The following is a 72089-nucleotide window of genomic DNA, read 5'->3' on the forward strand; positions in this document are numbered from 1 at the left end:
AGTTATTGACGGGGTGGTACAGGAGCCGGGGGCAGACACAAGATTTCCCCATTTTCTGTTGAGGGGGGAGTTGTTGTACCGGGTCACGAAAATAAGGGAGGAGTTAGTAGAGCAGTTGGTAGTGCCGGGTCCGTATAGACGGAAGGTGTTGGACATGGCCCATTCACACACCTAGGGGTGGAAAAAATGCAGGAACGGGTTGTGCAGAGGTTCTATTGGCCTGGGTGTCACCGGGAAATAGTGAACTATTGCAGGTCCTGCCCTACATGTCAGCTAACTGCTCCCACTCCTCATTTCCGGAACCCCCTTGTGCCACTGCCCATTATTGAGGTGCCGTTCGAGAGAATTGCCATGGACTTGGTCGGTCCCTTAGTTAAATCAGCCCGGGGCCATCAGTATATACTAGTCATCCTGGACTATGCCACACGCTATCCTGAGGCAATTCCCTTGAGAAATTCTTCCTCAAAGAGCATAGCCCGCGAGTTGGTCCATGTCTTTTCCCGGACAGGTCTGCCGAAGGAGATCCTGACTGACCAGGGTACACCTTTCATGAGCAAGGTGATGAGGGAGTTATGCAAAGCCCTGAAAATCTCCCAGTTGAGGACCTCAGTGTACCATCCCCAGTCAGATGGCCTTGTTGAGAGATTTAACAAGACTCTGAAGAGCATGCTGAGAAAAGCTATTGAGAAAGACGGTAGAGACTGGGATTGTCTCTTACCCTATCTGATGTTTTCCATTCGTGAAGTTCCACAGGCCTCCACAGGGTTCTCACCATTTGAGCTTCTATATGGCCGACATCCACGAGGACTCCTGGATATAGCCAAGGAAACCTGGGAAGCTGAAGTCACGCCCCACAGAAGAGTCATTGAGCATGTGGCCCTGATGCAGCAGAGGATTGCAAAGGTGATGCCTATCGTGAAAGAACACTTCCTCCAGGCACAAGAAGCTCAGGCCAGGGTCTACAACCGGTCTGCAAGGGTGAGGCAGTTCAATCCGGGAGACCGAGTTCTTGTGTTAGTTCCGACGGTGGAAAGCAAGTTCTTGGCCAAATGGCAAGGGCCATATGAGGTTGTCGAGAAACTTGGTGAAGTAAATTATAAAATTCACCAACCAGGAAGACGGAAACCATTCCAAGTATACCATGTCAACCTCATCAAGCCGTGGCAAGATAGAGAGCCGACAGTAACTCCATCGTTGTTAAGCCACCCAGAAGGTGAGGTTGGAGCGGTTACTATAGCGGAGACGCTATCGAAGACCCAGAAACAGCAATGTCGGGAGTTACTCCAGAAAAACAGAGACCTGTTTTCAGAGTTGCCGGGACACATGAAGGTCATAGAGCACGAGGTCCTAACAGAGCCACATGTGCGAGTGAACGTTAAGCCCTATCGTATTCCTGAGGCTCGTCGAGAAGTTATCTCCAAAGAGGTGGAGCGTATGTTGAAGCTTAGAGTCATTGAGGAATCCAAGAGCGGTTGGTCAAGCCCGATTGTCCTGGTCCCAAAACCTGATGGAGAGTGGAGGTTTTGCAACGACTATCGGAAGTTGAATGAGGTCTCCAAGTTTGACGCTTATCCCATGCCCCGCGTTGATGAACTCATTGAAAGGCTTGGGCATGCCAGATATATATCCACCTTGGATTTGACAAAGGGGTATTGGCAGATCCCCATGGCACAGGGAGCCAAGGAGAAGACGGCCTTTTCAACACCTGAGGGATGCTTCCAGTATGTCCGGATGCCGTGTGGCCTACAGGGAGCTCCGGCGACCTTCCAGAGTCCTTGCACCCCATAAGGCCTACGCTGCTGCGTACCTAGATGATATCGTCATCTTTAGCCCGGACTGGGAGAGTTATCTGGAGAAAGTCAAAGCGGTGTTTGATGCTCTAAGAGAGGCGGGGTTTACAATAAACCCGAAGAAGTGTGCCTTAGGTAAGGAAGAAGCTAAATACCTGGGCTATATAGTGGGTCGTGGAGAAATAAAGCCCCAAATCAAGAAAGTGGAGGCAATCCAAACGTGGCCGAAACCCCTTTCAAAAAAGCAAGTTAAAGCCTTTCTGGGAATCGTGGGATATTACAGGAGTGTCCTCCTGAACTTCGCCACAGTCGCTGCGCCTCTGATCTGCTGAAGGGGACAAAGTCGGTGATGGTTAAATGGTCCGAAGAGACAGAGTCAGCCTTCCAAGAGTTGAAAGAGGCTCTATGTAAGCAGCCCGTTCTGATGGCCCCAGACTTCAAGAAAGAATTTATTCTTCAGACAGATGCCTCAGATGTTGGGGTAGGAGCAGTCCTTTCCCAAGAGCTACATGGGGAGGAGCATCCTGTTCTCTATCTGAGTAGAAAGCTGTCCTCATCTGAGAGGAACTACTCAGTCGTAGAAAAAGAGTGTTTGGCCATAAAATGGGCGGTGGACACCTTACGGTACTATCTGCTGGGTCGTAAATTCAGACTAATATCTGACCATGCTCCACTTAGATGGATGAGGGAAACAAAGGGTAGAAATGCTAGGGTCACCCGTTGGTTCTTAGCCCTGCAGGACTTCAGTTTCCATGTGGAACATAGGGCCGGAAAGCTGCACGGTAATGCGGATGCCCTATCAAGAATCCCTTGTTTAGTTGGGGAAAGTGCCAAGCCCCACGGCTTTAGGCAGATTGGGGAGGTATGTAGCATGGCTAACGGGTGTGTGGTCGACGGGAGGTATGTGCCACATAGGTACCTTGTCGCTGTAATGTAGCCCGGAATATTTCTTTGTTACACATAACCATATTTGTGTTTCAGGACCTGTGGTGATGTCAGACCACATGGCTAATCATGTGATAGATTACTGGGTGGGGTTAGTCCTATATAAGACAGGCTAATGCTTAATACAGCAGATATGTGTGGAGGTGAAACCCTCCTGAGTGTGTTACGGCTCCAGGACTGAGCCGGATGAACTGGACACTTGTTTTTCTTTGCCTGAACCAAAGGCTATTTGCTTTCTGTTGTTTTGCCAAATGGTTTATGAAGCAATAAACCCAGTGAACTTTCAAGGAACACGTCTCCTGAGTGTCAGCCGTCGCAGCTGAGTGAGTGGAACCCCTACAATATACACTGCACAGTACCGCTCCTCCTGTCCTGTATATATACACTGCACAGTACCACTCCTCCTGTCCTGTATATATACACTGCACAGTACCACTCCTCCTGTCCTGTATATATACTGCACAGTACCTCTCCTCCTGTATATATACACTGCACAGTACCACTCTTCCTGTCCTGTATATATACACTGCACAGTTCCACTCTTCCTGTCCTGTATATATACACTGCACAGTACCACTCCTCCTGTATATATACACTGCACAGTACCACTCCTCCTGTATATATACACTGCACAGTACCACTCTTCCTGTCCTGTATATACACACTGCACATTACCGCTACTCCTGTCCTGTATATACACACTGCACAGTACCACTCCTCCTGTCCTGTATATATACACTGCACAGTACCACTCTTCCTGTCCTGTATATACACACTGCACATTACCGCTACTCCTGTCCTGTATATACACACTGCACAGTACCACTCCTCCTGTCCTGTATATACACACTGCACAGTACCACTCCTCCTGTCCTGTATATATACACTGCACAGTACCACTCTTCCTGTCCTGTATATATACACTGCACAGTACCACTCCTCCTGTATATATACACTGCACAGTACCACTCCTCCTGTATATATACACTGCACAGTACCACTCTTCCTGTCCTGTATATACACTGCACAGTACCACTCCTCCTGTCCTGTATATATACACTGCACAGTACCACTCTTCCTGTCCTGTATATACACACTGCACATTACCGCTACTCCTGTCCTGTATATACACACTGCACAGTACCACTCCTCCTGTCCTGTATATATACACTGCACAGTACCACTCTTCCTGTCCTGTATATACACACTGCACATTACCGCTACTCCTGTCCTGTATATACACACTGCACAGTACCACTCCTCCTGTCCTGTATATACACACTGCACAGTACCACTCCTCCTGTCCTGTATATATACACTGCACAGTACCACTCCTCCTGTATATATACACTGCACAGTACCACTCCTCCTGTCCTGTGTATATATACACTGCACAGTACCACTCCTCCTGTCCTGTATATACACACTGCACAGTACCACTCCTCCTGTCCTGTATATATACACTGCACAGTACCACTCCTCCTGTCCTGTATATATACACTGCACAGTACCACTCCTCCTGTATATATACACTGCACAGTACCACTCCTCCTGTCCTGTGTATATATACACTGCACAGTACCACTCCTCCTGTCCTGTATATACACACTGCACAGTACCACTCCTCCTGTCCTGTATATATATACTGCACAGTACCACTCCTCCTGTATATATACACTGCACAGTACCACTCTTCCTGTCCTGTATATATACACTGCACAGTTCCACTCTTCCTGTCCTGTATATATACACTGCACAGTACCACTCCTCCTGTATATATACACTGCACAGTACCACTCCTCCTGTATATATACACTGCACAGTACCACTCCTCCTGTATATATACACTGCACATTACCGCTCCTCCTGTCCTGTATATACACACTGCACAGTACCACTCCTCCTGTCCTGTATGTATACACTGCACAGTACCACTCCTCCTGTCCTGTATATATACACTGCACAGTACCACTCCTCCTGTCCTGTATATACACATTGCACAGTACCACTCCTCCTGTCCTGTATATTTACACTGCACAGTACCACTCCTCCAGTCCTGTATATATACACTGCACAGTTCCACTCTTCCTGTCCTGTATATATACACTGCACAGTACCGCTCCTCCTGTCCTGTATATATACACTGCACAGTACCGCTCCTCCTGTCCTGTATATATACACTGCACAGTACCGCTCCTCCTGTCCTGTATATATACACTGCACAGTACCGCTCCTCCTGTCCTGTATATATACACTGCACAGTACCACTCCTCCTGTCCTGTATATACACACTGCACAGTACCACTCCTCCTGTCCTGTATATACACACTGCACAGTACCGCTCCTCCTGTCCTGTATATATACACTGCACAGTACCGCTCCTCCTGTCCTGTATATACACACTGTACAGTACCGCTCCTCCTGTCCTGTATATATACACTGCACAGTACCGCTCCTCCTGTCCTGTATATATACACTGCACAGTACCGCTCCTCCTGTCCTGTATATATACACTGCACAGTACCGCTCCTCCTGTCCTGTATATATACACTGCACAGTACCGCTCCTCCTGTCCTGTATATACACACTGCACAGCACCACTCCTCCTATCCTGTATATATACACTGCACAGTACCACTCCTCCTTTACTGTATATATACACTGCACAGTACCGCTCCTCCTGTCCTGTATATATACACTGCACAGTACCATTCCTCCTGTCTGGTATATACACTGCTTAGTACCACTCCTATCCTGTATATATACACTGCTCAAAAAATAAAGGGAACACTAAAATACCACATCCTAGATATCTCTGAATGAAATATTTCAGTTGCAAATTTTTATTAATTGCATAGTGGAATGTGTTCAGAACAATAAAACATAACAATCATCATTGTAAATCAAAATGAATATCCCATGGAGGTCTGGATTTGGAATGATGCTCAAAATCAAAGTGGAAAATCAAATTACAGGCTGATCCAACTTCAGTGGAAATGCCTCATGACAAGGAAAAGATGCTCAGTATTGTGTGTGGCCTCCGCATGCCTGTATGACCTCCCTACTGTACAATGCCTGGGCATGCTCCTGATGAGGTGGCGGATGGTCTCCTGAGGGAGACCCTCTCAGACCTGGACTAAAGCATCCACCAACTCCATGACGTTAGTGGATGGAGCGAGACATGATGTCCCAGATGTGTTCAATCGGATTCAGGTCTGGGGAACGGGCGGGCCAGTCCATAGCTTCAATACTTTCATCTTGCAGGAACTGCTGACACACTCCAGCCACATGAGGTCTGACATTCTCCTACATTAGGAGGAACCCAGGGCCAACCACCCCAGCATATGGTCTCACAAGGGGTCTGAGGATCTCATCTTGGTACCTAATGGCAGTCAGGCTACCTCTGGTGAGCACTTGGAGGGCTGTGCGGCCCTCCAAAGAAATGCCACCCCACACCATTACTGACCCACTGCCATACAGGTCATGCTGAAGGATGTTTCAGGCAGCAGATCGCTCTCCACGGCGTCTCCATACTGTCACGTGCTCAGTGTGAAAGTTTGTCACGTGCTCAGTGTGAAACTGCTTTCAGTGGCGAATTTGCCAATCCTGGTGTTGTGTGGCAAATGCCAAGCGTCCAGCAGGGTGTTGGGCTGTGAGCACAACCCCCATCTGTGGATGGCACTCAGACCATTCTCATGGAGTCGAGTTCTAACCGTTTGTGCAGACACATGCCCATTTGTGGCCTGCTGGAGGTCATTTTGCAGGGCTCTGGCAGTGCTCCTCCTGTTACTCCTTGCACAAAGGCGGAGATAGCAGTCCTGCTGCTGGGTTGTTGCCCTCCTACGGCCCCTTCCACATCTCCTGGTGTGCTGGCCTGTCTCCTGGTAGCACCTCCAGCCTCTGGACACTACGCTGACAGACACAGCAAACCTTCTTGCCACAACTCGCATTGATGTGCCATCCTGGATGAGCTGCACTACCTGAGCCACTTGTGTGGGTTGTAGAGTCTGTCTCATGCTACCACGAGTGTGAAAGCACAACCAACATTCAAAACTGACCAAAACATCAGCCAGAAAGCATTGGTACTGAGATGTGGTCTGTGGTCCCCACCTTGAGGGTGTCTTGATAATTGCCAATAATTTCCATCTGTTGTCTATTCCATTTGCACAACAGCATGTGAAATTGATTGTCAATCAGTGTTGCTTCCTAAGTGGACAGTTTGATTTCACGGAAGTTTGATTTACTTGGAGTTAGATTCTGTTGTTTAAATGTTCTCATTATTTTTTTTTGAGCAGTGTACACACTGCACAGTACCACTCCTTCGGTCCTGTATATACACACTGCACAGTACCACTCCTTCTGTCCTGTATATATACACTGCACAGTACTAGTGATGAGCGAGTGTGCTCGTTACTTGATTTTTCCGTGCATGCTTGGGTGTTCTCCGAGTATCTTGGGCGTGCTCATAGATTATGTTTGTGCGTGATTTGCAGCTGTTAGATAACCTGAACACATGCAGGGTTTGCCTATTTGTTATGGAATTCCCCACATGTATTCAGGCTGTCTAGCAGCTGCAAATCATGCAGCTGCAGAGACACAAACATAATCTAAGAGCATGCCCAAGATACTCGGAGAACACCCGAGCATGCTCAGAAACCTCGAGTAACGAGCACACTCGCTCATCACTACACAGTACCACTTCTCATGTCCCGTTGTCGGAAAGGCGACATTGGTCTTTGGGAAGGTCAACATTGGTTTATTATTTTCAGTATTCCTATGGGAAAATTAAACAATATATTGGAAAACCTATTTAAAATCGATCATCCCAAGTATTTCCCTATCCTGAGAACTTTCCAATTGCTAGGACCCCCATGATCACGAGAGCCGGATCTCTAAAGAGCCCTATGTAAAAGGAGCTTTGGTCGATCATGCGCACTGCGGCGCCATTCACATGTGCCCTACGCTTGCAGCTTAGCCATGGAGTCAGAATAAGGATTTTTATCTCATCTTTATTGACCAAATGTTCTAGTTTTCTTTTATTTTTACGTAAAAACATCTAATACATGATAAAAGGAAATACATAATATACAGGTATTACAGATCTTGGAAACTTGTCAGTGACGCCACATAACGTATATTACCTTACAGAGGACTTGCCATAAATATGGTATTCTCTTATGGGGAATCCTTTGTTTGCCTCCTGTTTAACTCCTTCCCGATCCAGCAATTTACTATTTTTTCACTTTACCTTTTTTTTTTCTCTCCCTCGTTCTTCCAAAAGCCATAACTTTTTTTTTCTTTTTTCGCGTCCACATATCCAGTATGAGCGCTTGCAGTTTTTTTTGCAGGACGAGTTGTAGTTTTGAATATCACCATTCATTTTTCTATACAAGGTAATGAAAAACGGGATCCAAGCAGGGTAACATGGTGAAAAAAAAAAAATAAAAAAAATTCGCAATTGTTTTTTGGGTTTTGTTTATAAGGCATTCATTGTATGGTAAAAAAAAAAAATGACCTAGAGATATGATCTTTCAGGTCAGTTCGTTGATGGCAACACAAAGCTTCCAATAACTTTTGTTATACAGGTCCTTCTCAAAAAATTAGCATATAGTGTTAAATTTCATTATTTACCATAATGTAATGATTACAATTAAACTTTCATATATTATAGATTCATTATCCACCAACTGAAATTTGTCAGGTCTTTTATTGTTTTAATACTGATGATTTTGGCATACAACTCCTGATAGCCCAAAAAACCTGTCTCAATAAATTAGCATATCAAGAAAAGGTTCTCTAAACTACCTATTACCCTAATCTTCTGAATCAACTAATTAACTCTAAACACATGCAAAAGATACCTGAGGCTTTTATAAACTCCCTGCCTGGTTCATTACTCAAAACCCCCATCATGGGTAAGACTAGCGACCTGACAGATGTCAAGAAGGCCATCATTGACATCCTCAAGCAAGAGGGTAAGACCAAGAAAGAAATTTCTCAACAAATAGGCTGTTCCCAGAGTGCTGTATCAAGGCACCTCAATGGTAAGTCTGTTGGAAGGAAACAATGTGGCAGAAAACGCTGTACAACGAGAAGAGGAGACCGGACCCTGAGGAAGATTGTGGAGAAGGACCGATTCCAGACCTTGGGGAACCTGAGGAAGCAGTGGACTGAGTCTGGTGTGGAAACATCCAGAGCCACCGTGCACAGGCGTGTGCAGGAAATGGGCTACAGGTGCCGCATTCCCCAGGTAAAGCCACTTTTGAACCATAAACAGTGGCAGAGGCGCCTGACCTGGGCTACAGAGAAGCAGCACTGGATTGTTGCCAAGTGGTCCCAAGTACTTTTTTCTGATGAAAGCAAATTTTGCATGTTATTCGGAAATCAAGGTGCCAGAGTCTGGAGGAAGACTGGGGAGAAGGAAATGCCAAAATGCCTGAAGTCCAGTGTCAAGTACCCACAGTCAGTGATGGTGTGGGGTGCCATGTCAGCTGCTGGTGTTGGTCCACTGTGTTTCATCAAGGGCAGGGTCAATGCAGCTAGCTACCAGGAGATTTTGGAGCACTTCATGCTTCCATCGGCTGAAATGCTTTATGGAGATGAAGATTTCATTTTTCAGCACGACCTGGCACCTGCTCACAGTGCCAAAACCACTGGTAAATGGTTTACTGACCATGGTATTACTGTGCTCAATTGGCCTGCCAACTCTCCTGACCTGAACCCCATAGAGAATCTGTGGGATATTGTGAAGAGAAAGTTGAGAGACGCAAGACCCAACACTCTGGATGAGCTTAAGGCCGCTATTGAAGCATCCTGGGCCTCCATAACATCTCAGCAGTGTCACAGGCTGATTGCCTCCATGCCACGCCGCATTGAAGCAGTCATTTCTGCCAAAGGATTCCCGACCAAGTATTGAGTGCATAACTGAACATTATTATTTGATGGTTTTTTTGTTTGTTATTAAAAAACACTTTTATTTGATTGGATGGGTGAAATATGCTAATTTATTGAGACAGGTTTTTTGGGTTATCAGGAGTTGTATGCCAAAATCATCAGTATTAAAACAATAAAAGACCTGACAAATTTCAGTTGGTGGATAATGAATCTATAATATATGAAAGTTTAATTGTAATCATTACATTATGGTAAATAATGAAATTTAACACTATATGCTAATTTTTTGAGAAGGACCTGTATAGCTGAATAAAAAATTCTGCAGTTTACTAAAAAAAAAAAAAAATTCCTTTTTCCAAGGCGTGTAACATTTACGCTTCTTTATTGAGTGGCATCCTGGCGGGTTTATTGATACCAATTTTGGATACATACGACGTTATGATAGCTGTTATTGTAGTTTAGGGAGAACAAAAAAACCCACAATACTAGTGTTTACAATTTATTTTTACATTATTTTTCTGTAAGGTTTAATTAATTTCACAGATCAAACTTATATTTAAGTGACGTTACAGAATTTTTTTTTTTTTAACCCCCTGAATGACCAGGGGTATTTCAGTTTTTGAATTTCCGTTTTTTTGCTCCCCTTCGTCCCAGAGCCTTAACTTTTTTTTTTCTCGGTCATATGGCCATGTGAGGGCTTGCTTTTTGCAGGACGAGTTGTACTTTTGAACAACACCATTGGTTTTAGCATGTCGCGTACTGGAAAACAGGAAAAAAATTCCAAGTGTGTTGCAATTGCAAAAAAAGTGAAATTTCACAGTGTTTTTTATTTTTTTAACCATGTTTACTAATTGATAAAACTGACCTGCCATTATGATTCTCCAGGTCATTACAAGTTCACAGACACCAAACATGTCTAGGTTCTTTTTTATTTAAGTGGTAAAAAAAATCCCAAATTTGTTTAGAAAAAAAATGTCGCCATTTTCCTTTTTTTTTTTTTTACTTTTTGCATGCTTCAATAGTCTCCATGGGCTACACACCCCTGATCGCCTGTGTGTAGCAGAAATGCTCGTTTGCAATGAGCGCCGACCACTAAGTGGCACTCATAGCAATTTGGCAATGACAAACATAGAGGTCTGCAGCAGACCTCTGGTTGTCATGCCGACCCATCTGTGACCCACGATCATATGACGGGGTCACTGATGGCCGGGATTAGTGACGCGCCTCCTGTGAGCGCAAGTTAAGTGCCGCTGTCAGAGATTGACATTTAACTAGTTAACAGCCGTGGGTGGATCGCGATTCCACCCGCGGCTGTTGCGGGCACATGTCAGCTGTATAGAGCAGCTGTCATGTGCCCGGAAAGGTGCAGGCTAAATGCTGAAGCCTACACCAAACAGGGGGAGTCCGACAAGGTTGTACCATTACGCCACATGTCGGAAAGGTGTTGAAGGGGAAAAAGTTGATTGATTTGAACTATTTAATGTTTTATTTTTTTATCACCTTACTTTTTAGTCCCCTTGATCGTCTGATCGCTGTATATATTACAGTATATAGTGAAAATGGAGGTCTCCTATGAAGCCTGTGACTGACCTTCACAGGACTATCAAGCCAGGAGCCATAGTAACTCATCAGTAGCCCATGATTGTGAAGTGGTGCCGATGGGAACTGGTGTGCATGCGCAGCGACAAGTGCTCTGTTGTCAGAAATTGACGGCATAATCTTACTCAGGCGTTGCGATTTCAGTCAGATCCCGGCTGTGTAACCAACTTTTTGGTTTTCCTCTCCGTTCCAAAGTGATCCCACCCTACCCCTGGGAATAAAGATGCCAATTTTCCCATGTGCGAACTGGGCGTGGACCACCTTCGCTACATTATAATTATACACTGCACATGTGCAGTATATCATACAATATCATGCAGTCACATATGTGACGTAGCCTAATTTTAATAATAATTTTTTACATTTGACCTTATCCTATGTTGTCTGGACTGTTTCACCAGTGCTTTTAGAACTGTCCATATATTATTTTTTTTTTTAGAATTGCTACATATTGACTGACCAGAAGTTTGCCACGAAATCTGAATAAAAAAACCTCACTACAAAATACACATCAAGCTATTATACTAGTAATGTTTCTACAGCTACAATATACTGTATTTTGAACCTCTCAGAAAAAAAACCTTTTAAACTATTTTTTTAAGGTCCTAAACTGGCGATCTACACCTGCCACCGTTCCTACAAAACCACACTTGGTACAATATGAACATTAAATTGGTTTATCTTGCACTATGTGAGTCTTTCGATGTACGATAAGACCTGATTTCTGGCTAAAACTTTTTCCACATATTTTACACGAGTACGGCTTCTCCCCTGTGTGGACTCTCAGATGATCCACAAGACTCGATTTACGGTTAAAACATTTCTCGCATTCTGTACATGCAAACGGCTTCTCTCCCGTGTGAGTTGTCAGATGTTCCATGAGACTCGATTTGTGATTATAACACTTGCCGCATTCGGAACACGAGAATGGCCTCTCCCCTGTGTGAATTCTCTGATGGGCGATGAGATATCCTTTACTTTTAAAAGATTTGCCACATTCCAGGCATGAAAATGGCTTTTCTCCAGTGTGCATTCTCTGATGTCCGACAAGCTGTGATTTCCGAAAAAAACATTTCCCGCATTCGGGGCACGCAACCGGCCTCTCTCCTGTGTGCTTTTTCCGATGCTCCACAAGACTTGATTTTTGCCTAAAACATTTCGAACATTCGGAGCATGCAAACGGCTTTTCGGTTCCATGAGTTTTCTCGTGCATGGTAAGATGAGATTTCTTTTTAAAATGTTTCCCGCATTCGGGGCATACAAAAATTTTAAGAATCCCTAATCCTTTTTTGCTAATCAGTGACCTATAATATTCTAATTCATAGAAGGGAGATAAGAAAAAATGTCCTTGGGTGCCTTTGATCCAGTCTTCATCTGAAAAAAAAAAAAAGTTTTTGAGGGAAAAATATTGTGGTTTCTTTTTTTAATATTTTCTAGGTAATAAACTCGTACCGTGAGCAACATATGAGAATATTGTCAGGTCCTGTCAGAATACAGTAAACGCAAATTTACTAGTGCCACATATTTGAGGTACAGTACTGTGCAAAAGTTTTAGGCAGGTGTGGAAAAATGCTGCAAAGTTAGAAGCTTTCAAAGATAAAAGTGTTAATAGTTTATCTTTATTAATTACGGTAATACAATGACGTAACTAAGGCTATTTCACCTAGTCAGGGCAGAGAAGTACATCTGCGCAGGAGCATGATGCCGGTGGAGACTGTGTGGATGACGTAGGTTCGCATCATCCACACGAAGCAAGAAGAGGGGAACCGGACCAAGACCAGTGACGCCTCTCGGACCTGGAATATAATAAGTCTTTTTCTTGTCTTGAAGGTCGAGTTGGGGGAAGATATACAGCGTTATAGAATGGTCTAGATCAGTCTTGAAAGGTGGTGGCCATGTCTCATATCGGCCAAACCTGGGACAGGTTCCCTTTAAGTGTGTTGCCAAGTAAAGATTGCTTTGTTTTTATGAATGTCCTTGTCTTGAAATCTAATGAACCTAGTGAGGAGTGGAATGGGACCGTTCTGAAGGTGGAGGCACCCACAGCAACACTGCCAGCATACACATACATCCAGAACTCCAGTTTTTCTGTAACGTCCCTGTGTGTCGAACACATGACGCGCCTACGGGCACCGTTCCGGAACCCTGATGTCATATCATCCAGTCTGTCTGGGATCACATGAAAGGCAGAAGGATTTTCACAAGCGACATCCACAGAAGATTTCTTGTTAGTTGTCCAAGATGTTTGGAACAACCTTCTGGCCAAGTTCCTTCAAAAACGGTGTGCAAGTGAAAAGTGACCGAGAAGAGTTGATGGTTTCAACACATCAAATTTTGATTTGATTAATTTTAAATTAGACTTCTTTTTTTGTTTATTCACTTTGCTATTTGACCTAAATAAACTATTAACAATTCTGTTTTTGAAATCTTCTTACTTTGCAGCATTTTTTCATAAACCTGCCTAAAACTTTTTCATGGTAAAGGAGCTACTATATAAGTCAGACCTGACTCGTGGTCCACATCAAGTCCCTTGGTTGTCCCTGTCCAGCCTATGGACAAGGAACGTCAAAGAGCTAGAGACGGTGCACCGCTCATGAGCTGAGGGAGCCCGGTGCTGAATGGCATAATGATCCCCTGCCCGGCATATGGATTTCAACAATGGTGGAACAGGGAGCTGTCGACTCACAGTGCCACCATTCAGCTTGTGCACCTGAGTCTTAGCATAGCAGGTGTGACAACGTCACTAGATTGTACCTTCTATGTGGAGCCTCAGCCTTAACACAGCAGAGATCGGACCTGCAGAGAGCAATCATATTGTGGAGGCGTCATATTGTATTTGGCGGGCCTCTGCAGGCCATCATAATATGTATGTGGTAGGGCTGAGGGTCACAATACTGTGTTGGAGGGCTGTGAGGGCTATCACGCTACATGGAGGGCTCTGCTGGCCATAAAACTGTGAAGAGTATCATACTATGTTGGGGGCCTGTTGGAACATCATACTGTGTGCGGGAGATATGGGAACACCATACTGTGTAGGCGGATGTTTGGCCATTAAACTGTGTTGAGATATCATACTGTGTGTGGAAGGGTTATGGATACTACTGATGAAGAGCTGCGGCCAGTCTGACCATTGTGGGCCATACTCTGAGTCGGACCGCAAAACTTGGATTTGTGAAACTGGCCTAATGGTACTATGAAAGTCTGTAATAGCGCTCCTCCAGATTTTTCCATTATCTTTAATACTCAACTCACTAGCTATGTCTCTTTAATCCTTTGTATAATCAACTACAGTTTGTGTTCTACTTAAACTACCAAAATTACATAATAGTCTCTTAACTACAAAAAGTGAATCTTGCCATGCTTCTTTTGGTGCATCTCATGATTTTATTTGCTTTTGGCAGAAGCTGTCTGACGTTGGCTGCTAATGTTAAACGGATGGTCCGAAATACAACTTAATTTTTATCCTAAACCTTTATTTAATGTGATAATCAAATCTATTTTCTAATATACATTGATTAAAAATTCCCTCTCCTTCCATAACTACGTTATGAAACTGCATTTCTTTTTTAATGACTCAAAAATCCCACTTGGATACAAAAACAAAGCGTTATCAGGGGGAAGAGACTTTGGTCAGTGCCACAGATATTGTCCCCACCCTGAAACAAAGCATCATCAGTGACGCTCGTTTTACGGGCTGGGCTACTCCCTGCTCTGTCACTGTGTGATATGCAAAATGACAGTGCACTCTCTCGACAGTCCCCATCAGTAGTAACTTTTCAGCAACTGAGCGTACTGTCAGTGTGTGTTGTAAAAATATGTGGTGTGCAGAGACACAAGCGCAGCCCCCACAAGTGATGTCACATGTAGGGGCAGCACTGGTCTCTGAAAACCAGGTATTTATTTTACAACACACGCTGACAGTGGGTTCTGTAATCAACTTGTTACTGCTGATCTAAGTCGGCGGAAGAGCGCACTGTCATTGTGCACATCGCACAGAGATAGAGCAGAGACTAGCCCAGCCCCTAAAACAAGCTTCACTGATGATTCTTCATTTCAGGGAAGGGGCAGGAGCTGTGGCCGTGATTGCAGCCTCTGACCCCTGATAACAAATTGTTTGAGTATCTCAGCATGTACTGGGATTCTCAAACAAAGCGCAATCAAGAAGAGAGTTGCACACAAAAAAAGCAGTTAAGGTACCATCACATTTAGCGATGCTGCAGCGATCTAGACAACGATGCCGATCGCTGCAGCGTCGCTGTGTGGTCGCTGGAGAGCTGTCACACAGACAGCTCTCCAGCGACCAACTATGCGAAGTCCCCTGGTAACCAGGGTAAACATCGGGTTACTAAGCGCAGGGCCGCGCTTAGTAACCCGATGTTTACCCTGGTTACCAGTGTAAATGTAAAAAAAACAAATACTACATGCTTACATTCCGGTGTCTGTTCCCCGGCGCTCTGCTTCCTGCACTGACTGTGAGCGCCGGCCAGCCGTAAAGCAGAGCGGTGACGTCACCGCTGTGCTTTACGGCCAGCGCTGACAGTGCAGGGAAGCAGAGCGCCGGGGGACAGATACCGGAATGTCAGTATGAAGTGCTTGTTTTTTTTTTACGTTTACACTGGTAACCAGGGTAAACATCGGGTTACTAAGCGCGGCCCTGTGCTTAGTAACCCGATGTTTACCCTGGTTACCAGTGAAGACATCGCTGAATCGGCGTCACACACGCCGATTCAGCGATGTCTGCGGGAGATCCAGCGACAAAATAAAGTTCTGGCCTTTCGGCTCCGACCAGCGATGTCACAGCAGGATCCTGATCGCTGCTGCGTGTCAAACACAACGATATCGCTAGCCAGGACGCTGCAACGTCACGGATCGCTAGCGATATCGTTGTTAAGTTGTTCAGTGTGAAGGTACCTTTAGAGAGTGTAGTTAGGGAAAGACAGATAGAATTGTTAATTAAAGTATATTAGAAAATAGATTAGATTAAGATACAGAGACATGGAAGTTGTAGTTCTGTTAACCTAAGATCATTGTTACCCACATTTTATTTACCCTATTTATTCCATACTTAAGAGTCCAGTGGGCGGTCCTGTTCAGCAAATGACATAGATAAATGTCAATCACTGACTAAGATCATCCACTACTGGACTGAAAAGGCAGGGATTAACAGGTATAAAATGTTTTATTCATTGTTGTCCTGCTGGAAGGTCTAATGTCTTCCAATCCTCAGCTTTATAACAAAAAGCATCAACATTAGATTTTTTAAAGGCTCTTACCTTTCAAAGCGATGAGCTTTTCAAGTCCACTCGTCGCTTCCCCATAACTTTTCTGCAAGGATCACACAAAAAAGAAATGAGAAAAAAAAAGAAAAAAAAAAAAGAGGAGCATGCCACTCATCAGACACAGATGTGTGTCTTATAAAATAAATCAGGAGCTTCTGACTCCAACATGGCCTCTCGACACGGAAATCGTCGGACTTGATGAATCGGGGCCCACAGTCTCTTCGCAAAACTAAATAAACTTCATTCCTTTTCTCACAATCGTTTTTGATGTTCCTCTTAACTAACGTTTTACAAAACTTAATTCATGAGTCAATGGCTCTTTTCAGACATGACAATATTACGTTAACCTTAGAAGCAGCTGATTGACATTCTTCTCAATTTACCTGATGATCCACTTGGACAATTTGTATGTTTTCTGGAAAATCATTTGAAAATATAGGATAGGGACAGATCTCTGTGGGATCCTTCATAGCTGATCCATCTATAGGTACAAAAAAAAAACCAGAGTGATTGAATACATTAGTTATATATGATGATCAGATGATTGATTACGATAAGTGATCTACAAACCTGTTCTCTCTTCTTTAATCAGGGATGTGAGGGACTGCTGGTCATTCATGACATCCTTATAAAGATCCTTGTGTCCTTCCACATACTCCCACTCCTCCATGGAGAAATACACCGTGACATCTTCACACCTTAAAGGAACCTAACACACACAGTGATACCGTCATCCTCTGTCATAATACAACCTTAAGTCCCCAAAAGTTGGAACGCTGAGTAAATTGTAAAGAAAACAAGAATGCAATGGATTGCAAATCTCTTACCGCCATATTTTATTCACTACAGAGCACAGATCGCAGATCATTTGAACGTTGGCCATTTTTCCAATTTATTTGAAAAAAATTCAATCATTTAGAAATTGTTGACAGTAAAAAAAAACCTTCTCAAAAAAGTTGGGCCAGGGCCGTGCCCACCATTGCTCAGCATCCCCTCTTGATTTTACAAAAGTCTGTAAACGTCTGGGTAGTGAGGAGACAATTTCTGGAGTTTGGGGACACGCATATTGTCCCATTTTTGTCTGATGTGGAATTCTCACTGCTCCACAGTCCAGGGTCTTTTCCAGATATTTTGCTTTATTATGTGCCAAATGTTTTCAATGGGTGAAAGGTCTGCAATGCATCACTCAAACTTTCCCTCTGCGAAGTCATGCTGTTGTGATGGATTTAACATGTACCCCCAATAGCATAAGAAAAACAGGCTTCAGAACTGTGCACTGATAACAAGCTGGATTTTCCCTCTCGTCGATAACAAGCTGGATGGTCCCTCTCATTGATAACAAGCTGGATGGTCCCTCTTCTCGATAACAAGCTGGATGGTTCCTCTCATCAATAACAAGCTGGATGGTCCCTCTCATCAATAACAAGCTGGATGGCAGCAAATCTGGCGGAGGAGTTGGTTTTCTCCTGTCAGATAACTGCTCCTTCACCCCAATCCCATTGCTACCCTCTGTATCCCTCCCTTCCTTTGAGGTGCACTCTGTGCGCATCTACTCCCCCTCCAACCTCCAACTGGCTGTCATTTACCGCCCCCCAGGGCCAGCCACCACCTTCTTTGACCACTTAACCACCTGGCTACTTCATTTCCTTTCCGCGGACATCCCCACTATCATAATGGGCGACTTCAACATCCCCATTGACACTTCCCTCTCAGCTACCACTAAACTTCTATCTCACTCAATGGTCTTCTACAGGCACCCACAAAGATGATCACACACTGGACCTCATCTTCACCCGCCTCTGCTCCCTATCTAACCTCTCTAACTCACCTCTTCCTCTCTCTGACCACAACCTTCTCACATTCTCTTCCCTCTCCACTCCATGTCTACAATCCCCACCTCACAAACTTTCACACCCTCGCAGAAATCTTAAACACCTTGACCTACACTCATTCTCTGAATCCCTCCTCTCTCTCACAGATATAAGTTCCTTACACCAGGGGTCCCCAACTCCAGTCCTCAAGGCCCACCAACAGGTCATGTTTTCAGGATTTCCTTTGCATTGCACAGGTGATGCAATTATTACCTGGGCAAGACTAAGGAAATCCTGAAAACATGACATGTTGGTGGGCCTTGAGGACTGGAGTTGGGGACCCCTGCCTTACACAATGCGGATGACGCTGCCGCTCTATATAACATCACAATAGCTGTAGCTTTGGAATCTGCTGCCCCTCTAACACATACCAAAGCTCGCAAAATCAACAGACAGCCCTGGCACACCAGCCTGACCAAAGAACTGAGGCGAGCTTCCAGGGCTGCAGAGCAGAGATGGAAAAGATCCCACTCCAACGAGCACTTCATCACATTCAAACAGTCCCTCACTACTTTCAAAACCACACTCGCCACAGCTAAACAAACCTACTTCTCATCTCTCAAATCCTCCCTGTCTCACAACCCTAAACAGTTATTCAACATCTTCAATTCTCTCCTCCGTTCCCCAGAACCTCCTCCCCCCCACTTATCTCAGCTGAAGACTTTGCCTCATTTTTCAAGCAGAAGATTGATAACATCAGAGACAGTTTTGGTCAACAACCCCCAGAGCTCTTCCTCCCGACTTCCCAGCCCTCCGCCTCCAAAACCAACTTCTCCACCATTACAGAAGATCAACTCTCCACTCTACTCTCAAGATCGCATCTCACCACCTGTGCACTTGACCCGCTCCCATCCCACTTCATCCCAAACCTCACCACAGTCTTCATCCCAACCTTAACCCATCTCTTCAACCTATCAAAAACAACTGGTGTTTTCCCCTCAAGCTTTAAACATGCCTCCATCACACCTATCCTCAAAAAGCCTTCTCTTGACCCATCCTCTGTATCTAGCTATCGCCCTATATTACTTCTCCCCTATGCCTCCAAACTACTGGAACAACACGTCTACCTTGAACTGTCCTCCCATCTCTCTTCTTGCTCCCTCTTTGACCGCTTACAATCTGGCTTCCGGTCACACCATTCCACTGAAACTGCCCTAACTATGGTCACCAATGACCTCTTAACCGCCAAGAGCAAGCGACACTACTCTGTCCTCCTCGACCTGTCGGCTGCCTTTGACACAGTGGACCATTCCCTATTATTACAGACCCTCTCATCCCTTGGCATCACAGACTTGGCTCTATTCTGGTTCTCATCATACCTAACAGACCGGACATTCAGCGTCTCCCACTCACACACCACCTCCTCACCTCGCCCACTATCTGTCGGAGTCCCACAAGGTTCAGTCCTAGGGCCCCTGCTTTTCTCCATTTACACCTTTGGCCTTGGACAGCTCATAGAATCTCATGGCTTTCAGTATCACCTCTATGCTGATGACACTACATCTCTGGACTAGATATCACCTCCCTACTAACCAGAATCCCTCAATGTCTGTCCACTATTTCATCCTTCTTCTCCACTAGATTTCTGAAACTTAACATGGACAAAACAGAATTCATCATCTTTCCCCCATCTCACGCGACCCCCCCAACGAACCTATCCATTACAGTAAATGGCTGCCCACTCTCCCCATTCCCACAAGCTAAATGGCTGCCCACTCTCCCCATTTCCACAAGCTCGCTGCCTCGGGGTAATCCTTGATGCTGATCTCTCCTTCAAACCACATATCCAAGCCCTTTCCACTTCCTGCCGACTTCAACTCAAAAATATTTCACGAATCCGTACATTCCTCAACCAAGAATCTGCAAAAACCCTAGTGCACGCCCTCATCATCTCTCGCCTTGACTACTGCAACCTCCTGCTCTGTGGCCTCCTGTTATGACCTGGTGGTTAGGAGCACCCGGAACGATCTGATGGTTAAACTCACACAGGACAAGCTCTGGGAAGTGGGAGCTCTGCCGACCGCAACCCCTAATCCTATCACACAACTAGAAATAGCCGTGGAGCGTACCTAACACGACCTAGACGCCTCTTCACAGCCTAAGAGCTAACTAGCCCTAAAGATAGAAAATAAAGCCTACCTTGCCTCAGAGAAATTCCCCAAAGGAAAAGGCAGCCCCCCACATATATTGACTGTGAGATAAGATGAAAGTCACAAACACAGAAATGAAACAGGTTTTAGCAAAGGGAGGCCAGACTTACTAAACAGACTGAGGATAGGAAAGGTATCTTTGCGGTCAGCACAAAACCCTACAAAAAGACCACGCAGAGTGTGCAAAAAGACCTCCGCACCGACTCACGGTGCGGAGGTGCCACTCTGCATCCCAGAGCTTCCAGCTAGCAGGGCAAGATCATGATAGCCAGCTGGACAAGGAAACAATGAACAAATAAATAACTAGCAGGGACTTCGCTTCTGCTGGAGTAGACAGGTCACCAGAAAGATCCAAGAGCGAACTGAACCAGTACAAGAACATTGACAGCTGGCATGGAGTAACGATCTGAGTGGAGTTAAATAGAACAGCCAGCCAAAGAATAAACTACGTCACCTGTGGAAGGAACCTCAGAAGCAGCAGCTCCACTCACAGCCACCAGAGGGAGTCCATGGACAGAACTCGCCGAAGTACCATTCATGACCACAGGAGGGAGTTCGATAACAGAATTCACAACAGCCTCCCCTCCAACACTCTCGAACCCCTCCAATCTATTCTAAACTCTGCTGCCCGACTAATCCACCTGTCCCCCCCCGCTATTCCCCAGCCTCTCCCCTCTGTCAATCCCTTCACTGGCTCCCCATTACCCAGAGACTCCAGTACAAAACCCTAACCATGACGTACAAAGCCATCCACAACCTGTCTCCTCCATACATCAGTGACCTCGTCTCCCGGTACTTACCCACATGCAACCTCCGATCCTCACAAGATCTCCTTCTCTACTCCCCTCTTATCTCCTCTTCCCACAATCGTATACAAGATTTCTCTCGCGTATCACCCCTACTCTGGAACCCTCTACCACAACACATCAGACTCTCGCCTACCATCGAAACCTTCAAAAAGAGCCTGAAGACCCACCTTTCCGACAAGCCTACAACCTGCAGTAACCACCGATCGACCAAACCGCTGCATGACCAGCTCTATCCTCGCCTACTGTATTCTCACCCATCCCTTGTAGATTGTGAGCCTTCACGGGCAGGGTCTTCTCTCCTCCTGTACCAGTTATGACTTGTATTGTTTAAGATTATTGTACTTATTTTTATTATGTATACCCCTCCTCACATGTAAAGCGCCATGGAATAAATGGCGCTATAACAATAAATAATAATAATAAAAATAGTCCCTTTCCTCGATAACAAGCTGGATGGTCCCTCTCCTCGATAACAAGCTGGATGGTCCCTCTCCTCAATAACAAGCTGGATGGTCCCTTTTCTTCGATAACAAGCTGGATGGTCCCTCTCTTCGATAGCAAGCTGGATGGTCCCTCTCCTCCTGAGTCTGCAGAACACGTCGTCCGTGGTTTCCATTAAGAATTTCACATTTTGATTCATCCAATCACAGAAACATTTTAGATTTTGTCTCAAAAAGTCCATTATAAATTAACTTTAGCCCCGAGAAGATGGCAGCGTTTCTGGATTGTGTGGATATACGGCTTCTTCTTTACATGATGGAGCTTTAACTTGCATTTGTGGATTGCCCGATGAACTGTGTTCAAAAACAAAGATTTGGGAAGTATTTCTGACATCATACAGTGACTTGAACTACCAAATTATAACTGTTTTTTTTGCAGTGCTGCCTGAGGGCTCCAATATTGACAGTTGGTTTTGTCCCTTGTGCACATGGATTTCTCCAGAATCTCTGAATCCATGATTATATTATGTACTGTAGATAGTGAGATATTTAAAGGGAAGGTACCGCGTTTGTAGGTCATTAATAAATCACTGTAATGTAGCATAACATGCTGCTATAAGCAAGTTTGAAATGCATGTGAAACAGATTTCATGTGTTATATGAGTTTAAAGAAGGCACTGGGGGCTGACATCTTGGTTTTGCAGCAGTAGCAGGGCCCTATCAGTGTCAGATTACGGCACCCCATGGACATAGGAGATAATAGACCGACGCGGACCCTATCTGTAACATTGCAGCAGCATTAGCAGTGAGCTGGGCACGCCTCTGTGGGCTGCACAACTCACTGCTGTAGGTGTGACTAGCTGCCATTTTATTATAGCCCTGTGCTCTCTATCTAGGACAGAAGAAGCCCTCACTGCTCCTCTGTACTCCAAGCAGGCAAGTCCTCTTCTCCCCACAAGCTGCCCTGTGTGCTTCTCCTGCTGTGTCTCCGCCTCCCCCTCACACACAGTCCCTGTGATCTCCTGTAAGCTGCACTCACAGCCTGCAGAGAGGGAGGTGACACCTGGAGAGAGAGAGCAGGGCAGCTGACAGGACAGGGATTAAGGTGGGGGATGGCAAGAATGTTATTCACAAAAAATGCTGCTGAGCCCACTGTGTTCTGCTCCTCTGTAAACAAGCTGTGCCTCTGATGCAGTAACTGCTGGTGATAGCAGGTCACAGGGCAGTCACACACAAAATGGTGCTGCCCTGTGATGCTGCTCTTCATTCTTACTGTTAGCAGCAAATTTGGGGCAGTAACTGCTGACATCACCATTTCCCTCCCCTTTTGGGTGGTCTAATATCCCTGGGGCAGAGCTGCTAAATCTTACTATAGCTGCTTGAGGTCTAAAACGGAAAATGCTCCCCCTAGTGGTAAATATGTATATTTGTAGAAAAATATATAATATTTTTCATATAGAAATGTTTGCAAACAGTGCAAACATTGCATTAATACATTTTAATTACTATTTTAAGCTTAATTTCACAAAAAAACTAAATACAAGAAAACTGGTGGCACCTTCCCTTCAAAGTGTTTACGATTTTACGTTGAGGAACTGGTAACATGGGAAGAAAAGGTTCACCAGCATTATCAAAAAGCAAAAATCACATTCAGGGAAGCACCCCTTTAAAAGGTAAAAGCAGCGATCCTTAATTGTGGATGGTTTGGGAACTATTAGTGGGCTCAGTGACATAAAGCAGCACCATAGATCTCAGGTCTCACAAGGCCTTTAGAAAGCATTTTCATGCATGATATGGCTGTAGGTTGTTCTGGGATACTATTCGTTTGTAAATGCTATTCGTGAACAAAATAAATAAAAATAATATCTGGCGAGTGCAGTGGAATACATTCTCTGAAATTGGATTGTGTTAAACTTTTTTCTGAAATTGATTTCCAATTTTTAGATGCAGTCGTTCACAGATTGGTGACACCTGACCATATTTGCTTGAGAGACTCTGCCTCTCCAACAAGCACTTTTTATAGACAGTCGTGACTTACAGCAATTACATTTTCTGATCAGGAAAGAGGTCTCAAAAACATAGGTTAACATGGGCAAATCCCCTTTAAACCATATATATTTTATTAGATACGCTTAAAATGGACTTCCGTCCAGTATATAACAAACAAAAAAACAACACTGTATAAACAAATACTGATGCTATACCAGGATATTACTAACTCACCTGATTAGTACATCTGATACTGAGTCTCTACTTAAATCTGAATTCTACCTAGCAGGGGCATTATTCCACTTTGGTGCCAACCTTCGCTGCTAGGGACAGGTCAGATTTTGAGGTACCAAATAGGCTAATGTAGTATTTTTGGAGTAATATTTTTTTTATCTAATCAATTCTAACTCATACATTGCAGTGTTCCCCAACTCCGGTCCTCAAGGGCCACCAACAGGTCATGTTTTCAGGATTTCCTTAGTATTGCATAGGTGATGGAATTATTGCCTGTGAAGGTGATGCAATTATCACCTGTGCAATGCTAAGGAAATACTGAAAACATGACCTGTTGGTGGCTCTTGAGGACCGGACTTGGGGAACACTGTTGTAGAGACTATGTGAATCCATTTGGGATTGTGTTTACTATTTTTATATTCTATATACCTTTATTAGAGCATACCAGGAATTTCAGGGACAGCCCCCCAAGGAGCGAGGGCGCCATTGTCGAATGTTTTAGAGTGTCAACCTCAGCTGATCAGTAAGACTGAGTATGAGGTGTCTTAATAGGGTGAGTTAGTAATATCCTGGTGTAACATCAGTATTTGCTTATAGTGTGCTGTTTTTTTGTGTTATATACTGGACGGGAGTCCATTTTAAGTGTATTTAATAAAATATATAAGGTTTTATAGGGGTTTGCACATGTTAGTCATGTGACTTAGTTGAAAAATATACCCTCCAGCGATTTTTCTTTTTTGTTGTCAGTTACTTTTCCAGTCAGTTTTTAATCCGGTCCCATCTTTTTTTGGAGATGTGCTGTTGCCATCAATTCTTAAATGAGTATATTTTTTTCAAATGAAGTGGAAAAATGTCCAACGTCAACCCTCTGCTCCGTGTACTATGTTCAGTTGTGGATAAAATATGGCTATAAGAAATTTTCAAATCAATGCATTCTTGTTTCCTTTACATTTTACACAGCATCCCGTTTTTTTGGAATTCGGGTTGTGTGATGTCCCAGCGTTCCCGGCAGCCCTCACCTCTCTAGTCAGCAGCTCGTTGATCTTGTTGTTAAGTTCTAGAATCTTCTGCTCATGTATCAGAGATGGAAGCGGCGTCTCGGTGATGTCGCTCTCAGTCTGGTTCCCTCCTTCTGACATGTTGGGAGACGACTTTTTCACTACTGTGTAGTCCTGTGTATGCCGAGATGCTGATCACTACATACATTCTAATAAATCCTCCACCTTTCACGTCATTGACCTCTGTTATTAATAATAGTGATGTCATGTGGATCTCTCACCTCTCCAGTAATCAAGTAGATTATCTCTAGGGTGAGGTCTAATATATCTGCAGCCGTGTGGTTTCTGTTCTTGTCCATCGATGGTGAGTCGTTGGTGGAAAAATGCATGGTCTTTCAAATAAAACTTAAGCTGTGAGTGTCCCGTACCTAAATAAAAACTGCAGAAAAACATGGAGGACTGAAAGTAAAATCAGACTTGAAATAACATCTTCCATGAATGATACAGTGACACCACTGTAATAGTGAAATATAAAAAATTACTCACAAGATGAGAATGGAGGTGTCTTTTATACACTGAATAGCCACTTTATTAGGTGACACCCATCTAGGAGCGTGATGACCCTCCTTTGGCTTTCATCAATTCATCATATCATAGATTCCATTAGGTGTTAAAATCGCACTGCAGGAATATTACAGTTTCCCGCATTAAATGGAACAACTAACAAGGCCTGAACAGTTTGTTCTAACTCATCCCAGAGATGCCCTATAGCCTAGGTAGACAAACAGCAGATCGAAATCTACTGGTTCATCTCTGATGAGTCCTGAGAAGATCATAATGGAAAGTTAGTAGATTTCAATTGTCTGGTTTGGTATATTAAAGTCGTTGGCGACACTGCAATACAGCAAATTTAGAGATACCGAACATCTCATACGAGTCCTAACCCAAGTAACGCTCCATCTTTCCATAGATAAGAAGTAGTTATCTCCAATACTGAAGTGTCTTCCAGTAGGCCCCTTTCCACCATTTACCTCCAGTCTATGAAATTCTTAATTAGAAGACAATTTCTCCAGATACCATATTTTACGAGACCGCCCATCATCCATACATTGTAAATGCAGGGTACAGACATACTGCCAGTGTCAGACTGGGGTGCCAAGGGCTCACCAGTAACCAACTCCAGGGCCCCAGTTCTCAACTTTTTGCAAATGTAACATTATCCTCTATCACAAATTTATATTACAATGAACGGGGTAGATTGTTACATGAATAAGATGCCGCCTTTGTCTGTATACAGTGACTCAAGTATATTGTGCCAAGTACTGCTCATATAAGGGGGTGGAGGCCTACTTTTGCACATTGGCCCACCAGAGGATTCTCCTGTTCTCCGGTGGGTCAGTCCAAACCTGCATACTGCTCACAATCCTGTGTAGCACCTGTGAGGCCATGTGCCCACGTTCAGGATTGTTCACTTTTTTTTAGCGTTTTTGCGGAGGTTTTCCGCTGCAAAAACGCTTAAAAACACTTACATTAAGCATCCCATTATTAGAATGCATTCTGCAATTTTTGTGCCCATGCTGCGTTTTTTCCCCACAAAATAAATGCAGAGGAAAAAAACGCAGCATGTTCATTAATTTTGCGGAAAATCTGCGGATTTTATTGTATTGGGATGCTCCAGAAAAAAAGCGAGAAAAATCTGCGCAAAAAAACGCGCTAAAAACGCATGCGGATTTCCTGCGAAAGGAGTCCGGTTTTATTCAGGAAAATTCTGCGAACAATCCTGAACGTGGGCACATAGCCTAAAAGATACTAGAGATTCTCAAGGAACTCTTTATATAAGAATCACTGTAAACACCATTTTATATACCAACGTCAGGTCAACCAAGACATGCAACCATACACATGGCTCTCCATTTTAGCTTTGCTTTCAAATATTTTTTATTTATTTATATTATTACAAGGAAAGTAAGAACGTGGAAACAGGAGAAAAAAATGACTCTCCATTTTAAAGGAAATCTGTCAGCAAGACTTTCACTAAGAAACCAAAGTAAGCGCAGGATAGGGTAATATAAAACATCTTCAACTATGACTAGTTCATCAGACTTCAGTGCTTCGTCTTAACGAAATTTATCTTTTCTCATATGCAAATTAGCTTTGCAAGTGCAGCAGTACACCCACCCGTGCAATTGCACTTTATGGATTCTCTTTGCTTAGTTTTAGGCCAGGGCCACACTGGCGTAGAATACGGACGAGTGGTATGTGAGAAAACATCACGTAGCACTCGGACCAGTGTTAATCTATGGGGAAGCTCACATCACCATATTTTATTTCAGGCATATTCGACGTGCGTGTAAAATCGCAGCATGCTGCGAATGTCACCAAGACTCACCAATGCAAGCCTATGAGTGCGAGAAAAACTCGGACACCACACGGACCATCCTTGTGACTTGCGACAAATACGCACACATTTTCCTCATTTCAGCCCATTGAGCAATTTAATTCAATGGGGTGAGCCAGTGAGAAACGTAAAGCCATATGCATGTCATACGGATACATAAGTGCGAGAAAATCTCATCATCACATTGCAAACGCATTACACACGGATCACCATACGGAGAACACTTGTGCTACTACTCCTCTCCTCCCTGGGTGATGGAAGTGTACAAACGGAGGGCAGATTCAGGGGTTATGAAGGAATGTGGCCCCAGCATCTTCACCATCAGAAGTAACCGGGGAGCAGAGAGAGCTAATGTGCCCCCTAGCGTTAGGGACAGGGCAGGAGACCCTGGTCCCGGGACACCCGACAAAAGAGTTGTGGCAGCATGTTTAACTCCGTTAAAATAATAACACATACTCACCTCCGGTGCAGATGCCATTCCAGCGGTGTCGGTACTCTCTCTCTCAGGACTCAACAACGTGTGGTTGTTACATCACATGACCCCTGCACCCAATCAGAGCTAGCATCACTGTCCACGCCTTCGGACATATAAGCAATCAACAGGGAGAGAGCGCTGCAGCTGTCCGCACATGTGCTTTTAATTACTAGTGTTGAGCAAATGTGCTTGGATAAGGTATTATTTGAGCATGCTCGTGTGCTAGCCGAGTGTCTTCGGTGTGCTCGAAAAATATGTTCAAGTCCCCGCGGCTGCATGTCTTGTGGCTGTTAGACAGCCCCAACACATGCATTGATTTCCTAACAATTTTGGTTAGCACAAGAGCATGCTCGGATAACACCTCATCACTATTAATTACTTATATATCTGAAGGTGAGGACTATGAAGCCCACACTGATTGGACACAGGGCTCACGTGAAGTAACAGCCTTACGTGGAAAGGCACAAGCATAAGTGGTTACTATAAGCCTTTTTATTTTAAAAGGGCCAAATATGGGGAATAAAAGGGGTTGTACAAATAGTGGACAACTCCTTTAAATAGCAGGTTTCTGTGTCTAACTGCAGGAAACTGGGGCTGCACTCTGCCTGATGCTGTTAACCACTTAGATGCCGCTGTCATCTGCTGCTGTTGAATAGTGTAGTTGGGGGTGCTCACACATGACAGCTTCCATTGACTCTCCACATGAAATCCACATGAAATGTTTACTATATTTGTACGTTTTTCCTAGTATTAAAGAGGCATGCAATCTCCTAAAAAATTCCTTAACCCCTTCAAGACGCGGCCCTTTTTCATTTTTGCGCTTTCACTTTTCGCTCCCTTCCTTCGTAGAGTCATTTTTTGCGGAGCCAGTTGTACTTTTGAACAACACCATTGGTTTTACCATGTCTTGTACTAGAAAGCGGGAAAAAATTCCAAGTGCGGTGAAATTGCAAAAAAGTGCAATCCCACACTTGTTTTTTGTTTGGCCTTTTTTGCTAGGTTCACTAAATGCTAAAACTGACCTGCCATTATGATTCTCCGAGTCATTACGAGTTCATAGACAGCAAACATGTCTGGGTTATTTTTTATCTAAGTGGTAAAAAAAAATTAAAAATTTTGCTAAAAAAAAAAAAAAATTGCGCCATTTTCCGGTACCCGTACCGTCTCCATTTTTCGTGATCTGGGGTCAGGTGGGGGCTTATTTTTTGCGTGCCGAGCTGTCATTTTCAAGGATACCACTTTTGTGCAGAGACATTCTTTTGATCGCCCGTTATTGCATTTTAATGCAATGTCGCGGCGACCAAAAAACGTAATGCTGGGGTTTCGAATTTTTTTCTCGCTACGCTGTTTAGCGATCAGGTTAATGCTTTTTTTATTGATAGATCGGGCAATTCTGAACGCAGCGATACCAAATATGTGTATGTTTGATTTTGTTATTGTTTTATTTTGGATGAAAGGGGGGGGTGATTTAAACTTTTATATTTTTTTTATTTTTTTTCATATTTTTTTTAACTTTTTTTTTAACTTTTGCCATGCTTCAATAGTCTCCATGGGAGGCTAGAAGCTGGCACAACTGGATCGGCTCTGCTGCATAGCAGCGATCATCAGATCGCTCCTATGCAGCTGAATTGCACGCTTGCTATGAGCGTCGACCACAGGGTGGCGCTCACAGCAAGCCGGCATCAGTAACCATAGAGGTCTTTAGGACCTCTATGGTTACTATCCTGACACATCACTGAAACCCGATCATGTGAAGGGGGTCGGCGATGCGCGCATTTCCAGCCGCGCAGCCGGAAGTGGTAGTTAAATGCCGCTATTGCGATTCCACCTGCCGCTATCCAGGTAGATCGCGATTCCACCTGCCGCTATTGCGCGCACGTCAGCTGTTCAAAACAGCTGACATGTCGCGACTTTGATGTGGGCTCACCGCCGGAGCCCACATCAAAGGGGGAGACACGACATGCGCAGTACTAGTACGGGGCATGTCGTGAAAGGGTGGGGTGCATTGCAGGAAGCCTATTGTGTTCTTTATTATTCCAACGCGTTTCAATGTTGGAATGTTTTTTCACCTTGAGAAAGGCACTGATCTAGTGCTGTTGGAACAATAAAGAACCATTTGTCACGAGGGTTTCATATCCCCCTGGAAAACCTGGAGTTAGATGGTCACATCGGATAATGAATCGCAGGTCTTCTTTAGAGATGGTGTGACTTGTATCCTATATTAAATGGATATAAATTCCTCTGGTGCTGAAGAGGTTAACAACCCTTTCTATGCTTGTCAGAAACTTGCAGCTCCATTTGAGCTGCTTCTGATCTGGTCATTACCTCTTCCTATAAAAACTGGTCAGACTTTCTTGTCCCAGACAAAGATTCATCTTCCTGTGCTGTGTGCTAAAGCTAAGTGGTTGGAGTAGAGTTCTTGAAGAAGTGTTCTATGGTTTTCTGTATTGCATGTTGGTTAGTGCTTTTGTATGATAGAGGTTTTTTGTTATCCCTTTTGTCTTTGTGTCATTTTTACTTTACATTTTTGTCCCATACCGATTGGGATGGGTAGGGGACAGATCAGGGTTTAACATTAGCATAGTAGGGTCGGACACTTGGCCCCTCTACCTTCAAGAGTACCCCTGGGACAGGGATATTTAGGCTATGTGCACACGTCAGGATTTCTGGCAGAAATTTTCCTGACAAAAACCTGACATTTCTGCCAGAAATCCGCATGCGTTTTTTTTGCGCGTTTTTGATGCGTTTTTTTCCAAATGCATAGAATAGCGGGAAAAACGCGAAAAAAAGGCAAAATTAATCAACATGCTGCTTTTTTTACCGCGATGCGTTTTTTTTCGCGGAAAAAACACATCATGTGCACAAAAATTGCAGAATGCATTCTAAATGATAGGATGCATATGTCTGCAGTTTCTAATGCGGTTTTATTGCGTCTTTTATCGCGAAAAAACCTGAACGTGTACACATACCCTTAGGGTCACAGTTCCAGGGACAGTTTGAGGCCCTCCTTCTTTAGGGTACCGTCACACTATACGATTTACCTACGATCACGACCAGCGATATGACCTGGCCGTGATCGTAGGTAAATCGTAGTGTGGTCGCTGGGGAGCTGTCACACAGACAGCTCTCCAGCGACCAACGATGCCGAGGTCCCTGGGTAACCAGGGTAAACATCGGGTAACTAAGCGCAGGACCGCGCTTAGTTACCCGATGTTTACCCTGGTTACAAGCGTTAAACTAAAAAAAAAAAAACAGCACATACTTACATTCTGGTGTCCGTCAGGTCCCTTGCAGTCTACTTCCCGCACTCAGTGACTGCAGGCCGTAAAGTGAAAGTGAAAGCACAGCCGCTGTGCTCTGCTTTCACTTTACGGCCGGCAGTCACAGTGCGGGAAGCAGAGACGGCAAGGGACCTGACGGACACCAGAATGTAAGTATGTGCTGTTTGTTTTTTTTTAGTTTAACGCTTGTAACCAGGGTAAACATCGGGTAACTAAGCGCGGTCCTGCGCTTAGTTACCCGATGTTTACCCTGGTTACAAGCGAACGCATCGCTGGATCGCATCGCTAGATCGCTAGATCGGTGTCACACACATCGATCTAGCGATGACAGTGGGAGATCCAGCGATGAAAGAAAGTTCCATACGATCTGCTACGACGTACGATTCTCAGCAGGATCCCTGATCGCTGCTGCGTGTCAGACACAGCGATATCGTAACGATATCGCTGGAACGTCACGAATCGTACCGTCGTAGCGATCGAAATGTTATAGTGTGACGGTACCCTTACTGAAGACCATCACAGTGTGACACCATTTTGAGAACAAAAGGCTTCTCATTTACCACAGCACAGCCCATACAATCTGATATTGTCCTTCTCTACTGCTAAAAAAATTCCTTAAACATGTTGCTAGTGAGACAAAATCAAGAATGAAAAATTTTTAAAATAAGCAAAATAAAAATCTCTCACCGCAATGTGTAAATAAAGCTGTGACTTGTGGTGTATATTCTACCAAATTCCCAGAGATTGTCTCAAAAGCAATAGTAAGAGCTCCTCAGCCTGACATTAACCTCCCAATGGCAGCTACAGTAATTTATTCATTCAGATGGTAATGTCAGTCCCTCAACTAACAGTGCAGTGTGGGGGGAAAATAACACACACACACACACACACACACACGTACATCTAAAAAGTTATCCCACCTGCCTGCACTTCTTGACTTCCCCACTCAGCTCTTTTTTTGCCTGATAAGTTGCAATTTTAAATGGCATGAATTTGAGGTACATCTATTATTTGTTTGTTTTTTTAATGCATTTTTGAGGGGGATAGAGTGTTCTAAAAATACTAAAATTTTGCATTATTTTTTGTTTTCCGTTTTGGCTTCACTGTACTGTAAACTTTATTCCATGGGTCAATATTATCATGTCCAAAACAATTTTATAAAGTTTTACAACATTTGCATTTTTTTTTACTTCTTCCGGAGTTGCATGAGGGCTTGATATTTTGCAGGGTGACATATAGTTATCATTTTGGGGTAGCTACTAACACTAATTGATCACGTAAAAAAAAAAATTTGAAAAATCGAATTGCTGTTTGTGAACCCTACAGTGAGCCAGAGGCCGATCTCCAACACTCAGAAGATTTCTGCTTGCTTATAAGAAATGAAGATACCCAAAAGGTTGAAAACTGACCCCCCCCCCCCCCAAATAAAAAATAAAGGCTCTTAAATGCTGTGTCCATGTTCCTAAACATTTCCAAGATCTCTTCTTGTTCTTTGTGAATTAAAAAGATCAAGGGGCCCAGAAAACACATTATGTTCATGCAGCGCCCCAGGGTCCTGGTCATTGCAGTAATATCATTCTCCTCTAGGGGGGAGTGATGTTACGTTTGAAGGCAATAAAGGAGATCTCTTTACCAGGTATCACAAACCACACTACACACTTCACACTCCAGTCCACCAGGGAGAGCTATGCTCCTATTTATTAGAGCACTCCTCACAAATAGGTAAAACTTGTGGTCTGGATAGGAAGTGAGGCAGAAGCTGGCTGGGCTTCACCCAGTGAGCTGCTATCAGAGCTCGGCTCAGGTAGTTGGTCCCTGACAGGGGTGGGATCCTGTCAGAGGCCTAGACAGAAGGACACGGAGCTGCGCCTGCCTACAGATGCGGCAGCATCCTAAGAAAGAGACACGAACAGCGAATTGTATTGTAGAGGGTGAGAAACAAAGTCATAGCAAAAGGAGAGGAAACCAGAAGGAGTTCTGCCCTACACAGGCTGCCTCCTTCTGAGGCGCAGGATCCGGTAGCCGGAACACCGAGGGAGCAACCATCTCCATGCCTTGCTCCAAAGACCTGCAGGACAGCTAATTCCACGTTACCTGTCCGACCTATACCCAGGAGGCACGGTGGCAACTTGTGGGGACTGGGGCGTGCTACTGGGACTAGAGTCCCTGTAAAAAGCCTCAGGCCACCAGTCATACGGGTTTGTTCCTATCCATCTGGGGGACAGAGAGAAACATAACACCTACAACAGTTGTGAGGACCTTACCGAGAAGCTTAGCAGGAAGGCACTACAACACCCAGGCGCTAGAGGAAGGCTACTGATTTCCACCTGGATAAGGGGACTCTGAATTTGCCTTCAGACCAGCTGGACTCTGCCTGCCCTGTGATCTGGAGCTCTGAACTGTGGATGCTGAAGCCTTCAGTAAAAAGGTAAAGAGACTGCAACCTTGTGTCCTCGTTCTTCACTGCGCCTTTCACCATCCACCATCTTACACACTGGGAAGCCCTGGGGACACGCTTCAAATGTGGGAAGGTATACCATCTAGCTGCCATAACATCACACCAGCGGACCCCTAAGCAGTGCCGGTCACCCTGACCGAATACCACAGGTGGCGTCACGAACATTATCCATTTAAAGACCTTTCGCTTTTATCAACGGACCTCCTGAGGGCCACGGACCGGGTCAGCCACCGTAACATCCCCCTTGAGAACCAAAGGACCTGGTACCGAGTACCCCACTGCCCTACACGGGGGCGACTCATTCACACAGTTGCAAGGTCTGATGCAGTGTATCCGGGCTCTGTCTCATGATAAGCTGTGAAGCTACACGGAAGAATATATATATATAATAGACTTTAAGAAATAAGGTGTTGTCCAAGTAGTGGACCACCCCTTAAATTACATATTGTTAAATCAATTCAACATTAATCATAGTAACATACATAGTAACATAGTTAGTAAGGCCGAAAAAAGAAATTTGTCCATCCAGTTCAGCCTATATTCCATCATAATAAATCCCCAGATCTACGTCCTTCTACAGAACCTAATTGTATGATACAATATTGTTCTGCTCCAGGAAGACATCCAGGCCTCTCTTGAACCCCTCGACTGAGTTCGCCATCACCACCTCCTCAGGCAAGCAATTCCAGATTCTCACTGCCCTAACAGTAAAGAATCCTCTTCTATGTTGGTGGAAAAACCTTCTCTCCTCCAGACGCAAAGAATGCCCCCTTGTGCCCGTCACCTTCCTTGGTATAAACAGATCCTCAGCGAGATATTTGTATTGTCCCCTTATATACTTATACATGGTTATTAGATCGCCCCTCAGTCGTCTTTTTTCTAGACTAAATAATCCTAATTTCGCTAATCTATCTGGGTATTGTAGTTCTCTCATCCCCTTTATTAATTTTGTTGCCCTCCTTTGTACTCTCTCTAGTTCCATTATATCCTTCCTGAGCACCGGTGCCCAAAACTGGACACAGTACTCCATGTGCGGTCTAACTAGGGATTTGTACAGAGGCAGTATAATGCTCTCATCATGTGTATCCAGACCTCTTTTAATGCACCCCATGATCCTGTTTGCCTTGGCAGCTGCTGCCTGGCACTGGCTGCTCCAGGTAAGTTTATCATTAACTAGGATCCCCAAGTCCTTCTCCCTGTCAGATTTACCCAGTGGTTTCCCATTCAGTGTGTAATGGTGACATTGATTCCTTCTTCCCATGTGTATAACCTTACATTTATCATTGTTAAACCTCATCTGCCACCTTTCAGCCCAAGTTTCCAACTTATCCAGATCCATCTGTAGCAGAATACTATCTTCACTTGTATTAACTGCTTTACATAGTTTTGTAAACTGCTTTACATAGTTTATTAACTGCTTTACATAGTTTCGAGTTTGTCCAATATTTCACACACAAAAATTATGATATTTTAGTGATTACTTTTGCTGGATTCACCAATTTGCCTGATCCTAAAGGATGGGAAGGGGCAAAAATAAAATAAATTGTACTCCCCCCTCTCATCGGCCATCATTACCTTCAGTTAGGTTTTCTTTTCCGGCATTTTCGCCACCGCCGGCACTAACTAGGCTTCGTAACATCATGTGAAGCTTTGTCTAGACCTCTCTTGGTCATGATGTGCGTCTACCTACGACGTCACGAGGCCTAATCAGCACCAAAGATGAAGAGATGAGCAGACTGGAAGTAACAGTAAGTGCCGGCCCGGGAAAATGCGAGTATTACGGTACATTTTTTCCCTAAGTTTATAATCATCTGATAATATGTATGAGAAAAAGGGACAATTATCTTCATCGGACTTTGATCAGAGTTTGGTCTGAGTGTAATCAGTTTTTCTCGTGCTCTGATGTCACGTATGATCAAAATAATTGATCCATTTTTCTCGGAGTGTGGTCCTAGCGTCAGCAATTTTTCTCATACGTAAAGAAACAAGCAAAACAGTCTGGTTTCTGTCAGACTGTGAAAATTGGATGGCACTCGAGTGCAGTCTGATTTTTTTTTTTTTCACAAAGCCAGAGACATGCCTAGTTGATTTTTATCTGACACTCGGATTAAAATCAGACATGTCTTCACAATTTTTAACAGACAGCTCGGTCCGTAAAAAAATCATGTGAATGGCTCCATAGGTACAAGTCCTCTCCGTGAAAAACCATGTATATATAGCACTTGTACATGAAAATCGGACTTGGTTCACGTTGAATACATTTTGGGCCAATTCGTTATCCTGGCTAAATTTAAGAGAATCTGCTGAAGTTGAATTTGGGCAGATTTGCTCATCTCTACTAACGAGAGGTGTAAAAATAAAATATTGGAAATTGCCCCGCAGAGCAGTGGTGTGTTTCTGTGAATGATCCTGTGTGCACATTGTCCTTTATCATTATTATTATCTATTTATATAGCACCATTAATTCCATGTTGCTGTACATGAGAAAGGGTTACATACAGACTTATAGATATCGTTTACAGTAAACAAATTTACAATGACAGACTGGTACCGAGGGGAGAGGACATCGGACCTATTCACCACATTGGACTCAAGTCGTCCAGACTGAGAGAAAACACCTCAGTCATATCTTACACTGCTGAGGTAAAATGAAAGCTGCTCTCTCATTGGTTGCTTTGTTACGATGAAGGCTGAGCTCTCATTGGTTGCTTTGTTAAGATGAAGGCTGAGTTCTGATTGGTCGCTATGGGCAACAAAGACAGTTTTAGTCGGTTCTGATAAATGAGGCCTGAGTGGAGAGTCCGGTACAAACCGCACGAGGGAACGCGGGGCTGTGACTGTGGCCCGGCCTGTGCTCTCCCACAGCACCACTGGCAGCAGCAGCATCACCTCCCCCCTTTCCACCCTCCATTACAGCAGCAGCTGCATTGTGCTCCTTCCCCCTCCGGCTGCAGCATTCAGTCCCTTCCCCACAGAGAGCAGCACGTTAACCCTTCCCTCTCAGACCGGTGGGAGCACATGTGACGGTGGGAGCCGAGCTAAGCCCTCAGCCTCCATTCTTACCTGCCTTGTGGTCACTTGTGGCTTTCCGAGTCCTTCTCCGTTCAGGACCTTGAGGACTATGGTCATGTGACCGTGATGTCACCGCAGGTCCTTTAGCCCATTCCTAACCCTATTACAAAGCTGGCATAGTCAATGCACTATCCATGTTGCCGTGGAAACCCACCAAAAATCTGGTTCCCAGTCCGGCCCCGTGCTTGTCACCAAATTGTCAATGAAAAAGAAAAAAGCTACGCATAATTGGTATCACCGTGTTCGTAAAGCTGCGTGTTTGCGCGGAGAAAATTCACTGCCTTTTACATTACGGAAGATTTCAAGAAATGTCATCGACACGTTACGAAATATATCCGCAGCGTCAATCGAAAGGAGCTACGTGTATAACGTCCGTTTATGCTGAGGATGAAATGCAGGAAATACTCTTTGTCTAAAGACGTCAGATTTTCTCATACAAGTTCTCTCTGTGTTTTTCATGGATGGAGCTCGTACCCATTATAGTCTCTGGGGTAGTTCACATGTCCGCCTACTTTTTGTTGTCTCCACAGAAGCTCGGAAACTTTGACAATGCGAATTTATGGGTCCATGATATTAGACAGCACTCGGATGCCATCTGTGTACTGTCAGTTTTTCAGCAACTGATAAGAAAAGATTTGAGAAACCTCCATCAGTTTTTTTTCTTCTCATCCATGAAAAACTGATTAAACTCTGATGACATTCTGATCAAAAACACTATAGATGTCATTAGTCCTAATGAGCTATAAACTAGTCAGAGTAACTAAACTGTCAGCCCACCGGTTACGGCCCGATATCCATACCATAGAAAAGTCCAAAAAAGGTAGCAAAAGTGCATATAAACTTGGAATCCATCCATTTGTGTAATGGCAAAGTTTCAACTCCACAGAGGCTTTGACAAGCCTTCGATGCCTACAATGTATTCCCCAATAATGCTTCACCTCTATCAGTTCTGGTTTAATAAAGTAATATAAGACTTGTGCCATTATGTTCACGTTTTTATCCATTTATGTATAATTTCTATCACCTGGATGTTCACTTGTTTTCTCGATTCCAGGAGTAGCTGACCAGGAGTTCACCTCTTTAAATATACTGGTTATGAAAGTACTGTATTTTTCTATCTCCACTACTGCCAGGAAGTGTTACCTGAATCACAGTCTTCTTATGTACATATTTCTGCTGTATCAATCTTTTTCTTGTTTAAATACATGTTTATTGATTATATGATTAATACTTTTATGTTATAATATCTGATGAAGGTCCGTATATGGACTGAAATGTTATTGATAAACCTTTTTTTGAATTGCTCAGTGGTGGTCGGGCTCAGTCTCCTCACGTAGTGACCTGGTCCAAGTTATAACTGTCCCTTTAAATACCCCTGGACCATGAGAAATCCTGTACACTATAGCTCACATTTTAGCTACCCCTTTTACTGTTATTAAGGGTATGTGCACACGTTGCTGATTTGTCTGTGGAATTCTTTGTGTGCAGATTCTTCCCTCTCTTGCCAGAAAACGCAGCGTTTTTGATGTTTTTTTTCATGCAGATTTGTACGTGTTTAGAAAGCTAAATAAAGATGTATTATTGAACAAAAAAAAAAGATTTGTGATGTCATTTCTGGTCCAACCTCCTCTTTAACATTCGTCCGACCACCCACACTCCATTACACACAGATAGATAGACAGAAGGAATTAGATAGACATATATCTATAGCTACATCTATGGATAGATAGATAGATACATCCGGCTACCTGTCACTGTAGCAGGCATAGCGGGATGGGACTAGTAGTCCCATCGGACGATGCCTGCCTACATACAGACCCGCACACACCCATGCAAACAGACACACACAGTCCCGCAGATCCCCGCACAGCTCCGCATACCCCTGCACACAGATACACACACACACGCACAGTCTCTGCCCACACACTCTTCCCCCTCCCGATCTGCAGCGTTTCTCGCTCCCAACTCCGCAGCAAAAAAAACAAAACCGCAGATCCTGTGGTTTTGCTGCAGATTTCACTAAATCAATGGAAGTCAATGGGTGCAGAAACGCTGTAGATCCGACAAAAGAATTGACATGGTCCTTTTTTTAATTCGCTGCGGATTCCGTGCAGAATTTTCTGCACCACTAGTACAGCATTTTTCCCCCCCATTGATTTACATTGTACTATAAATCACTTGCGGATCCGCAGCGTTTCTGCGTGGAAAAAAGCGCTGCAGATCCGCTGGAAATCTACAACGTGTGCACATAGCCTAAGACATGTGCTATCATTTGATCCATATATTTTTCCGGGTATTTTCTCATTTGTTTGTATTCCAGCGCCATCTGCTGGTGAAATATATAAAATGTAAAGTTTTGACATGAGAACTGAGGTTTCAAGAGGAGGGGCTGTTCTAGTTTCTGCCCTGTCTAAACCAGGAGAGCTGGGAAAAGGAAAACCATGAAACCAGTCTGAAACAAGCTGTCTCTGGGAGCAGAGCACATGTGGAGGCTCCTTATAATAATAATAATTTTTATTTATATAGCGCCAACATATTCCGCAGCGCTTTACAAATTATAGAGGGGACTTGTACAGACAATAGACATTACAGCATAACAGAAATCACAGTTCCCAATAGATACCAGGAGGAGTGAGGGCCCTGCTGCTCACAAGCTACAAACTATGAGGAAAAGGGGAGACACGAGAGGTGGATGGTCTCTCCAAGACCCTGTGGTAGACCTGATAAGCTTAGAAATGACTCCAGGTCGGTGAAATACTCTTGCAATGTAAAATCTTCTGCATAAAACTACAAAAGACTCTGAACCTCTCTATAACAGCTTACAAGCATTACATCTAAAGGAGCAGGTTCTTAAAGCTGCGAAGCCACAATTCCATGTCAGAATCTAACTCTGTTCTGTATTTGCTGTGGTTTAACCTCGTGAGCTGTGAAGCATTTACTCCGTGTCATATTTTCCCGTTCCTGAGAAAGTAAACGCAACTGTTATCCCTGAGACCTGTGTCTGTGGTTATTATCAAGGACGCGGCGTGAGCTTGGATAACAGTGAACGGAAAGCCCTCATTACAAGGCCTTTACACTCACCTCAGCCATGTTTCTGAGCACTGAACACCTTGTACTTCTGTGTCTTGCTAGTATTGGTCGGGCTCAGTCTCCTCACCTCAGCCATGTTTCTGAGCACTGAACACCTTGTACTTCTGTGTCTTGCTAGTATTGGTCGGGCTCAGTCTCCTCACCTCAGCCATGTTTCTGAGCACTCAACACCATGTACTTCTGTGTCTTGCTAGTATTGGTCGGGCTCAGTCTCCTCACCTCAGCCATGTTTCTGAGCACTGAACACCTTGTACTTCTGTGTCTTGCTAGTATTGGTCGGGCTCAGTCTCCTCACCTCAGCCATGTTTCTGAGCACTCAACACCTTGTACTTCTGTGTCTTGCTAGTATTGGTCGGGCTCAGTCTCCTCACCTCAGCCATGTTTCTGAGCACTGAACACCTTGTACTTCTGTGTCTTGCTAGTATTGGTCGGGCTCAGTCTCCTCACCTCAGCCATGTTTCTGAGCACTGAACACCTTGTACTTCTGTGTCTTGCTAGTATTGGTCGGGCTCAGTCTCCTCACCTCAGCCATGTTTCTGAGCACTCAACACCTTGTACTTCTGTGTCTTGCTAGTATTGGTCGGGCTCAGTCTCCTCACCTCAGCCATGTTTCTGAGCACTGAACACCTTGTACTTCTGTGTCTTGCTAGTATTGGTCGGGCTCAGTCTCCTCACCTCAGCCATGTTTCTGAGCACTGAACGCCTTGTACTTCTGTGCAGGGCCGGACTGGGACCAAAAAGCAGCCCTGGCACAAAAAAAATTCACCAGCCACATACAATGAATTCCATACACTTCATATAGTCACACACATCATACATGTACACCACACACATGCTGGACAACACAGACTCATTACATACACATCAAATAGTCACACAGACACATCATACATGTACACAGCACACATGTTGGACAACACAGGCTCGTTACATATACATCATATAGTCACACACATCATACATGTACATATCAAACATGCTGGACAACACAGGCTCATTATGTACATATTACTCATTATTAGACACACACACACACAAGTATTACACACACGCACACACTACAGGTACCGCACACACATTACACACACACTACAGGTACCGCACACGTTACACACTCACACACTACAGATAACACACACAAGTATTGCACACACACACACACTACAGATGCCGCATACACAAGTATTACACACACTACAGATACCGCAAACACATTACACACACACTACAGATACCTCATACACAAGTATTACACAACAGATACCGCACACAAATTGCACACACACACACTACCGATACCTTATACACAAGTATTACACTACAAATACCGCACACACAAGTATTACACACACCATACACACATGGATTACACTCAGACTACAGATACACACACACATTACACACAAAATACAGATACCTCATACACAAGTATTATACTACAGATACCGCACACACATTACACACACTACAGATATCGCACACACAAGTATTACACACACCATACACACATGGATTACACTCAGAATACATGTAACACACACACACTACAGAAACCGCACACACAAGTATTACTCTACAGATACCGCACACACAAGTATTACTCTACAGATACCGCACACACAAGTATTACACTACAGATACTGCACACAAATTGCACACATACACACTACAAATACTTCATACACAAGTTTTACACACACCATACACACATGGAATACACTCAGACTACAGATAACACAGACATATTACACACTCACACACACTGCAGATACCATACGCTCATGTATTACACACTCACAGACTACACACACACACAAACTTCTGTGGTGCAGGGGAGGCTGATGTCAATGTGCAGCTCTTCAGGTTGTAGTGCTCACACCAGCTCTGTCCCGGCACCTCCCCCCAATTGGTTGGGCTCAGTCTCCTCACCTCAGCCATGTTTCTGAGCACTGAACACCTTGTACTTCTGTGTCTTGCTCAGTGGTGGTCGGGCTCGGCCTCCTCACCTCGGCCATGTTTCTGAGCACTGAACACCTTGTACTTCTGTGTCTTGCTAGTATTGGTCGGGCTCAGTCTCCTCACCTCGGCCATGTCTCTGAGCACTGAACGCCTTGTACTTCTGTGTCTTGCTCAGTAGTGGTCGGGCTTAGTCTCCTCACCTCGTCCATGTATCTGAACACTGAACGCCTTGTACTTCTGTGTCCAGTGGTGGTCGGGCTCAACCTCCTCACCTCGCAGTAGCATAGCTACTGGGGGGCAGAGGGGGCCGTTGCCCCAGGCCCTGTCACATGAATGGGCCCGTAGGGAGCCACGGCCACTTTTGTCATTTGGCCGCATTTGAGGTGTCAGGGAGAGAGCAGCACAATGCCGACTCCCCTGTCTGTCAGACTGTGCACAGTGGCAGCTTGCAGAGCCTCAGGCTGCCGTCACACTAGCAGTATTTGGTCAGTATTTTACATCAGTATTTGTAGCCAAAACCAGGAGTGGGTGATAAATCCAGAAGTGGTGCATATGTTTCTATTATACGTTTCCTTTATTTGTTCTACTCCTGGTTTTGGCTACAAATACTGATGTAAAATACTGACCACATACTGATCGTGTGACAGCAGCCTCAGTCTGTGCAGTGTGCAATGCTATCTCACCCAAGGAGCTTCTTCCTGACTGGGCTGGCAGAGCTGCAGTTAGTTTCTAGCTGTGCAGTGACGCTATGATTGGCTTAGGCACTCTGGGTCCTAGTGCCCGCCTGGCATTAAACTCTACGCTTCCTCGTCCTACCTCACTGCCTGCAAACTTCATCGGTAAGTGGGGATGGAGTTGATTACAGTCATTCCATTTAGGCATGTCATGGTCACTGGGGTGAAAGGATGGGGTATTGCGAGGGCTGAAGTGGGGGAGGGGAACAGGTCACTGGGGGGGGTGAAGGTGAGAGGATGGGAGTTATTGTGGGGGCTGAAGTGGGGCAGGGAAGACCGCACTGGGGGTGAATGAGAGAGGATGGGGTATTGTTGAGGCTGAAGTAAGGGAGGGGAACAGGGCACTGGAGGTGAATGAGGAAGAGGATGGGGGTTATTGTGGGGGGGGGAATAGGGCACAGGGGGTTAATGTGAGAGAATGGGGGTATTGTGGTGGCTGAAGTGGGGGAGAGGTGACGGCACTGGGGGTGAATAAGAGTGGATGGGGTATTGAGGGGGCTGAAGTGAAGGTGGGGCATTGTGGGTTAATGCCGCCACTCTCTATTCACAGAGCTGTGACTGATACCCTGCTGACACAACCCCTATGACTGGAAGAGCGAGGTTGCCGGGAGGAATAAAGTTTATTTCCTCCCTGCAGAGGGCTTCTCAGTGCAGGTGCTGCATGCTGTCAGAATGCTATCAACTATTATACACTGTGTGCAGAATTATTAGGCAAGTTGTATTTTAGAGGATTATTTTTATTATTGATCAACAACTATGTTCTCAATCAACCCAAAAGACTCATAAATATCAAAGCTTAATATTTTTGGAAATTGGAGTGTTTTTTTTTTAGATTTGGCTATCTTAGGAGGATATCTGTTTGTGCAGGTAACTATTACTGTGCAGAATTATTATGCAACTTAATAAAAACCAAATATATTCCCATCTCACTTGATTATTTTCACCAGGTAAACCAATATAACTGCACAAAATTTAGAAATAAACATTTCTGACATGCAAAATCAGAACCCCCAAAAAATTTGTGACCAATATAGCCCCCTTTCTTTATGACACTCAGCAGCCTCCATCCATAGATTCTGTCAGTTGCTTGATCTGTTTACGACCACCACAGCCTCCAGACACTGCTCCGAGAGGTGGACTGTTTTCCCTCCCTGTAGATCTCACATTTTATGAGGGACCACAGGTTCTCTATGGGGTTCAGATCAGGTGAACAAGGGGCCATGTCATTATTTTTTCTTCTTTGAGACCATTACTGGCCAGCCACGCTGTGGAGTAGTTGGAGGCGTGTGATGGAGCATTGTCCTGCATGAAAATCATGTTTTTCTTGAGTGATACCGACTTCTTCCTGTACCACTGCTTGAAGAAGTTGTCTTCCAGAAACTGGCAGTAGATCTGGGAGTTGAGCTTCACTCCATCCTCAACCTGAAAAGGTCCCACAAGTCCATCTTTGATGATCCCAGCCCATACCAGTATCCCACCTCCACCTTGCTGGCGCCTGAGTCGGAGTGGAGCTCTCTGCCCTTTACTGATCCAGCCTCTGGCCCATCCATCTGGCCCATCAAGAGTCACTCTCATTTCATCAGTCCATAAAACCTTGGAAAAGTCAGTCTTAAGATATTTCTTGGCCCAGTCTTGACGTTTTATTTATGTTTCTTGTTCACAGGTGGTCGTTTTTCTGCCTTCTTTACCTTGGCCATGTCCCTGAGTGTCGCACACCTTGTGCTTTTTGTTACTCCAGTAACATTGCAGCTCTGAAATATGGCAAAACTGGTGGCAAATGGCAGCTTCACGCTTGATTTTCCTCAATTCATGGGCAGTTATTTTGCACCTTTTTTTGCCCAACACGCTTCTTGCGATCCTGTTGGCTATTTGTCATGAAACACTTGATTGTTCGGTGATCACGCTTCAAAAATTTGGCAATTTTAAGACTGCTGCATCTTTCTGCAAGACATCTCACATTTTGGAATTTCCAGAGCCCGTCAAATCTCTCTTCCGACCCATTTTGCCAAAGGAAAGGAAGTTGCCTAATAATTAAGCACACCTTATATAGGGTTTTGATGTCATTAGCAGGGCTGCCACTAGAAATTTTGGGGCCCCATACTGGCAAAATTTTCGGGGCCCCCTTGAAACTCTGCCCAGGCTCCACCCCAGCCCCGCCTCCAGGCTCCACCCCACGAACTGTCCACAGTCCCACCGCTCTCTCTTGGAAAATCTCCACTTCTCACCTATAACACATTGACAGTTCCCATCACCAGATCACACATATAGCCGGCAGCTTTTGTTTTGGCCAAAATATTTTTTAAGCCGCCACCATAACACGGTAGACACTTTTGGCCGGGCCCTACTCTACTGTAACCTACTAAATATTTGTTAAAATATGCAATACAATTTAGGTATATTTTTATTTATTTTTCAATTTTTAAAATGACCTATAATATCACATACAAGGAACAAATACCACAGCACTATGACCAGATGACATATTACCACCACAGTGATCGAATAATATAAAATACAAGGAACAAATACTGCTACACCATGACCAGACCGCATATAACCACAAATGACTGAATACTACAATACTGATCAGTAATAAAAAAAAACCCACAATACTATCACCATCAGTGCCATTATACACAGGAGATCTGTAATTAGTAAGCAGTGTCTGTGTACAGGTAATACAGTGATCACCGGTGACATTATACACAGGAGCTCTGTATATAATGTATAGGTAATACAGTGATCACTGGTGACATTGTACACAGGACCTCTGTATATAGTATACAGTGTATAGTGTCAGTGTATAGGTAACACTGACTCACCAGTGACGTCTCTAGGTGAAGTCCTTCATCTTTCATCCAGCACAGACCGCCATCACTTCATCCAGCCAGGACTCGTCTCTGCAGGAAATAAAACAGTTATTTCGAGTTCCTCTTGTAGAACACATTACTTAATTTTCCCAACTTCTACATTACACCACATGAAGAAGGCAACATAGTATCACTCTAAACAGTAACAGGACCTCCCCCCCATTTAAAACAGTATACTCAAAAAATAAAATAAATACATCACTGCAATAATAATATCCTTTAATTAGCCCCTATGGTAATATTCGCCATCCTAGCCCCCGTGTGTCTCATTCCAGGCTCCAGCCATATGTTCTCCCATCCTGCCCTCATGAGTATCCATTCTGCCCCATATGATCTCCCCATCCTGCCCCATCTGTCTCCATCGTATCCATCCTGCCCCATCTGTCTCCAATCTTGCCCCATCTGTCTCCATTCTGCCCCATCTGTTTCCAATCCTGCCCCATCTGTGTCCAGCACTCTGCCCCATCTGTGTCCAATCCTGCCCCATCTGTGTCCAGCACTCTGCCCAGTCTGTGTGCAATCCTGCCCCATCTGTGTCCAGCACTCTGCCCCATCTGTTTCCAATCCTGCCCCATCTCTGTCCAGCACTCTGCCCCATCTCTGTCCAGCACTCTGCCCCATCTCTGTCCAGCACTCTGCCCCATCAGTGTCCAGCACTCTGCCCCATCAGTGTCCAGCACTCTGCCCCATCTCTGTCCAGCACTCTGCCCCATCTCTGTCCAGCACTCTGCCCCATCTCTGTCCAGCACTCTGCCCCATCTCTGTCCAGCACTCTGCCCCATCTCTGTCCAGCACTCTGCCCCATCTCTGTCCAGCACTCTGCCCCATCTCTGTCCAGCACTCTGCCCCATCTCTGTCCAGCACTCTGCCCCATCTCTGTCCAGCACTCTGTCCAGCACTCTGCCCCATCTCTGTCCAGCACTCTGCCCCATCTCTGCCCAGCACTCTGCCCCATCTCTGTCCTGCACTCTGCCCCATCTCTGTCCTGCACTCTGCCCCATCTCTGTCCTGCACTCTGCCCCATCTCTGTCCAGCACTCTGCCCCATCTCTGTCCAGCACTCTGCCCCATCTCTGTCCAGCACTCTGCCCCATCAGTGTCCAGCACTCTGCCCCATCAGTGTCCAGCACTCTGCCCCATCTCTGTCCAGCACTCTGCCCCATCTCTGTCCAGCACTCTGCCCCATCTCTGTCCCATCTCTGTCCAGCACTCTGCCCCATCTCTGTCCAGCACTCTGCCCCATCTCTGTCCAGCACTCTGCCCCATCTCTGTCCAGCACTCTGCCCCATCTCTGTTCAGCACTCTGCCCCATCTCTGTTCAGCACTCTGCCCCATCTCTGTCCAGCACTCTGCCCCATCTCTGTCCAGCTTTACTGCCCCCCGGCCCCCACCCTGTGTCCAGCTTTACTGCCCCCCGGCCCCCACCCTGTGTCCAGCTTTACTGCCCCCCGGCCCCCACCCTGTGTCCAGCTTTACTGCCCCCCGGCCCCCACCCTGTGTCCAGCTTTACTGCCCCCGGGCCCCCACCCTGTGTCCAGCTTTACTGCCCCCCGGCCCCCACCCTGTGTCCAGCTTTACTGCCCCCCGGCCCCCACCCTGTGTCCAGCTTTACTGCCCCCCGGCCCCCACCCTGTGTCCAGCTTTACTGCCCCCGGGCCCCCACCCTGTGTCCAGCTTTACTGCCCCCGGGCCCCCACCCTGTGTCCAGCTTTACTGCCCCCCGGCCCCCACCCTGTGTCCAGCTTTACTGCCCCCCCCCTGTGTCCAGCTTTCTGCCCCCCCCTGTGTCCAGCTTTACTGCCCTGCCCCCCCCGCATCGCGGCTCTCAAAAAAAAAAAAAAAGTTCTACTTACCTGCCGCGCTCCTCTCTCCACGCAGCTGCACCGTGCACTCGCCGGCGACTGACAATGACGTCAGACGCCGGCGACCTGCACGCTGCGGCTGGCGGCTGTTAACTATTGACGTGCTGGCACGGGCCCGCACGTCAATAGCGTACAGCTGTAGCGCCGGCCGCCGCTAAGGGCCCGGTTCAGCCTGCGGCTGCCGGTAGGGGCCCGGTGAGCAGGTAAGAGGGGGCCCGATGCGGGCCCCCTCTGCTCACCGGGCCCCATACGCCAGTCACGGCTGTAATGCCCTGATGGCGGCCCTGGTCATTAGACAACACCCCTCCTCATTACAGAGATGCACATCACCTGATTTACTTAATTTGTAGTTGGCTCTCAAGCCTGAACAGCTTGGGGTAGGACAACATGTATAAAAAGTATCATGTGATCAAAATACAACTTGCCTAATAATTCTGCACACAGTGTACTGTGTATTGGAGGAGCATTGGGGACATCATTCTAAATATAGGGGAACGCTTGGGGACATCATACTGTGTATAAGGCAGCTGTTGGCCCATCATACTGTGTATAGGGGAGCTGTGGGCCCATCATACTGTGTATAGGGGAGCTGTGGGATCATCATACTGTGTATAGGGGAGCTGTGGGCCCATCATACTGTGTATAGGGAACATGTGGGTCCATAATACTGTGTATAAGGCAGTTGTGGGCCCATCATACTGTGTGTAGGGGAGCTGTGGGCCCATCATACTGAGTATAGGGAACATGTGGGTCCATAATTCTGTGTATAAGGCAGCTGTGGGCCCATCATACTGTGTGTAGGGGAGCTGTGGGCCCATCATACTGTGTGTAGGGGAGCTGTGGGTCCATCATACTGTGTGTAGGGGAGCTGTGGACCCATCATACTGTGTATAGGGGAGCTATGGGATCATCATACTGTGTTTAGGGGAGCTGTGGGATCATCATACTGTGTATAGGGGAGCTGTGGGCCCATCATACTGTGTATAGGGGAGCTGTGGGATCATCATACTGTGTATAGGGGAGCTGTGGGCCCATCATACTGTGTATAGGGAACATGTGGGTCCATAATACTGTGTATAAGGCAGCTGTGGGCCCATCATACTGTGTGTAGGGGAGCTGTGGGCCCATCATACTGTGTGTAGGGGAGCTGTGGGTCCATCATACTGTGTATAAGGCAGCTGTGGGCCCATCATACTGTGTGTAGGGGAGCTGTGGGCCCATCATACTGTGTGTAGGGGAGCTGTGGGTCCATCATACTGTGTGTAGGGGAGCTGTGAGCCCATCATACTGTGTGTAGGGGAGCTGTGGGCCCATCATACTGTGTGTAGGGGAGCTGTGAGCCCATCATACTGTGTGTAGGGGAGCTGTGGGTCCATCATACTGTGTGTAGGGGAGCTGTGGGCCCATCATACTGTGTGTAGGGGAGCTGTGGGCCCATCATACTGTGTGTAGGGGAGCTGTGGCCCCATCATACTGTGTGTAGGGGAGCTGTGAGCCCATCATACTGTGTGTAGGGGAGCTGTGGGTCCATCATACTGTGTGTAGGGGAGCTGTGAGCCCATCATACTGTGTGTAGGGGAGCTGTGGCCCCATCATACTGTGTGTAGGGGAGCTGTGGGCCCATCATACCGTGTGTTGGGGAGCTGTGAGCCCAGCATACCTTATATAGGGGACTTGTACATGGGAAACTCAGGGGACATTATTAAATGTTAAGTGGACACTTAAACTTTATTGTTATGGGGCACTCAGTATTGTGACCATGAAAGTTGTACATGGAGTATTATTACTTTTTAGGGACAAATTGTGGAGGGCCCATGCACAGGAAATTAATATATTCTAGGGGGCAATTTTAACATCTAGAGGGCAAAAAGGAGGCATTATTACGATGTAAGGGGCAGAGTGGTGGCATTACTATGTGGAGCAGTAAGAGGAGCTCTGTTTTTGTACCACACAGCAAGTGCAGTAATAGGGTCACATACGGCAGCAGCGGCTCAGTATTGAGGTATCAGGGGCAGTAATAGGGACACATACGGCAGCAGCGGCTCAGTATCGGGGTATCATCAGGATGAGGAGTTTGTGCAGGTTGGGAATACATTTGCACATGGAAACACAAGGAGCAATGGAAAGACTGAAAGGGAAAAGATACAGATTAGATATTAGATAAAACTTTGTGACAGTGAAGGTGTCCAATGAGTGGAACAGGCGGCCATGAGAGGTGGCAAGTTCTCCTTCAATGGAAGTCTTCAAACAGAGGCTGGATAGACATCTATCTGGGATGGTTTAGTCATTGAATCCTGCATTTAGCAGAGGGTTGGACACGATGATCCTGGAGGTCCCCCTACCAAGTCGAACATCATAGGATTTTATTATTCTACATGTGAACAGTACTAGAAATATGAGAAGTCAGATGTGTCTTTGTTGTAATCTCTGCAGATGAGTCCTGGCTGGAGAAGTCGACATGTTGATCTGATTGAGATGGAAAAGATGGGAAAAGTGAACAACTCCACCAGAAAGAACGTCAGCTATATGTCACCATCTGTAACTGTGCTGTAATCTCTATATTTACTGCAGGACTGGTATCTACCACTATATGGTCCCCATGTGGCGGTAATACCAGTGCTGGTCTTTGTATAGTGATTTATTTTCAATAACAGTGCTGTCATCTCCCGAGGTTACCCTACACCCACTGTAGTTATAATCATGATTACCTGGTTAGGGGCCACAGGCAGACACAGACAGAACTGGCCCCTGTGCAAGAACAACATATGGGCCCTTTGCAGCCCAAGAGCTCCTAAAAATGCAACTTCTTTGGAGGTAGCAATGGTAGCCCTTACCTCTTGCGCCAATGTGCGGCCGTGCAGGTTGCACCAATGATATGTCCTCCTGTTAGGGGCCCACTCAGGAGTTTCACCCCCTCTGAGCTGAACCCCTAGCTACGCCTATGTCACCTAGGCAGTTTCTTAGTAATGATCACCTTGTTCTTCTGTGTTTGGCTCAGTGGTGGTCTGGCTCAGCCTCCTCAGCCGTGTCTCTGAGCACTGAACACCTTGTACTTCCATGTTTTGGTCAGTGGTGGTCGGGGTCAGCCTCCTCACCTTGGCCGTGTCTCTAAAGCACTGAACATCTTGTACTTCCATGTTTTGGTCAGTGGTGGTCGGGGTCAGCCTTCTCACTTGGCCGTGTCTCTAAAGCACTGAACACCTTGTACTTCCATGTTTTGGTCAGTGGTGGTCGGGCTTAGCCTCCTCACCTCGGCCGTGTTTCTGACCACTGAACACCTTGTATTTCTGTGTCTTGCTCAGTGGCGGTTGGGTTCAGCCTCCTCACCTCGGCCGTGTTTTTGAGCCCTGAACACCTTGTACTTTTGTGTTATTCAGAATATGAAGGCATTATTCAATCAATCAACATTAATCAAATTTGTCCCGAATTTCACAAAAGAAGTTCTAATTCACTAGATTCTGATGTTTTCGTGATTAGTTTTGCTGGATTCACCAATTTGCCTGATTCTAAAGGATGCACATATTCCTCACTGTAATAAGCGGTACCACGTGACCGCTCGCACAGGAGAAGCTGCCAGCGCTGAGAGGAGAGAGGAGACATCGCGGGAGCTAGGTGAGTATTTCTATGCAAAGGGTCGGGCGGCGCACGGGGGATGGGAGGCGGGAGCTCACCACAAACTTTATTTTTAACAAAAAATAACAAAAACTTTATCTTTCATCTCTTCTCTCCTGCGGGGGAGAAAAATGAATGCCGGCTTCAGCACCACACAGGGGGACAGCACTTAGTGTAGCGCTGTCTCTCCTGCACGGTCCGTGTGGTCCTCAGGCGGCACACGGATGCCGCACATGTGCCACACTGATGTGCTACGTGAGCACACGGACACGCAGACACGGATAATTCTGGTACCGATTTCTCCAGCACCGGAATTATCTGGACGTCTGAAAGAGGCCTCAGGGACACCCAAGAATGCGGCACTGCTCACATTGGACCTTAGGTCATTTCTCTGTTATGATCAGGTGACCTTGGAGCAGCATGAAAACTTTCACTGGAGTAGGTGGTAACTATACTGACCGCAAACCCTGATCTTAACACCGCAACTAGAAGTAGCCGTGGGGTGTGCCTAACAAAACCTAGACTCATCGACACAGCCGGAGGACTAAATACCCATATAGATGGAAATAGGAAATCTACCTTGCCTCAGAGCAGAACCCCAAAGAATAGGCAGCCCCCCACAAATAATGACTGTGAGTAGTAGAGGAAAATACACACGCAGGCAGAAAACAGGATCCAGCAAATGAGGCCACAATAGCTAAATAGGAAAGGATAGGACAGGATACTAAGCGGTCAGTATTTAAAATCCTTCCAAAAATATCCACAGCAGAAAATACAAAAACTCCACCATCTAACTAAAGATGGGGAGCGAATATCTGCAACTCCAGAGAATCCAACAAGACTGAGAAAACACTGACACAGTCTAAGCTGGACAAGAGAAAAACATATGAATAGCACAAAATATAAGCACACTGCATGCGTGCCACAGAAAAAGAAACAGACACTTATGTTTGCTGAATTGGAAGCTAAGCAGGAGAAGCCAGAAAGTGATCCAACACTTCACAAGGAACATTGACAACTGGCAAGGACTAATGAATCCTGCACACCTAAATATCCCAGTCAGAACTGCAATCAGCAGATACACCTGGCCAGGACTGCGACTCAGAGACAACTGCATTCCCACCTACAACCACTGGGGGGAACCCAAAAGCAGAATTCACAACATTTCTCTAAGCGCTCAAAGCCCTATCTGACTTGATACCAGGAAAACTGTCATATTCCAACTGCAACTTGATTTGTCCTACTCTGGGCTAGTCCCAAAAATTAACTCTAGTTATCCCTACTGTCAACTACACACATTATCCCCAGCATTAAGGCTGTGTGCACACGATGCATATTTGGTGCAGAAAAATCTGCTGCAGTTCTGCACTAAATCTGCATCTCCTGGCAGAATCTGCAGGTGCGTTTTTGATGCGTTTTTTTAGCACAAATCTGCACAAAAAAACGCATCAAAAACGCATCAAAAACGCACCTGCAGATTTCTATTATGGAGGGGTGCAGAAACGCTGCAGAACTGCACAAAAGAAGTGACATGCACTTCTTTGAAATCTGCAGCGTTTCTGCGCAGATTTTTTGCACCATGTGCACAGCTTTTTTTTCACATTGATTTACATTGTACTGTGATCACAGTGCAGTTCTGCAGCGTTTCTGCTGCAGAAAAATCTGCACTAAATCTGCATCGTGTGCACATACCCTAATACAAGTCACAGTTTACATTATGCAGAACAATTCACATTAAACATTACAGCAATTGCCATGTTATTCAAGGGGGAATGTGGGCAATATGTTCATCTCCTTACAGTCATAGAATCAAATACACCAGTTACATATTCTCCTGTATACTATATAATACTATACTATAGAATACCATCAATTAGTGTCCATGAAATACATTTGCAAAGGAAGTGAATGGCAGACCATTCGGAATACTCAGAAAAAAACGAACATATGGTCACAAAAATGGGAGAAATAATGAAATTGAAATACCTTTTATTAAGTGCAAAATGTGGTAAATGGTAGCACCATGACACAAGGGTGCCCGCACAATGAAAATTTAAAATATATTAGTTACAATATCAAGTTAATAAAATAGCCTAGAGAGAGCCACCAGGTGAATTAATTTAAATAGTGACGATACAAACAGAGCATTATTAATGACGTAATCCTGATGAAATAGTATAGTATTACCAACTATCAATGCTAATCAGCTGCTATATATATGTATGCAGGCAGTCTAGATATTAGAATTAGATATAGTCAATTAGCTTACTGCAGCCCTGAATAAAATATGAGCATAGCAAAAACATATGCCAACAGGGATAGCGCTGATATAAAGCAATGGAGGAGAGAGCGCCACATGATACTCCCTCTCTCATCATCCCCCTCTGCCTTTGACGCAGCGAGTGCAATGTCGTCACCGCACACCACGCTGTTACGGTCAGTGGAGCTGCTCAGGTGAGGAGACACGCTGCAGCTGGGAGTGAGGAGAGGTGAGTTTTGCATGACATTGGTATTGTCGACTACCCCCCTTATTAAGTACCTTCCCAAGGGATCACCGACCCCTTTTCCTTCCCAACCTCCGAATAACGACATGAGTCTCAAGTTGGATATAATTGGCCACAGCGGCCTTTATTATTACAAACAAAACATATAACCATAAACAGCTGGGAAGGGGTCCTTGAAGCTAAAATCTGGTGTCACCCATAGTATGAACAAGTGGACAAGAGACCAACCGTAGATTACTCTCAGCCGTTACCCCACAGGCTCGAGAGCACCAAAATACCCCGAAGGGTTACCATTGTCCACTTCCAACTTAGGAATCTGGCCCACCATTACCAAGATTCCCCCAGATCACCAGACCCGCAACCAAAACTTAAACCAACTGGAGAGTCCGTATCCCGACGGACCCCCCAGGCCAATTCAGCACCAACTCCAAGGACCCCTCCCCCCGCCTACAGCCACTATGACCCGAAACATAAGGACAAAACACCCGTGAACACAACAAAAAAGGGGAGGGCGGGCGGGACTGCTTCAGATCCTGTAGAGCGGGAAGTGAACCGCTCCACCCCCCGCTCCCATCATCCCCTTCGCCGCCACTACCCCTCCCCCTGGAACGAGCAACACGCCCCCCACCCCTTGTCCCCTGCTCCAAAGCCCCTGTCATGGCGGCCTCCACGTACGCCGCCTGGGGGAGGGGGGCGGGCGGCTCGCTCCAGCCTGTCTTTACATTTTATGGGGCCTAGCTGCATTACATTTTATGGGGGCTGGCAGCATTACATTTTATGGGGCTGCTTTGTACTCCTGTGTGGAGCTTCATTGTTCTATACCCTATATAAGTTGTGCTTAATTATTAGGCAACTTCCTTTCCTTTGGCAAAATGGGTCAGAAGAGAGATTTGACGGCTCTGAAAAGTCCAAAATTGTGAGATGTCTTTCAGAGGGATGCAGCAGTCTTGAAATTGCCAAACTTTTGAAGCGTGATCACCGAATAATCAAGCGTTTCATGGCAAATAGCCAACAGGGTCGCATGAAGCGTGTTGGGCAAAAAAGGTGCAAAATAACTGCCCATGAATTGAGGAAAATCAAGCGTGAAGCTGCCAAGATGCCATTTGCCACCAGTTTTGCCATATTTCAGAGCTGCAACGTTACTGGAGTATCAAAAAGCACAAGGTGTGCGATACTCAGGGACATGGCCGAGGTAAAGAAGGCTGAAAAACGACCACCTCTGAACAAGAAACATAAGATAAAATGTCAAGACTGGGCCAAGAAATATCTTAAGACTGACTTTTCAAAGGTTTTATGGACTGATGAAATGATCATGATGGCTGGATCAGTAAAGGGCCTTTACATACTCTATTGGTAAGCGCCGCCTTGTTAATGGTGTTAGACACTGTGGGGGGTATACTGGTTACCCACGGTGGTGATTTGGCATACATGCTTGGCTGCTTTCCTACTATTACTCTATATGTGGGATACTGATTATTGGCAGTGTGTCCACCGATGGAGACTCACTTTGTTTTAACCATCCTTTTGTATTGTCTAGTATATATTTATGCACTATATGCTTGTAAAATTAATAAATATTTAAATTTTGCACTATTTCTTTGCTCCGCTGGTCCTCCTTTTTGTCAATGGTTAATATGGCGTTAGTTTGCCTTCTTGGTTGAGGGTTCTTATAGCACTATCTAGTGCTTTAATTTCCCTGTTAAAATGTTGCCTAGCCTTGTTATTATTATTATATGGAAGACTATGGGGAGTGCATTATACTGTATGGAGACTATGTGGAGTGTATTATACTGTATGTAGGACTATGTGGTGCATTATAGGAAGAGAAGAGGGTCATGAAGTCTCCACGCATGTAGCATGAATCAGTAAACGCCTAATCGAGAGAAGCTACTGTATAATAATTGGCATTATGCTGTCTCCTGAAACATTCTAGTCCCATTTCCAATTGGCTGACAATTAAGGGATTTCATATTCGTGGAAGCACTAGGTGTAATGTATGTTCTCATACAATGGACAAAACTAGCTACAAAACATTTTCTGTGCGTTCATAAAGGGGACCATACATATTTTGTGTTTTTTGGTCTGGAGAAATTCAGCTATCCGAGATGTGGTGGGAACTAGCAAAAAAAAGTCTGAGGAGAGAAGTTTATTGGATATTGCCTTTAGATACAACATTTCCAAAGGGAATGCATTTTAAAAACTATTTGTTCTATATACATTGACAGCATTTACCATATTTTTCGGACTATAAGACACACTTTTTTTCTCCAAAAATGTGGAGGAAAATGGGGGGGGGGTGTCTTAAAGTCTGGATGTACCGGTTCTGGCTATGGTGGGGAGGTGGGGGAGCGGTTTCTGTGGAGCAGGAGGGCTAACTCCTGTGCCCGCTGCTAAAGAGAAATAAATATTCACTGCATCCCACCCACACCATATTTATTTCTCTTAATGGCATCCTGGTATGATTGGCCCCATCCAGTTCCTGGTATGATTGGCCCCATCCAGGTCCTGGTATGATTGGCCCATCCAGGTCCTGGTGTGATTGGCCCCATCCAGGTCCTGGTATTATTGGCCCCATCCAGGTCCTGGTGTGATTGGTCCCATCCAGGTCCTGGTGTGATTGGCCCCATCCAGGTCCTGGTATTATTGGCCCCATCCAGGTCCTGGTGTGATTGGTCCCATCCAGGTCCTGGTGTGATTGGCCCCACCCAGGTCCTGGTATGATTGGCCCCATCCAGGTCCTGGTATGATTGGCCCCATCCAGGTCGTGGTATTATTGGCCCCATCCAGGTCCTGGTGTGATTGGCCCCATCCAGGTCCTGGTATGATTGGCCCCATCCAGGTCCTGGTATGTTTGGTCCCATCCAGGTCCTGGTATGATTAGCCCAATCCAGGTCCTGGCATGATTGGCCCCATCCAGGTCCTGGTGTGATTGGCCCCATCCTCACAAGCAGAGCACAGGTGCCGGAATACTCACCGCTCTGCACGCTGGGACTGTGTGCGCACAAAGCAGTGAGTATTCATTGCTCTCTGGCGAGCACAGTGTCAGCCGGAGATTTCTTGCTGCCGACAGTCACGTGTGCCGATACATAAAAGAAATGAATATTCACCCCAATTTCCACTTTATGTTCAGTCATTGTGGTTTTATGGCAAGAAATTGTCATAATAATCAATTCACCAATTCTCCACTTTATCTTCTGTTGGTTCCATGACTGTAGCAGTCCGTATTACATAGCCCCAGAGGTCATTCTAAAGGAAGGCTATGGAAGATCTGTTGTCTGGTGGTCAATGTGGATCATCCTCCATGAATTCCTTGTGGGATCTGTACCGTTTCAAGAAGCTTTTTGAAAGGATTGCCTTCATAAATAGAATAATCCTATCATTGCTCTGATTGGTTACATTGTTTTAGTTATATGCTGTATTAATCTGAAGCTGTCGCGCCGAACAGGACGTGATATGGCAGTGACCACTAGGTGGCGTGGTTGTCGTATCGTACAGATGTAGGAAGCTAGCAGGAATGCGGGATGCAGTGACAGATGGGAGGCAGAGCAAGGGTTAACAGAGGGATTTAATATAACAGCATTACTCTATGCAGGGAGGTAAAGGGTTAGACAGCATAAAGGGAAAAGGATGTCAGGAGACAAAGCGTTATACAGGGGAGACAAACAGTACATTAAGTCAGAGGATATTCTTGAGGTGAAGAACAACGGTTCAAAATAAAGGCAGTTCATTAACACTTGTCAGGAAGTCCTTAAACTGCAGCTAGTGCTGCGAACTCAGCAACACCGGTAACAGCTGGCACGGTGTCCTTTCCAGGAAAACACTGTGGACCGATGGTCTGTGTTCTGGCGACAGTGGTCGGTCTCCGTTACTTTCCACTGCCCCTTGTCCATATACAGATGTGGCTATTAAAGGCACGGGCCACAGACCTGTATGAGCCCAAAGTGGCTCCTAAACTGTCTGACGTAGTAAGGTCACAATGGTCAGAACAACTATAGTGTGTCCACGTCAGGGTGCAGCTGTCAGTTTTATATGTGGTATCACTTGGGTACTCACGGTCACATCGTGTACGGCACATGATATTCTTTGGCTGTCACAGGACCCACCCTGCTCGTACCGCTCTCCCTGGTCCCCGCTGTTGGCAGCGGGTGACGCTGGTCTGTTTAGCGCTGGTGCTCTCGGCCAGAGCACTACTCTCTGTGACTGCTGCAACCCCCCGGCTCAAAGAACAGATCAACAGACATTCTCTCAGGGGCGGCGGGGGGTAGGAATAAAGCCCAAGACTGCGGACCCTCCCAAAGCAAAGACATAACTATCCCCACTCTTTGACTCTCCTCACCCGAGGATTGAGTGAAAACAATAGTTTACAACCCTCTGCTAAATACCCCAAATTTCCCCTTTTTCGCAGAAAAGGTGTCAGGGAGTTTGACAGTGGGCTCATGGGAGGGCAAAGAAACATCGGAAACATCAGCATTTTTACCGTCCGCAGAGGGAGATGCAGTCCTAATAGATTTGACTGTTTCAGCCAAATCTCTTTGGACCTGCTGGTGGGACCCCGCCAAGGCTCTCTGATTCACAGACAAATTTTGCATCATCTGCGCCAGATTGGTTACCTGATCGGACAAAGCGTGGATGGAATTAATGCTGCAACAGTGAGCAGATTTCCCAAAACAAATTTGAGGGGTTGGTGATAATGTCGTGCCGAACAGGATGCGATATGACATTGACCACTAGGTGGCGTGAATGTTGTGTCACACAGGGCGCGATATGGCAGTGACTACTAGGTGGCGCTGATGTCATATCACACAGGTCGCAATGGCAGTGATCACTAGGTGGTGCGATGGCTCAGGCAGATGGGTTTACGGAATGAGAACCTGCCGAGGAGCAGGGAACGATGCTGCAAGCGTGTAGCGCGACCTGGCCGGAGGAGAGAGCGCCGATGTTGGGACCTGAACCGGGGATGAGACCATGCCCAACCAGGACCCAGCCACCAGAGACCCGTGGGGGTGTGCGACAGGGGAAGAGGGGTAAGTAACTAGCCAGGGGTCGGGAACCAGCTGGTATCGGAGATACCAGAATATGAGGAGAAAAGCAATGTCAAGAGCGAGCAGGGGGTCAGAAGCCAGAGAGGACAAGGAGGTACACAATCAGAAGATGGGAAGACAAGTCAATAAACCGAGCCGAGTCATGCACGTGGAAGCTGAGTATGAACAAAGACATAGAACAGGGGCACAGGGAAAGTGGGGTAGACACGAAACAGGGAGCAGAGGGACAGGAGAATCACAAGGTTAAACCTAGGTCAGCTGCTCTAGCTGAGGGACCGGAACGATCACGGACCCAGGCAGAGCCAGCACAAAGTAGCTGCCCCAGAACCAAAGAGAGGTGGATGAAATTAACCCAGACATGACCAGGATGGGGAGAAAGCAACCCCCATCCTGGATCATGACAGAAACTTTGCTTTACATTACAATCCAATAAACAGGTTTTATTTTTCTGTAATTTTCTATATCACGGGACATAATTTGGGGCTGTGATCCCGCACCTCCTCCCCATGCTCAGAACCTCATCACTAAGCTGCTTACAACTTATTCTGTACAAAGAATTGGGACAGATAACATGTATAATAGTATTGATATTATTACATTTAGGACATATTCATCACGTCCATCAGGACCAGCTGTTTTTTATGCCTATCCATTCTAGTTCTCCATACTGTTTTCTGTATATTTCTTTCATGTTGGATGTTTTGTCTTTAGTTTAGGTTAAGCTAAATGGTTCTGATATGGAGCATTCTGTCTATATCTGCATTACTTGACCTCTTTCCAGGAGGAGCAAATTTAGATCAAGAAACATCAATTCCTGAGTGACTTAGTCTTTGACAACCTGCTAGGTCAAAAGTCGGAGTACATTCCTCAGTTTGTCTCAAATGTGGACACCAGCTACTTTTTCAGTAGGTAGAATAAGACGTCAAAGAGACTAAGAAGTTGTTTGTCTTATCTTCCCTAATATGTGACAATCAGTTCTCATTAATATTAGTGATAAAATGGTGACTGGGACTGTGTGTTACACTGACAACATCCAATAATATATCATTACTTCTGTTTTGTAGATCTTTATGCTCTTTACCACAAGTAGCCTCAGTGGCCCCTGACATGCCAAAACAGGAGAAACCTCCCACAAAGTGAATCCATTTTGGAAACTACACCTCTTGAGGAATACATCTAGTAGTGTAGTAAGAATTTCTACTCTTTAGTGATTCATAAAATTGTATAACATTGTGCTGTACAAATTAAAAAATACCATTTTTTCCACTACAATGTTGTTTTAGCCCCAATTTATAAATTTTCAAAATGGTTTAATAAGAGAAAACAGACAGAACAACTTGCTATGCAATTTCTCCAAAGTATGCCAATACTACTTTTGAGGTACATTGCAAAGCTTGGAAGGGAAGGAGCGCCATACTAGCCTCCCACCAGTCATCCATTTTATAAACTACACCCCTCATTTAATTCACGTAGGGTTCCTGTGATCATATTGACACCACAGGTGCTTCACAGAATGTTATACTATTGGGTGGTGAAGAAAAAAAAATTCCATTTTTACCACTAAGATTTTGCAAAGTATCACTTATCTTTTCCTATATGCTGGGTGTAATTGTTCTCCTGTCCTGCATACTGGGAGTAATTCTCAGGTAGTAGGCGATTCAGCAGACACGATTAGATAAAATCATGGTTTATTCCAAAACTGTTAAAAACTTCTTCATCAGTGCATATTCCATAATAAGATTAGACAAGAGGTCTATGAGACATAGGAGTTATTACATATTTCGAAGTTTTAAAATTCCTGATTCTTAGTCATCAGCGATCAACCCCAGATCTGCAGGTTAATAATGTTTTTTTTTTACATGCGGGTTCACTTTAATGTCAAAGACCTATCCGTTCAGCAAACAGTCCACTAGGTGTCTCTCTCGTGAAAAAGAAAAACACAACCACTAATATTACCGTATGGGCCATGCAAAAAAAAATTGTACAGGATTTTATTGTCTGTACATGTCCCCGCTTAATTGTAAAGTGCTGCGGAATATGTTGGCGCTATATAAATAAAAATTATTATTATTAATAGTGGAAAAATTAAATAGCTACCCATTACAGGAGATATCAGCGGCTATATACAGGACCTCATACACATTAGACTAATGCCGACCAAGATCACCAGTATCTAAAAGGTCTGCCTATGGTCTACTGTGTATGTGGGCACCGGCGACTGATGGTAGAGAATGATGTCGATTGTGGATGTCTGATTTCAGACTACCGATCTCTGGCTGAGTTAGTCCGCAGTTTTTTCATAGAGGAACAGTGGAGCACTGAGCAAGCGAGTCCGCTGAGCTGACTAGTGGACAAACAATCATCCTTTGCATTGTTTGGCCAACAACCATCTAATGTGTATGGCCAGCTTAAGTTGTGCCCGTCTTGTGTTCAGGAACAGCTGGTGCTACACCACATGCTCCAACTCCCGAAATTAATTTAATCATAGAATTTTGGCTTAAACTTTGTGGGGAATTAGTTTCTTAAACCCTAGCCTTCATGCAACAGTACAGGTCCAGAAATTTCTCAGCAGAACAGGCGTGTTTTTCTATGAATCACCCTGGGTGTACGTTGGCCTCCACTGTTACTCACACACTAGTGATGGGGTGATCGCAACCGATCTGAGACAAAGAGCCGACTCCCTGTAGGGAACAATGGGCAAAAGTCTCTGACTGGCTCTCACTTGGAGTAAAATGGCAACGTTCACCGGCCTAAACCTCACTCACCCGAAAGAAACCCTGCCTACTTATCGATTTCATTGGCTGACTGTAAGTTGGCTGGGTATTTGTATCGGGTGATCGGGGGTTTCAGATGCATTAATTTCATCGGAATTGTCTGTCATTTTATGGTGAACACATGTTTAATAGGGATCCATTTAAGATCCAAAAGTCCAGACTCTTGTGCGGGCAGGGTTTCTTCCATATGGGCATGTGTTTAAGCTCCCAAACATTATCATTTTACCCCTGGTGAGCGCCATTTAGAGTCTATAAGTGGCCCTCACTGGGGTGTCGGCTCGCATCAGTCACAGAAAGGAGCTGGAGACTTTTGTACTTGATCATTCGTGAACGACCCATCACTAGAAGTGACAGACATGGCAGCTCAGAACAGGGGCGAAATTAGCGCTCCTGTCTTCCCTTTTACATTGTAAAGAACCCAACAGCTGTGTAAGAAGGACCAGTCAGATATATTAGCTGTGAATGACTATGTTTTTCATAGATTGTCTTTGCACAGTGGTGGATGTGAGCACAACTGAGCAGGGAAGAGCCGAAGAGACCTCTCCATACGGGCCAGTAGCGTAGCTACCGGGGGGGCAGAGGGGGCCATCGCCCCGGGCCCGGTGCTCTGAGGGGGCCCACCCGGAGCTACGCTACTGTAACTGCATCGGCGTGCGCAGCGTGCCGATGCAGTTACATTCTGCGACAGGGCAGGGAGAATCGATCTCCCTGCTCTGCCGCTATAGGGCCCCTGAGCAGGCGGGGGGGGCCCGGTGCCAGCAGTGGGCCCCCCGCCCGCTATCGCAATGTGAGCTGTATCGGCATCTAGCCAATACAGCTCACCGCAGTGATGAGGGAAGGAGCGCTGCGCTGCGCTCCTTCTCCCATCATCCCCCACACTGACAGCGGACGCGATGACGTCACTGTCCGGCGCCCGCAGTCAGTGTAGATGAGCGGGAGCAGGGAGCGCCGCTGGAACAGGGAGGAAGAGAGGTGAGTATTTGTTTAGTTTATTTATACGATCTGCCTATTGGGGGGGGTGTGCTGCATTATTTACATGATCTGCCTATTGGGGGGGGGGGTGCTGCATTATTTACATGATCTGCCTATTGGGGGGGGGGGTGCTGCATTATTTACATGATCTGCCTATTGGGGGGGGGTGCTGCATTATTTACATGATCTGCCTATTGGGGGGGGTGCTGCATTATTTACATGATCTGCCTATTGGGGGGGGGTGCTGCATTATTTACATGATCTGCCTATTGGGGGGAGGTGCTGCATTATTTACATGATCTGCCTATTGGGGGGGGGGGTGCTGCATTATTTACATGATCTGCCTATTGGGGGGGGGGGGGGTGCTGCATTATTTACATGATCTGCCTATTGGGGGGGGGGGGTGCTGCATTATTTACATGGTCTGTCTATTGGGAGGGGGGGGTGCTGCCTTATTTACATGATCTGCCTATTGGGGGGGGTGCTGCATTATTTACATGATCTGCCTATTGGGGGGGGGGGGTGCTGCATTATTTACATGGTCTGTCTATTAGGAGGGGGGGGGTGCTGCATTATTTACATGGTCTGTCTATTAGGAGGGGGGGGGGTGCTGCATTATTTACATGGTCTGTCTATTGGGAGGGGGGGGTGCTGCATTATTTACATGATCTGCCTATTGGGGGGGGTGCTGCATTATTTACATGATCTGCCTATTGGGGGGGGGGGTGCTGCATTATTTACATGGTCTGTCTATTGGGAGGGGGGGGGGTGCTGCATTATTTACATGGTCTGTCTATTGGGAGGGGGGGGGTGCTGCATTATTTACATGATCTGCCTATTGGGGGGGGTGCTGCATTATTTACATGATCTGCCTATTGGGGGGGGTCCATTATTTACATGATCTGCCTATTGGGGGGGGGGGGGCGCTACATTATTTACATGATCTGCCTATTGGGGGGGGGGTGCTGCATTATTTACATGATCTGCCTATTGGGGGGGGGTGTGCTGCATTATTTACATGATCTGCCTATTGGGGGGGGGGTGCTGCATTATTTACATGGTCTGTCTATTGGGAGGGGGGGGGGTGCTGCATTATTTACATGATCTGCCTATTGGGGGGGGGGATGATAATGTGTGCAAACTGTAAAGCGCTGCGGAATATGTTAGCGCTATATAAAAATAAAGATTATTATTATTATTATTATTATTATTATGCTGCATTATTTACATGACCCTATATTAAGGGTCACCAATCTAACCCAAGAAGAGGTGCGAAACCGGCTAAATAAGATTAAAATAGATAAATCTCCGGGTCCGGATGGCATACACCCACGAGTACTAAGAGAACTAAGTAATGTAATAGATAAACCATTATTTCTTATTTTTAGTGACTCTATAGCGACAGGGTCTGTTCCGCAGGACTGGCGCATAGCAAATGTGGTGCCAATATTCAAAAAGGGCTCTAAAAGTGAACCTGGAAATTATAGGCCAGTAAGTCTAACCTCTATTGTTGGTAAAATATTTGAAGGGTTTCTGAGGGATGTTATTCTGGATTATCTCAATGAGAATAACTGTTTAACTCCATATCAGCATGGGTTTATGAGAAATCGCTCCTGTCAAACCAATCTAATCAGTTTTTATGAAGAGGTAAGCTATAGGCTGGACCACGGTGAGTCATTGGACGTGGTATATCTCGATTTTTCCAAAGCGTTTGATACCGTGCCGCACAAGAGGTTGGTACACAAAATGAGAATGCTTGGTCTGGGGGAAAATGTGTGTAAATGGGTTAGTAACTGGCTTAGTGATAGAAAGCAGAGGGTGGTTATAAATGGTATAGTCTCTAACTGGGTCGCTGTGACCAGTGGGGTACCGCAGGGGTCAGTATTGGGACCTGTTCTCTTCAACATATTCATTAATGATCTGGTAGAAGGTTTACACAGTAAAATATCGATATTTGCAGATGATACAAAACTATGTAAAGCAGTTAATACAAGAGAAGATAGTATTCTGCTACAGATGGATCTGGATAAGTTGGAAACTTGGGCTGAAAGGTGGCAGATGAGGTTTAACAATGATAAATGTAAGGTTATACACATGGGAAGAGGGAATCAATATCACCATTACACACTGAACGGGAAACCACTGGGTAAATCTGACAGGGAGAAGGACTTGGGGATCCTAGTTAATGATAAACTTACCTGGAGCAGCCAGTGCCAGGCAGCAGCTGCCAAGGCAAACAGGATCATGGGGTGCATTAAAAGAGGTCTGGATACACATGATGAGAGCATTATACTGCCTCTGTACAAATCCCTAGTTAGACCGCACATGGAGTACTGTGTCCAGTTTTGGGCACCGGTGCTCAGGAAGGATATAATGGAACTAGAGAGAGTACAAAGGAGGGCAACAAAATTAATAAAGGGGATGGGAGAACTACAATACCCAGATAGATTAGCGAAATTAGGATTATTTAGTCTAGAAAAAAGACGACTGAGGGGCGATCTAATAACCATGTATAAGTATATAAGGGGACAATACAAATATCTCGCTGAGGATCTGTTTATACCAAGGAAGGTGACGGGCACAAGGGGGCATTCTTTGCGTCTGGAGGAGAGAAGGTTTTTCCACCAACATAGAAGAGGATTCTTTACTGTTAGGGCAGTGAGAATCTGGAATTGCTTGCCTGAGGAGGTGGTGATGGCGAACTCAGTCGAGGGGTTCAAGAGAGGCCTGGATGTCTTCCTGGAGCAGAACAATATTGTATCATACAATTATTAGGTTCTGTAGAAGGACGTAGATCTGGGTATTTATTATGATGGAATATAGGCTGAACTGGATGGACAAATGTCTTTTTTCGGCCTTACTAACTATGTTACTATGTTACTATCTGCCTATTGGGGGGGGGGTGCTGCATTATTTACATGATCTGCCTATTGGGGGGGGGGTGCTGCATTATTTACATGGTCTGTCTATTGGGAGGGGGGGGGGTGCTGCATTATTTACATGATCTGCCTATTGGGGGTGGGGGGATGCTGCATTATTTACATGATCTGCCTATTGGGGGGGTGTGCTGCATTATTTACATGATCTGCCTATTGGGGGGGGTGCTGCATTATTTACATGATCTGCCTATTGGGGGGGGGTGCTGCATTATTTACATGATCTGCCTATTGGGGGGGGGGTGCTGCATTATTTACATGATCTGCCTATTGGGGGGGGGGGTGCTGAATTATTTACATGATCTGCCTATTGGGGGGGGGGTGCTGCATTATTTACATGATCTGCCTATTGGGGGGGGGGTGCTGCATTATTTACATGATCTGCCTATTGGGGGGGGGGTGCTGCATTATTTACATGATCTGCCTATTGGGGGGGGGGTGCTGCATTATTTACATGATCTGCCTATTGGGGGGGGTGCTACCTTATTTACATGATCTGCCTATTGGGGGGGTGCTGCTTTATTTATAAGATCTGATCTGCCTATTGGGGGGGGGTGCTGCCTTATTTACAGGATCTGTCTATTGGGGGGCGGGGGGGTGTGCTGCCTTATTTACAGGATCTGCCTATTAGGGGGGTGTGCTGCCTTATTCTACAGGATCTGCCTATGGGGTGGTGCTGCCTTATACTACAGGATCTGCCTATAGGGGTGCTGCCTTGTGCTATATTGAGGACTATCTGGCACATTATACTATATGGCGTTTATCTATGGGGCCATTATACAGTATGGGGATTACAGTGTTGGAGCCATCAAACAGTTTGAAGGCTACTAAGGGGTCAGTATACTGTGTGGGTGGTACTATACAGTTAGGGGGCATTATACTGTGTACAGGGGAGCTGTACGGGGGGGAGACTCTGGACATTATTAAGTGTAAAGTGGGCACTTATTGAAATAGGGCAACTCAGATTACTGTGACTATCAAAGGGGCACACAGAGGGCATTATTACTTTCTAGGGGGCAAAATGTGGGCTCTGTCTGTTATGTCTGCTAATGAAAGGTGTAATGAAGGCAATCCAGAGACACAGTGTGCCTAGCAATCAGAGCGCACACAGTGATCTGACAAATACCCAAAAACAAAGAACGAGCTCTGAGACGTGGAAACTCTGTAGACTGCACACCTACCTATCCTAAACACAACTAAAAGCGGCTGTGGATTGCGCCTAGCAACTACCTATGCAACTCGGCACAGCCTAAGAAACTAGCTAGCCTGAAGATAGAAAAATAGGCCTGACTTGCCCCCAGAAAAATACCCCAAAGGAAAAGGCAGCCCCCCACATATAATGACTGTGAGTAAGATGAAAAGACAAAACGTAGGGATGAAATAGATTCAGCAAAGTGGGGCCCGATAATCTTAGACAGAGCGAGGATAGTAAAGCGAACTTTGCAGTCTACAAAAAACCCTAAAGCAAAAACCACGCAAAGGGGGCAAAAAAGACCCACCGTGCCGAACTAACGGCACGGCGGTACACCCTTTGCTTCTCAGAGCTACCAGCAAAACAAAAGACAAGCTGGACAGAAAAAAAGCAACAAAATAGCAAAAAAGCACTTAGCTATACAGAGCAGCAGGTCACAGGAACAAGCAGTAGAAGCTCAGATCCAACACTGGAACATTGACAAGGAGCAGGGATAGCAGCATCAGGCGGAGTTAAGTAACGAAGCAGTTAACGAGCTCACCAGAACACCTGAGGGAAGAAGCTCAGAAGCTGCAGTACCACTTGTGACCACAGGAGTGAATTCAGCCACAGAATTCACAACAGTACCCCCCCCTTGAGGAGGGGTCACCGAACCCTCACCAGAGCCCCCAGGCCGACCAGGATGAGCCGCATGAAAGGCACGAACAAGATCGGGAGCATGAACATCAGAGGCAAAAACCCAGGAATTATCTTCCTGAGCATAACCCTTCCATTTAACCAGATACTGGAGTTTCCGTCTAGAAACACGAGAATCCAAAATCTTCTCCACAATATACTCCAATTCCCCCTCCACCAAAACCGGGGCAGGAGGCTCAACAGATGGAACCATAGGTGCCACGTATCTCCGCAACAACGACCTATGGAATACATTATGTATGGAAAAGGAGTCTGGGAGGGTCAAACGAAAAGACACAGGATTGAGAACCTCAGAAATCCTATACGGACCAATAAAACGAGGTTTAAATTTAGGAGAGGAAACCTTCATAGGAATATGACGAGAAGATAACCAAACCAGATCCCCAACACGAAGTCGGGGACCCACACGGCGTCTGCGATTAGCGAAAAGTTGAGCCTTCTCCTGGGACAAGGTCAAATTGTCCACTACCTGAGTCCAGATCTGCTGCAACCTGTCCACCACAGAATCCACACCAGGACAGTCCGAAGACTCAACCTGTCCTGAAGAGAAACGAGGATGGAACCCAGAATTGCAAAAAAATGGAGAAACCAAGGTAGCCGAGCTGGCCCGATTATTAAGGGCGAACTCAGCCAACGGCAAAAAGGACACCCAATCATCCTGGTCAGCAGAAACAAAACATCTCAGATATGTTTCCAAGGTCTGATTGGTTCGTTCGGTCTGGCCATTAGTTTGAGGATGGAAAGCCGAGGAAAAGGATAGGTCAATGCCCATCCTACCACAAAAGGCTCGCCAAAACCTTGAAACAAACTGGGAACCTCTGTCAGAAACAATATTCTCAGGAATGCCATGCAACCGAACCACATGCTGAAAGAACAAAGGTACCAAATCAGAGGAGGAAGGCAATTTAGCCAAGGGCACCAGATGGACCATTTTAGAAAAGCGATCACAGACCACCCAAATGACTGACATCTTTTGAGAAACGGGAAGGTCAGAAATGAAATCCATCGAAATATGTGTCCAAGGCCTCCTTGGGACCGGCAAGGGCAAAAGCAACCCACTGGCACGAGAACAGCAGGGCTTAGCCCTAGCACAAATCCCACAGGACTGCACAAAAGTACGTACATCCCGTGACAGAGATGGCCACCAGAAGGATCTAGCCACTAACTATCTGGTACCAAAGATTCCAGGATGACCAGCCAACACCGAACAATGAAGTTCAGAGATAAGTTTATTAGTCCACCTATCAGGGACGAACAGTTTCTCCGCTGGACAACGATCAGGTTTATTCGCCTGAAATTTTTGCAGCACCCGCCGCAAATCAGGGGAGATGGCAGACACAATGACTCCTTCCTTGAGGATACCCGCTGGCTCAGATAAACCCGCAGAGTCGGGCACAAAACTCCTAGACAGAGCATCCGCCTTCACATTTTTAGAGCCCGGAAGGTACGAAATCACAAAGTCGAAGCGGGCAAAAAATAACGACCAACGGGCCTGTCTAGGATTCAAGCGCTTGGCAGACTCGAGATAAGTCAAGTTCTTATGATCAGTCAATACCACCACGCGATGCTTAGCTCCTTCAAGCCAATGGCGCCATTCCTCGAATGCCCACTTCATGGCCAGCAACTCTCGGTTGCCCACATCATAATTACGCTCAGCGGGCGAAAACTTCCTGGAAAAGAAAGCACATGGTTTCATCACTGAGCAATCAGAACCTCTCTGTGACAAAACCACCCCTGCTCCAATCTCAGAAGCATCAACCTCGACCTGGAACGGAAGAGAAACATCTGGCTGACACAACACAGGGGCAGAACAAAAACGACGCTTCAATTCCTGAAAAGCTTCCACAGCAGCAGAAGACCAATTAACCAAATCAGCACCCTTCTTGGTCAAATCGGTCAATGGTTTGGCAATGCTAGAAAAATTACAGATGAAGCGACGATAAAAATTAGCAAAGCCCAGGAATTTTTGCAGACTTTTCAGAGATGTCGGCTGAATCCAATCCTGGATGGCTTGGACCTTAACTGGATCCATCTCGATAGTAGAAGGGGTAAAGATGAACCCCAAAAATGAAACTTTCTGCACACCGAAGAGACACTTAGATCCCTTCACAAACAAAGAATTAGCACGCAGGACCTGAAAAACCATTCTGACCTGCTTCACATGAGACTCCCAATCATCTGAGAAGATCAAAATGTCATCCAAGTAAACAATCAGGAATTTATCCAGATACTCACGGAAGATGTCATGCATAAAAGACTGAAACACAGATGGAGCATTGGCAAGTCCGAACGGCATCACTAGATACTCAAAATGACCCTCGGGCGTATTGAATGCAGTTTTCCATTCATCTCCTTGCCTGATTCTCACCAGATTATACGCACCACGAAGATCTATCTTAGTGAACCAACTAGCCCCCTTAATCCGAGCAAACAAGTCAGATAACAATGGCAAGGGATACTGAAATTTAACAGTGATCTTATTAAGAAGGCGGTAATCAATACACGGTCTCAGCGAACCATCCTTCTTGGCTACAAAGAAGAACCCTGCTCCCAGTGGTGATGATGATGGGCGAATATGTCCCTTCTCCAGGGATTCCTTCACATAACTGCGCATAGCGGCGTGTTCGGGCACGGATAAATTAAATAATCGACCTTTAGGGAATTTACTACCAGGAATCAAATTGATAGCACAATCACAATCCCTATGCGGAGGTAGGGCATCGGACTTGGGCTCTTCAAATACATCCTGATAATCAGACAAGAACTCTGGGACCTCAGAAGGGGTGGATGACGAAATCGACAAAAATGGAACATCACCATGTACCCCCTGACAACCCCAGCTGGATACCGACATGGAATTCCAATCCAATACTGGATTATGGGTTTGTAGCCATGGCAACCCCAACACGACCACATCATGCAGATTATGTAGCACCAGAAAGCGAATAACTTCCTGATGTGCAGGAGCCATGCACATGGTCAGCTGGGCCCAGTACTGAGGTTTATTCTTGGCCAAAGGTGTAGCATCAATTCCTCTCAATGGAATAGGACACCGCAAAGGCTCCAAGAAAAACCCACAACGTTTAGCATAATCCAAATCCATCAGATTGAGGGCAGCGCCTGAATCCACAAACGCCATGACAGAAAACGACGACAAAGAGCATATCAAGGTAATGGACAGAAGGAATTTGGACTGTACCAATGACGGCAGACCTAGCGGACCGCTTAGTGCGCTTAGGACAATCAGAAATAGCATGAGTGGAATCACCACAGTAGAAACACAGCCCATTCAGACGTCTGTATTCCTGCCGTTCAACTCTGGTCATAGTCCTATCGCACTGCGTAGGCTCAGGTTTAACCTCAGGCAATACCGCCAAATGGTGCACAGATTTACGCTCGCGCAAGCGTCGACCGATTTGAATGGCCAAAGACAAAGACTCATTCAAACCAGCAGGCATAGGAAAACCCACCATGACATCCTTAAGAGCCTCAGAGAGACCCTTTCTGAACAAAGCTGCCAGCGCAGATTCATTCCACTGAGTGAGTACTGACCATTTCCTAAATTTCTGACAATATACTTCTATATCATCCTGACCCTGGCACAAAGCCAGCAAATTTCTCTCAGCCTGATCCACTGAATTAGGCTCATCGTACAGCAATCCGAGCGCCAGGAAAAACGCATCGACACTACTCAATGCAGGGTCTCCTGGCGCAAGAGAAAATGCCCAGTCTTGAGGGTCGCCGCGCAAAAAAGAAATAATAATCAAAACCTGTTGAATAGGATTACCAGAAGAATGAGGTTTCAAGGCCAGAAATAGCTTACAATTATTTTTGAAACTTAGAACAAAGTTTCTATCTCCAAAAAACAAATCAGGAATAGGAATTCTTGGTTCTAACATAGATTTCCGATCAATAGCATCTTGAATCTTCTGTACATTTAAAACGAGATTATCCATTGAAGAGCACAGACCCTGAATATCCATGTCCACACCTGTGTCCAGAATCACCCAAATGTCTAGGGGAAAAAAAAAAATGAACACAGAGCAGAGAAAAAAAAAAAAAAATGATGTCAGAACTTTTTCTTTCCCTCTATTGAGAATCATTAGTTGGCTCCTTGTACTGTTATGTCTGCTAATGAAAGGTGATCTGACAAATACCCAAAAACAAAGAACGAGCTCTGAGACGTGGAAACTCTGTAGACTGCACACCTACCTATCCTAAACACAACTAAAAGCGGCTGTGGATTGCGCCTAGCAACTACCTATGCAACTCGGCACAGCCTAAGAAACTAGCTAGCCTGAAGATAGAAAAATAGGCCTGACTTGCCCCCAGAGAAATACCCCAAAGGAAAAGGCAGCCCCCCACATATAATGACTGTGAGTAAGATGAAAAGACAAAACGTAGGGATGAAATAGATTCAGCAAAGTGGGGCCCGATATTCTAGGACAGAGCGAGGATAGTAAAGCGAACTTTGCAGTCTACAAAAAACCCTAAAGCAAAAACCACGCAAAGGGGGCAAAAAAGACCCACCGTGCCGAACTAACGGCACGGCGGTACACCCTTTGCTTCTCAGAGCTACCAGCAAAACAAAAGACAAGCTGGACAGAAAAAAAGCAACAAAATAGCAAAAAAGCACTTAGCTATACAGAGCAGCAGGTCACAGGAACAAGCAGTAGAAGCTCAGATCCAACACTGGAACATTGACAAGGAGCAGGGATAGCAGCATCAGGCGGAGTTAAGTAACGAAGCAGTTAACGAGCTCACCAGAACACCTGAGGGAAGAAGCTCAGAAGCTGCAGTACCACTTGTGACCACAGGAGTGAATTCAGCCACAGAATTCACAACATCTGTCACATACAGCAGCAGCGGCTCAGTATTGGGGTATCAGGTGCAGTAATAGGGACACATACGGCAGCAGTGGCTCAGTATTGGGATATCAGGTGCAGTAATAGGGACCCATACGGCAGCAGCGGCTCAGTAATGGGGTATCAGGGGCAGTAATAGGGACACATACGGCAGCAGCGGCTCAGTATTGGGGTATCAGGTGCAGTAATAGGGACACATACAGCAGCAGTGGCTCAGTAATGGGGTATCAGGGGCAGTAATAGGGACACATACGGCAGCAGCGGCTCAGTATTGGGGTATCAGGGGCAGTAATAGGGACA

At 45.5% G+C, this 72089-nt stretch overlaps 1 protein-coding gene across 2 annotated transcripts; it reads right to left on the reverse strand.

Annotated features, from left to right (window-relative positions):
• Positions 1 to 9935: 9935 nt before the first annotated feature.
• LOC138672542 (gastrula zinc finger protein XlCGF64.1-like) lies at positions 9936 to 36818 on the reverse strand. 2 transcript variants are annotated; one of them, XM_069760612.1, is made up of 7 exons: positions 36674 to 36724; positions 25280 to 25437; positions 25020 to 25172; positions 17078 to 17216; positions 16891 to 16988; positions 16502 to 16553; positions 9936 to 12602 (listed from the first exon to the last, which is right to left on the reverse strand). In XM_069760612.1, exons 2-7 carry the CDS (start codon positions 25385 to 25387, stop codon positions 11896 to 11898), a joined length of 1257 nt encoding a protein of 418 aa, XP_069616713.1. In that variant the 5' UTR covers positions 25388 to 25437; positions 36674 to 36724; the 3' UTR covers positions 9936 to 11895. The 2 variants fall into 2 exon arrangements, with proteins under 2 accessions (XP_069616713.1, XP_069616715.1); XM_069760614.1 differs by lacking the exons at positions 25020 to 25172; positions 25280 to 25437 and having other exon boundaries at positions 36674 to 36818.
• Between the last annotated feature and the right edge of the window lie 35271 nt (positions 36819 to 72089).

This window comes from Ranitomeya imitator, chromosome 3 (genome assembly GCF_032444005.1).
Source record: "Ranitomeya imitator isolate aRanImi1 chromosome 3, aRanImi1.pri, whole genome shotgun sequence".
Lineage (NCBI taxonomy): Eukaryota > Metazoa > Chordata > Amphibia > Anura > Dendrobatidae > Ranitomeya > Ranitomeya imitator.

Excerpts from the sequence above, each read along its gene's own strand:
- LOC138672542 (XM_069760612.1), bottom strand. The coding sequence starts at position 25,387 with ATGCATTTTTCCACCAACGACTCACCATCGATGGACAAGAACAGAAAC. Across the intron at positions 16,989-17,077 it reads GATTAAAGAAGAGAGAACAG|ATGGATCAGCTATGAAGGAT; the intron begins GTTTGTAGATCA and ends TTGTACCTATAG. Across the intron at positions 16,554-16,890 it reads TTGTCCAAGTGGATCATCAG|AAAAGTTATGGGGAAGCGAC; the intron begins GTAAATTGAGAA and ends TGATCCTTGCAG.